Raw genomic sequence first — 72,089 nt, 5'->3', positions numbered from 1 at the left:
TTTGACCTTTAAAATTATTGAACATGCCTAAATTAGGTCCATTAATGTTAATACACCTACTCTAAGTAAAACTTAGTTGAATACCACCCAGTATTGGGAATAACTACAATTGAGTAGAAGTGCATAAGATCCAGCTGCATGTCCTATTTATTTCATGGTACTTGTGTTCTTGCCGCTTTCAATGAGTTTTCAGATTAGTGATGGGCTGTGGCCAAGGTCATATAATTTTAGTCCTTGCCCCAAGCACATTGCAAGTCATCCTCCAGTGAACTCTATATGTATTTTCACTGCTGATTGTAATGCTGTGAGTCCTCCATCATAGGCTCAGGTTGCATATATGTGTAAATAAACCATATATTATAAAGACACCACAGTCTCTGCTGTGTTTCATTTCCAAAGGTAACACAAACCCTCAGTAAGTGCCTGGAACCCCTGGAATCTGACAACCCTTGTGGAGATTTAGGGGGTGTTTGACAGTATGTCTGTTCATTTATAATATATGCAGGAATTCCTGTTTCTGCTGATCTGTAGCTTATGGAATTGCAAATCATTATGGCTTCACATATTAGACTTCATGTCTAAGAAAAATGTTAACCAAGTCTGGTGCTGAGTTCATTCCCCGCTAACCACAGAGATAGCTTAAGGATGGGTGCCATAATGGCACAACGTTCACATTCTCTATTATAAGATGCTGTGTAAATGTTTCAGTTGAATACGTAGGCTGCGTAATTAAGATTTTTGGTCATATTGTTTTCCATGGTTGTCTTAAAACACTAGTGGAACTGAACATTTCATTCACATTTCTGCTGAGCGCAACATTTAACACAATAGTTCTCTTGTTGATAATTGCCGAATCAGCATCATTATAATTTGCTACGCTAGCAAAATCCCTGAAACTAGAGGTGGTGGTTCAAAACAGTTAGCACTAGTTTTATTGTGGCTGATTCCCATGTTCATTCTCATCCATTCTCTTTTATTAAGGGGTGGGGGATAAATGACAAGATGTTCATATATAGTTGCTGTTTAGGTCTTTCCAAATGATAGAATACAAAATTTTATCTTTAGTGGTGTATTTGCATAGGCATAATTCCAGTGCATCTATTTCATATATTGTCCCTGTGTAGTGAGTCACTTAATTTCCAGTAAGTGCCTTGGACAAGCACAGTGGCCTAATATCTTGGCAAATTCCCTTATTCATCTTCTTAAGGTTACCCCACTAAATGAAGTCTGGTGGGTGGTTACTAAAGCAAGGTTACCAATTGGCAGTGATGCCCCAGCTGTGGAATGCTTTCTCCAGAAAGGCTCACCTGGCACCTGTGATATTTTAATATCATTTATTAAATTCTATCCTGCCCTTCCTCTCAAAAGAGCCCAGGGTCGTAAACAGCAAATTAATAAAAGCAGTACAATTAAAATAAAATAAAAAAACATTGAAAACAACTGTGAACATCTAAAGGTATTAAAAACACCCAAAACCCTATAAAATTATTGTTATTGTTATTGTATTACTACAAATTATAACTCACTTTATAACTTTTACATAGAGTGATTAAAATTAATGGCAATGGCTAAATTAGGTCCATTAATTTCATTGAGCCTACTCTGAGTAAATGTTATGCAAATACATCCCTATGTTTGTTTTTATGTTTGCTTTTGTCTTACTAACAATCCAGTGAACATTGTTAAATGTGTGCTATACAAATGCACGTCATCTATATATTGAGAAACCAAGTTATTTTATTCTGTGAAGGTTTCCACTTGTCTGGTGCAAAGCACGGCATCAAGAAAAATATTTTAATTTACATATTAAGGAAGGAATATCCTATATGTACTGTAATCTACCTACTCTTCTGGAAAAGAACATCTATTCATATAATGAATTAATATTTGCAACAGAATCATTTATAAACTTTGCAGCAGTCTATCTCAACACAGAAACTCAACTATATACAGAGAAACAATTACTGGTGCTGTTTGTGAGTCATAATGAAAGCAGGCACAGAGAATAGGCTATGAACAGGAAGCCCTTTATCCCAATTTCTGAACTGATGTATGACCTCGAGCAAGTGAGTCCAACCTTCTGTTTATCTCTACAGCTTTAAAACGAGAACATTGTTCTTCACAGGGGAATTATGAAGAGTGAAGCAGTTGCTATGAATTTTTGAAGTGTGTAAGTGTTTTTAAATTACATATTTAGATCATATTAATTGCCTGAGAAGAAACATAAGAAAGCCGTCAGTGTTAGCTTTCGGTATGTGCTAGCATCTAAATCCAAAGAGACAGGAAATAAATATAATCAAATAATTTATTAGGCACATCTGCTAAAATGCTCACAGCTAGACAACCTGTAGCTTAATTGTTCCTTGTACAGGGCTGGATTTATGGATAGGCTTTCTGGCCCCAGTATCGAAAGTAGGAAGCCCTGCCTCAGGCAATGATAGTGTCGTACAAGGAACATAGGTAGCACTATTCAGCTGTGTCAAATTAATGTTCCTATCATGGGACACGCAAGCATAATGAAGGAAGACTAAGGGCATTAAGGAGAGCTAGTCCTTCACTAGGACATCCCCTTAGATTTCATCTTGAGTGCACAGAGAAATAATTTCATTTCCCCCCAAAGTGAAAACAGTGGGTTATAGATTAGCTTTGGTGAGAAATGTGACCCAAAGGGACTTGGCACTGCATATTGTTTTTGCAGGTGTCATCTAGTTTGTAACTGGGATGATTTAATGAACATAATAATTCTCTGAAACTTAATGGCACACTAGAAATTGTAGACCAAGAATAATTCGCAGTTTGTACCTTGTTTGCTAGGGCTTTCCCTCCTCTGGCCCGTGAAAATTATGTAAAGACAATTTAAAGAAAATACTACCTCCTTTTTTCCTGTCAGTAGATCATAATCAAAAAGATCTCTTTGTGTACTTTATTTATAAGATACAGTGGTACCTCGGGTTAAGTACTTAATTCGTTCCAGAGGTCTGTTCTTAACCTGAAACTGTTCTTAACCTGAAGCACCACTTTAGCTAATGGGGCCTCCTGCTGCCGCTGTGCCTCTGGAGCACGATTTCTGTTCTCATCCTGAAGCAAAGTTCTGAACCCGAGGTGCTATTTCTGGATTAGCGGAGTCTGTAACCTGAAGCGTATGTAACCTGAAGTGTATGTAAACCAAGGTACCACCGTATAGGCATCTGATTATTTTCTTTGATTTTGTTCTTCATAATATGATTTTTCTCTTCTGTTCTACTTACTTACATAATAATGTAATTCTCACACACATCCTGCAAATGGCCGTATTAATGCTGTACACTGGATTATCTTGGATTTGTGTGCAGATTTACCGTACCTTACAAAGCAGTGATAATTACCTAAACCTGTTGTAAGGTTGTGTACATATTACTATTCACTCCAGCTCCAATGTGCTCCCTCCTTTGGTCTTTGAAGCTGGGTACACATGACACTAGCCACCATCCATATGTATCCTGTAGTTTATTGGGAAATACTGCTGTCTGATGCATCTGATTTGAAAACAGTTAAGCTGAGGTGTGTATACTTTAGACATTCTTGATTCCTGACGGCTTGATTGAATAGCTGTTTGAGGGAGTTGCAAGTGCAGCGGAAGCAAATCAGGTAAAGATGCTTAAAAAGGTAAAGGGACCCCTGACCATTAGGTCCAGTCGTGACCAACTCTGGGGTTGCGGCGCTCATCTCGCTTTATTGACTAAGCCGCTTCTGGCGAACCATAGCAGCGCACGGAAACACTGTTTATCTTCCCGCCGGAGCGGTACCTATTTATCTACTTGCACTTCGTGCTTTCGAACTGCTAGGTTGGCAGGAGCAGGAACCGAGCAACAGGTGCTCACCCCATCGCGGGGATTCGAACTGCTGACCTTCTGATCAGCAAGCCCTAGGGTCTGTGGTTTAACCCACAGTGACATTATTGATTCCTAACAGCTTGATTGAATAGCTGTTAGAGGGAGTTGCAAGTGCAGCAGAAGCAAATCAGGTAATGATGCTTACAGCGATGTAAAATGCAACTTGAAGTATGCAGAGGAGCAATGACCTCACTGTGTGTTAAGCTGCTAAAGTGTGCATGCCCCAAGATAGCCACGTAGAACTGCCTGTATCTCCCCAAACAGTACTAAAGTTGCTATCTTAGTACTGGGCTTTGCAGATGGCAGTAGTAATCCAGGCTTGCATGCATCATACACAAAATGGACCTAATTATGACCAAATGCTCAGGCCTGGGTAGCTCAGTTGGTTAGACCATGGTGCTGAGAACACCAAGGTTGCAGGTTCAATCCCTGTATGGACCAGCTGCATATTCCTGCATTGCAGGGGGTTGGACTAGATGATCCCCAGGGTCCCTTCCAACTCTACAGTTCTATGATTCTATGATTCTATGAAATGCAAAACTATATCAGAAATTTCACACATTTGAATTCCATCCATCTATGGCCTTTCCCAGGATACTCCCTTCCTGGTTTTCCTTTCTCCCACAACAGTGAGTTGTTACGGTGTATGCTCAGGTTGCGAACGTGATCTGTGCGGCAGGCACGTTCGCAACCCGCAGCATCCACAACCGTGTCTGCGCATGCACGGTATGAGATTTGGCACTTCTGCGCATGTGCAAAGCGTGATTTAGCACTTCTCTGCATGCACGAGCACCGAAACCTAGATGTAACCCATTCCGGTACTTCCAGGTTTCGGCGCATCCATAACCCAAAAACGTGCAACCTGAAGTGTCTGTAACCCGAGGTACGACTGTATTCCATTGTTCACTAGTAGAGCCGGCCCAATATATTTTTCTGCCTGAGGTAGAGCAGTAAATGGCATCTCACCATCATAAAAAACATACTACCCAAGGCAACCAAGTTAGTGTGACCCCTGAAGTAGAAAAATGTCACAGGCACCTGTCCTCGTTCTTGACAGTAAAAGTACAAACATGATGAATTAAATAACTAACAATTTTCTGCCATTCCATGATACCCAAAATCAGCTGCCTAAAGTGGTCGTCTTCCTCTTTTTAATAGTAGAGGCAGACCTACCACTAAGCACGCTCCGTCTGCGCCCAGTTTCCTCACTCGCCCCACCTCACCTTCCTGTCTCCGGTGCTTCCTTCACTCTGGAGCATGCACAGTGTATCAACAGTGTGATGACAGACTAGTACAAAGAGGAAATTCTGTCAAAATTCAGGTTGAGTTTTATATTGGTACCACTCCATAGACTTTTCCAGAGGTACTCTTGGTGTATCATCATGGCCCAATATGAAAGGACAATTTATGTGGAAGAAATTAAACAAGCAGCTCTCTTCCAAGCAAACCAGAGAAAATTCGGGGGGGGGGGGGAGTAGCTGTAGGGGAAAAACTTGCGCTACAAGGGAGATAGGACTACATGATTTCCTGCTGCTGATGAATGATTACAAAAATAATGCCATTTTCTGAATGTTGTAACATTTGCATCACAAATGCAGGAAATAGACTTAGGGAAGAGCTAACAGATTGTCATTGCCCGAAGCACTGTTGTACCAGTGATTGCTCCAAAATAGCATATTTTAATATATTTTTTCTTAACCCTTCTTATGCCTTCAATACAACTTGGACAAAAACCAGCTTCATGGACTGTGAAGAAGTGTACTTTGGACAGAGACCATCATAATTTGAACCAGTTATAGCACTCAATTTTCTTTCTTTAGTTGGGAGTAGTATATGGAGATACGTGGTATTTTCAGACTCACTCTATGCATTATGAGTTTTATGTGGATCACTTAATTCTCCACACTGTAACAGCATTCAGGTAAACACTTTCACAAGTGTAACTATTTATACCAGCCTTTCTCAACCTGTGGTTCCCCAGATGTTGTTGAACTACAACTCCCATCACCCCTAGCTAGCAAGGCCAGAGCTCAGGAATGATGGGAGTTGTAGTCCAACAACATCTGGGGACCCACAGGTTGAGAACCACTTATTTATACCATAGTTGAGTTAACGACAAATCCAAAGCCCCTTACCTGTGAGGGAAGCTATGGTAAGCATCTGATCCATTTGTATCCATTTTTTATTATTATTTGCACTTGCAACAGTATTTGCGACATATAGTTGGCTGGGGATTTGCTGTGTTATGGACATGGTTGGTGGGAATGACTAAGAGTGAGGTTGTATGTGGGAGAGTGCTATGGATATGTTTGGGAGATGATTTTGTGAGAAGTAAGTAAGTAAGTTACTTTGTCTAACTGCCAATGATGTTGTAATATGTGGATTTTTAAATTGTATTTCTGTATTTTACTTTTACTAGTACTGTTTCTGATGTTCAAGAGAATGTTTTGCTTTTCTGTTCATTATACTACTTTAAATGTGAATATTTATTGCATTTTTGTATTTGATTTTATTTCTAATGTAAATTTCATTTGATAGTTATAATGTACATGTGAAAAGACAATAATTTCTATATATTTTTTTTATAAATTTTCTAATATTTATCCAACATTACCACAGTTTTGCCAATTATACAGATTCCAATTAATATCAAAATAATTCCAGTTATTTCCAAATTTATACAATTTAATCAAAGTGGTTTCCCGCACTCCTTGATCAATGTTTTTTTGTCCAGTTCTTATATTGCTGTGGTTCATATTTTTATATCAGTTGATATATTAATCTTTAAGATAACAGCTGCATTTTTAGCAATTACTATTCATTTTAATACCTTATATAACTTTCCATAGGATTTCAAATTAGGTGCTCTAATTATTTTCCTTTCTCTGCGTGTGTCAGTCTGAATATGTCCAATTATAAAGTCTCTGGCCTTTGTCTGCTGTCCCATTCTTGAAATTCCTCCAATTGCTGTTGTCTCTCAGAGTAGCTGGGGTGGGGCTATAATCCTGGATATAATCCTCATTAGCTCCCTCCCATCGTGCTCTCATCTTGCTTGGTGTTTCTGGACAACAACATACTCCCAACAGTCCACTCTTTTTCACTACTCGGTCAACATCTAAAAATTTCCACAACCCAGGAAAGAGGGATCCAGCTTCCTCCGCAGGGGATCTTGGAGTACTTTCATTTTAATTAATCGCCATCAAAGTTTCCATGCCTCCCTTGTCCACAGCTCCAAATTCCTTTCATCTTTACGACTGCATTTTGACCAAAAGCCCACTTAAGTTGTATCTCTTCTCTGTTGTTTTTAAGGTGGATAGAGATGGTATCCACTCTAATTTCCCCAGATAATTCATTCCACCATTAGAGCTCTCCCCCATCTCTTTAAGCCACACACAGCTAACTGTTCTTTTATCACAAATTTTATTCCATACTGCAGTCCAACTTCATTTTGTATCTTTTAAATGTTGCATCTGGAGAGGGTTGCTGAATCATTAATAAAGAAACTCAAAGTCAACAGGAAAGCGGAGGCTCCCCTTTCTGCTATCCACTACCCACACCAAATAAAATCTTTTTCTGAGTTCCAAACCTCAGATCAATGCAGCTGGGTAATTCTGCAGTTCTGATGACAACATCTCTCAGAGCATGCCTGACTTTAAAGGCAATTAAAAATCCAATTAACAGTAGAACCTCTGCTTCTTAATGGCGGTGTAGGAGGGCTTTCGCGAGGTGAAGTGCTTTTACAATCAGTGCCTCCCTGCCCCCTGCATTCCTTACAGGAGCAAGAGCCAGGTACCGAGACACACTGTGAGTGAAGCCTGTTCCTCCCTTCCCTGGGAGGAATTTCCAATACAGTGGTACCTCGGGTTACAGACGCTTCAGGTTACAGACGCTTCAGGTTACAGACTCCACTAACCCAGAAATAGTACCTCAGGTAAAGAACTTTGCTTCAGGATGAGACTAGAAATCGTGCAGCGGTTTATGTCCATTGATGAATTAGTATTCACATAGCTGAGAAAGCTGTTTGGAGGGTGGTGTCCTTTTTTTCTTCACCAGTTCCACAGAGCCAGCTAACAACAATCCTGTTATCTATGCACATGAATTCACATTTCACAGTTGAAAAGGGGAACAACAATTCTAACTCTTCCCTTCTTTTTACAGATAGGTAGCCGTGTTGGTCTGCCATAGTCAAAATAAAAAAAATTCCTTCCAGTAGCACCTTAAAGACCAACTTAGTTGGTCTTTAAGGTGCTACTGGAAGGAATTTTTTAATCTTCCCTTCTTTGACATACTTATGAAATTTCTGCTGTTATTTTGCTCTGTGTTTCATATTTTAGGGGGATGCCATCCTTCCCACAATCTATTTGTATTGTTCTTCATTTCTACTTGACTCTACAAGGGTGTACCACATCTCATCATATGTATATCAATAAATAATTATTCTGATCAGTAAAAATGGTAGAAATGTCACAATTGCTTTGAGGGTACAGGAACAGGTGTAAAAGTAAAATGGTTTCCTCATTAAATTCAACCTCCACCTTAGACAATTCTAGGCAAAACACAAAGCCATGCCATTGAAATTCCCACAAAAGCGCACAACAAACTTTATACAGCCACAGTGAAGACAAATAACGAATAGCAATCCAACAACCGCAGGGAACTTCAGTCAGAAATTCCTGTCCTTTGGGTTTCCAGTTCCTATCTGCCTTAATGGATGTAGCCCCCATGACATCGCAGGGATTGAAGGTGGAGAAAAATAAGAATGATAGAGGGTAAATTATTACAGTGGTACCTCGGGTTAAGAACTTAATTCGTTCCGGAGGTCCGTTCTTAACCTGAAATTGTTCTTAACCTGAAGCACCACTTTAGCTAATGGGGCCTCCCGCTGCCGCCGTGCTCCCGGAGCACAATTTCTGTTCTCATTCTGAAGCAAAGTTCTTAACCTGAGGTACTATTTCTGGGTTAGCCGAGTCTGTAACCTGAAGTGTATGTAACCTGAAGCGTATGTAACCTGAGGTACCACTGTACCAGTCAGTGTAAAGAATACTGAGCTAGGCTGCCCAATGGTGTGACATAGCATAAAGACAGCTTCCTGTGTTCCTACATTCCTCTACTTCTCACTTACTGTAAATCTTTGGGAACCCAAAACTGATTTAGCTCATATAGTACATAGGAAGAGCCCTGATGGTTCGGTCTGTGGCTCCATCTAACCATCCTGTTTCCATTTCCTGTTTCCAGCCATGGCCAGGCAAGCGTTGAAGCAGAGCATGGAGGTAATAATTCCCTTCTGCACTGACTTGGAAACATATTGAAATCTGTACTCTGTAGCTTAAATAGCAGCACTCTAAAAACAAATTTCCTTGCTAGAATGGACACAATACAAAAAATGTGTGTGGGCATTATTTTCCTCCTTAAATCTCATACTGAGGGTCTCTTTGTATGTTTTGAAATGCTGACATAACAGCCTTTCTGAACTCAGCTTAACTTCTGATTTGTTCACATATTGATGTGGTGAATCAGAATTGGGAGTAAACATCCACCAGGAAGTTCAAGATGTGAGTTTGAAATGGATGGGAGTTTCTTAAAGGTGAAAAATTGAAGCACAAAGGCAGACAATTCCAGTAAGAAAGAAAAGTGGGAGGCACCTAAATAAATCAGTGTGGCTGCATGAGGAACTTACAGATAAAGATATATTTTTGCAGTGGACCTTTAAGTGAGTCACCCCAACACCTGCTGTAAAAACTTTAGGGGGTGGAATGCATAGAGAATAATTACAAAGCAATCTTCAAAAGAACAGCACCTATGATCACAGGACATCAGACTTGAAATAAAAAGTTTTTTCACGGCAGTTAATTTGTAGTTATTCCAGTATCCTTTAGAGCATGAAAACAACCTATTTGGGCTCTGTGGGTTTATTAAGAAACCTCAATCATTAAAAAATCCTTCACTAAGTCCGATTAAACTACTCCAGAATAGTTTGGACAAAACAGGAATTTCAAAACTGGCCATTTTCTTCGGGCTGTTCTATGATTCCAACGGCTCATCGAGAATTGCAATCCAGACCCAGTTCCTTGAATCAGCTGCTGAAAAATTCCCATGTCTCACTCACAGGTAGAAAAATAATTCCCTCTATTTCTGATGTTCTGGTGCTGTCACTTATGTAGCTAAAAGAGGACGGTGGCAGCAGGGTTGGAGGAACCCTGAGGTTTGTCAAAGAGCAGGAAAGAACATTTGGGGGGAAACCAAGATGCTGATCAACAGGGGAATGGCTGTAGCTCAGTGCTAGAGCATCTTCCCTGCATGTAGAAGTTCCCAGGTTCAGTCTCCAGCATCTCCAGGTAGGACTGAGAAAGATTCCCTGCATGAAAGCCTGGAGAGCCACAGCCAATCAGTGTTAAACAGTACTGACCTAGATGGACCAATGGACTGACTCAGTGTAGGGCAACTTCTTATGTTCTGAAACACGGACCAAGGATAGTCAGTGGCCAGAGAATGCTGACTGGGGTGGGTGCAAGAGGGTGGACAAGAGAATGGAATGAGGTCTAGCAGAGAAGGTCTTGGCTGGCTAACAGGAACAGCAAATGGGAGCACAACACACTGCAATGTTTTATTGCCTCTCCTACTTGTATGAAATTCCAAACTCACCAGGAAAGCAAATATCTGTTTGACAGGACACCAGACTAAAATGCTATGAGTGGAAATAAATGAAGCTTTCAATCACCTGCAGCTCCTCCCTACAACCATTAAATTATGGCCATTTTAAATTGACCGATAGATGGCAGTATCATACGCCTTTTTGTCCTACCAGACGCATTCTCCGTTCAACAGTTGCACTAGAACCCTTTGCTATGTATCGTCTTTTTTCATTAATCTTTTGTTACAGAAACTTTCCAATCTTCATTTTTGTCTGGCTTGTGCTTCTGCACTCTCAATTCCTTATATCATGTTTTAAAGGCCTCTGAATTACTGGGAGTTTTAGATAAACATAAGCAACCCTTGTCACATTTTCATAAGGGCATCACATTAAAAAGGTGACTTTATGCTACATTTATCCACATGGGGTATCTTCATGTGTTATCTACATGGGATCCTGCATAGGAGAGAAACCTGGAGAGTGCCAGTTGTTACTCAAAGGAAGGTTTCTGTCCAACATAAGCCCTGCATTCAAATTCAAGATGCTGTAAGTACAAATAATGGTTAAGCCATCACATTTCAAACAGCCTTAAATGTATGTGTGTGCTCACAGCTGGCTGCTTTTACACAGAATAAAGCACATGTGTCTTTGGGTAGCATTATGGAAGGTAGAATACAAACGTGATGAAATCTTTTTGAAAGGTACAAAAGTATTTATATATGTGTGCATGAATTCTCTCCCTGTATAGACTGGCACATCCTTGATTCTTTGTTGCTGCCCTACAACTGCATTCATCAACTACACAGGCCAGTCAGAGGGGAGAATCAGGTCAAGACTGAACCATGCCTTGTATGGATTGGATAAATACACTTAATAAGCCCAAACGGACCTTGAGTGGACATGTCCTAAGAGCTGATTCAAACAGCCACTTCAAAAAAATGATGTTTTTCCTGAAAACATTTTCCTGCATTTTTCTGAGAAAAGAAATTAACAAAAGAGAACAGAAACACAATAGGAAGAATACAAGAATCACTAAAGGGGAATGTGGTTTTGCAATTTAAACATAAACAAATGGCCCTACACAGTTATGTCAGTCTGATCAGAATGAAGTGCTTCTTTATCCACAAATGAGACAAGTGGATATCAATCATCTATGTAAGAGTTCAAGTCTATAGTCTCTACCTACTGATTGTTTTCTTGTGTATTGAATTCATTAAGCCCATTTTGTGACTGACTCAGAATGCATCTGTGCTGGAAAGAGCCTACTCAAAAGGGGTGGTGAATACCAGCTTTTGCCACATGAGGGCTCATTCAGCATATCCACATTACACAGGGCCGGCTCAGCCAATTTTGCAGCCTGAGGAGAAATAAGAAGGTACTGTTCCACCCACTCCTGACCCAAGCCTTGTTTACTGAGGTTACACAGCTGTGACAGTTTACTGCTGTCACACAACCCTGGCATGGGCACGGGCCCTGCCCTGCAGGATTCGGCTGCCCATAATGGCTGCTTCAGTCTGCCTCATGGGTGGTCCTGACTATGCCCAATTAATGTGGGGGGAAGATAGCACCACTGTACCCATCACTAATATGAACAGCCAGTCTCAGTGTAAAGCTGTCCTCCCCAACTTAGAAATGGCACACTGTGCTTAAGTACGTTTTGCATGCAAGCCCCCATGGTGTATGTGCAGAAAATGATTCCACCTGGAGTAATAATAACAGTTTCATTATTTGTACCCCACTCATATGACAGAGTTGCCCCAGCCTGTGAATTCTGTATGGGCTCTTGGAGTGGGTTAGTGTGTGCACCCCTTAAAGTCCTCTTTGAGTCAGCTGTTTGGGAGGATGAGGATGCTGAATTCAGGGCCCTATTTTCCTTCTGCCCTGTCAGGTGATGGGAACCATTAGAGCTTACCTGCAGAGATCTGTGTGCACAGCAGAGTGTGAATAGCTGATGCTGTACACAAGGATATATGGATTGGAGCCCTGAACTACTGAGAATTTGTCTTTTCAGCCAAGATCCGATCAGGTGTTTCTCCTCATGATTTACATACACTTCTTGAAACTCTATAAGTGTCTATATTTGTGAGTGGAGCCTCCTGTAAATTTATTGCTCTAGGTATCCTCCTGCCAGAATTAAATTGTATTTGCTAGTTTTTATTGCCTGTTCTGGTCATAAATCTGTGGCCTAGTCATTCTGGGCATTGTCTATCACTGTTGCTCACAGTTTTATTACAGGTTGGGGATTATTATTATTATTATTTCTTTACAGTAATTCTGACAGAGCCTTAACTTGTGCAGGCTTGCACCTATAAAATTTATATCTTTGATATAAAAACCTGTACTTAATAAGCTTGTTACACGTTGACAGTCTTATTGCAATCTCTCTCTGCCAATATATTCTATTGCAGCCCTTCTTGTTTCTAGAAGTGTATTTTGTAGCTCCAGTAGTATTAATGGGGGTACATGTGTGAATTCTGCGTGGATTTATAACTGGCAGGGCACTGGCCAGCTCCAAGGATATGCAGTGCTGTAAATGGTGCTTCTCTGGCTCAGATGCAGTGGCAAAGCTCAAAGCCCCCTGCATCCTCATTACCAAGTCTATTTGGCGGCCTTCTTGAACGCAGCCATCTAATCACTTGGTAGCACAAACCATTCTTTTTATATGGGTTATAAAGGCAGGAAACATCTGTGAAAAAGCAAGTGATGGATCTGCCGATAAACAGAAGAACAAGCTTCAAGTACTAGAATTAAAATGCACAATTGAGGCATTCCATGGTGTAAAATGTAATTTGTGGGATGTAACAGTTGGGCCACAACACCATTAACTTGAGCAAGCATCAGGTTTTGAAGATTGAAGCGATACCTAATTTTATTATGAGTCTGGGTAGATAAAGCAACTATAGCAGTTGGTACTTGCAAATAGAGGAAACCAGATTGGAATATATTCCTCCTCTTTTTTATTTTTATTTTCATTGTCTCAGTTCTGGATTTGGAAGGGATTTCATTTAGGCAACCCAAGAAACAATGGGTTGTGTTCAACTGAGTGTTACTCGGCATAGACCCATTGCAATTAATGCACCATGACTACTCAGTACCATTAATTTCAATTGGTCCAGTTTGAGTGATACTTAATTGAATACAACCCAGCATTTGGCTTGTTTGCATTCCTGCATCTCTTTAATATAAGAAAGAGTGGAGGGGTCAGTATAGTTAGCACACACGATATCACAATCTGTGCATTAATTTTTGATTTCCTCATACAGAACTGAAATATACTCCGACAGTTCATGTTTGCGGGTTGTGTAGCCAGCGAATTCTGGCCAAGGGCTGCTGCTGGGCCATCCCCTCCACACCCAGTCCAGGACTCGGGAGATGACCCTATCTTTCTTGGAATGGTGTGCAACTTCTTGTGCCTGAATGGGGCAGTCAGGAAGCAGCTCCAGGCTCATAACCTCTTGTGTAGGTGCTGGGTCGGGGCCTGTTTCCGGTAGTGGTAGCCTGCTGAGGGCGTCCGCATGGCCCATCGCCTTCCCTGGGCGGTGAATCAGTGCATACTGGTAGCTGGCAAGGAAAATTGACCACCTGAGGACGCGAGGAGACAGCACTTGGGGGGTCTGCTTTTTTGGGGCAAACAAGCCAAGCAACGGCTTGTGGTCAGTCACCACGGTGAAGGGCCGCCCGTACAAGAAATCATGGATTTTTTTTACTCCCTTCACGATTGCCAGGCCCTCCTTGTCTATTTGCGAGTAGTTCCGCTCAGTTGCGTTGAGTGTCTGGGAAAAGTATGCCACCGGTACCTCTCTTCCATCCGGGAGTTGGTGTCCCAGGACAGCGCCAATGCCATAGGGCGAGGCGTCGCATGCTAGCACCACTGGCAGCCTCTCGTCGAAGTGTGCCAAGACCGAGTTTGAGACAAGCAAGTCCTTGACTGCCTGGAATGCAGCCTCCTAGCGCTGGCCCCACACCCAAGGGGCCCGCTTGTCCAGGAGTCTGTGTAGGGGCTCTGCTACCGCTGCCTTGTGGGGAAGGAAGGAATGGTAAAAGTTCAATAATCCCAAGAAGGCCTGAAGTTCAGTCTTGCTCTTGGGCGCTGGGGCATCACAGATGGCCTGTACCTTGTCCCCAGTCGGGTCGACCCCTTCTGCATCCACCATAAATCCCAGAAAGTCCACCTGAGGCACTCCTAGTAGACATTTTCCCCGCTTCACCTTGAGACCCGCCGTCTGGAAACAGTGCAGAACGGTGCGGAGGCGGTCCTCAAACTCCTCTGGTGTGGGCCCAGCAATCAACACATCATTGAAGAAGGGGGTGATGCCAGGAATCCCTTTAAGGAGCGAGTCCATTAGATTCTGGAATATGCCTGGTGCCACACTGACACCGAATTGCAGCCGCTTTACCGTGAATGCTCCTCTGTGTGTCACAATCATCTGTGCCTCTGCTGTGGCCTCATCTACTGGCAGCTGTTGATATGCTTGGGCCAAGTCCAGCTTGACAAAATATTTCGACCCAGCCAGGGTGGCAAGGACATGGCTGACCACTGGCACTGGGTATGCATGGGCTGTGAGGGCCTTGTTTATGGTACATTTGTAGTCTGCGCAGATGCGGACCAAACCATTAGGCTTGACGGGTGTGACGATTGGGGTTTCCCAGGGGGCATTAGGCACCGGCTCCAGCACTCCTTGCTCCACGAGCCGGTCCAATTCCTCGTCTATACAAGGTTTCAGGGCGAACGGGACCCGGTGGGCCTTGAGCCTGACCGGTCGTACTGCGGGGTCAAGCTGTAGAGCAATGGGGGGGCCCGTATACTGTCCCAATTTCCCATCGAAAACCCCTGGAAATTCCTTACAGATGGCGTCCACGTCCACTTGTAAGGTAGTGTGGTTCACCCCGGTGATGGCTAGCCCCAGTGGTCCAAACCATGCCAATCCCAGTAAGCTAATGTAGGGGCCCTTGACCACGAGCAAGTCCAGTTGCCGCGTCCGCCCTCGGTATTGCACCCTGAAGGTCCCCACCCCCATTGTGGGGACCTTACGTTTCTGGAAGTCCCGGAGGGTAAATGGGGCCGGCCTGAGTTTGGGACCCCCAGTAGGACACAGTTTCCTTAAGGTCCTTGCCGAGATTATGGATAGAGTTGAACCCGTGTCAAGCTCCATGCGGCATGGGGCCCCCTCTATCTGTACCTCTACATAAATTTTCTCTACGTTGGGGTGGGGCAACTAGTATACCTGGAAGCCCGTGAGCTCCGTAGAGTTGCCTTGGTGTGTTGGGCCCCGGGACCTGGGGCTCTTGGATTGGTCATCTGATGCCTGGCATCGGGTGGGCCGAGCTCGACACACCCGGGTGATGTGTCCCAATTTTCTGCACTGCCTGCACTCTGCGTTGTGGAAATGGCAGGTCCTCCTCTCGTGACTTTCTCCGCAGCTTGCGCAGTTCCCTCCTCGTCGAGGCAGCTGTGGTATGTGGGCTGCTTGAGTGCGCTGCTGTACTCGGTGCACCTCCTCCCTGTCAGATCCTGAGTCGTCGGTGAGGTCTTCATGGTGGACCCTCGGTTGGGGTGGCAGGCTCAGCCGTGCCTCTTGCGTTGACCTCTTGGCAGCTTCCGTTGCCAGGGCCTCCTCCAGAGCGACCTGGAACGTTAGGTCCTTCTTGGCGTAGAGGCGTCGTTGCAGCTTCTCATCCTTCAGGCCACCGACGAGGCGGTCACGAAGCATGTTCTCCAGCTCTGAGAAGTTGCAGAACCGGGCAGCTTGGCGGAGAGAGGTCACAAACCCAGTTATGGTTTCCCCAGGGGCTTGCCGCTTTGCGTAGAAGGCATTTCGACGAGCCACCACTGAGGGCTGCGGCGAAAAGTGCCCCTTCAGCTGTTCCATTATTGTTTTGTATGGAACAGTAGCGACATCTTCAGGTGCAAGGAGAGCCCGGGCGATTTCAAATGTCTCCTCTCCACAGATGCTGAAGAATATCGCCCTCTTCTTGGCGTCTTCTTCATCGGTGACCCCTTTGGCTTCTAGGAGGAAGGTGAAACGGGAGGCGTACGCTTCCCAGTCTCCAGATGCTGGGTTGAACGGCGAGAAGCTGCTGTCGGTTGCCATTCTGAGTTCCTTGTGTCCCGGAGATCCCATCCTCGTCGCCAGTGAAATATACTCAGAGTCGCAAAGTGATTTCATGCTCTTTATTCAGCTCATAGTGGTGAGGAGGAATGAATGAATGAATGTCCCCTCAAAGTATCTGCTTTATATACATTATTTACACAATGGGCTGCACATGATTGGTTCATTCTGGAATTCTACTGTAAGCCAATCAGGTTGTGGATTCACTTATCTCTGGAGCATGATTGGGTGGTTCCTGCCAACCAATCATACTGCTGCATTGTTCTTGGACCAATCAGACTGCTGCATTCTGAATCCTATTGTTCTAGGACCAATCAGACTGCTGCAATTTGGATCATATTGTTCTAGGACCAATCAGACTGCTGCAGTTTGGATCCTATTCAACTCAGTACATAACAAGAACCATACATGAAGCCTCATTAGATGGGAACAAGTGTTGTTGTTTTTTGCAGTTACACAGCAATGTTGTTGTGTCTGTTGATAGATACAGGTCACATCCGCTCCATACATTTAAAGCACACAGCTTCCAGCAAAGGATCCTGGGAACTGTAGTTTGTTAAGGGTGCTGGAGTTATAGCTCTGTGAGGGGTATACTACAGCCACATGGGAAACTGCTAGTTATCTGTAGCATATTCCCATATGTCGGAATAATTTTACCAGACTCCATTCCCAATCATAAATCTGGAGAAGCAGAGGAATGATAAACTTCTCACCATATGGGTGGCTACTGCAGGCAACAAACTTCCTGTCCACAGCAGGTAGTCACCTTTTGGCAAACAGCCAAGAGACGGCCACTATCCTTGTGTGGACCTGCCACAGCTCCAGAATAAATGAAAGCTGCATGCCTCCAATCATCGACATTGGATTCATTTGGCTCCACTGGCATCCAGAATCGCCAAATTCCATAGCACAGCACTGCTCTTTGTCCCCACTACTTTCCTGCTACTTCCTTGCATATTGGTCCCATGTACGAAATCATTTAGCACGCAAGCAAAGTGCTGAATATAATTAAGCATGGATTTCTGTGAGTAGTTTTAAACAAGCCTACTTGTGGCTTTATTTGCTCCATTCTTAAGCTCGTCGGCATTAGCATCTGTCATTTTTATACTCATTTATAAGGAATTTCCTTGTTGTACATCTAACTGGCTGCATCCGTACGATTAGAGTAGGAAATGAAGTGAAATTTGCATTTGTTTTTACACAAAAAAAGGCTTCTTCCAAAAAAATTTGATTTTAATAAACTGCAAATGTGCAAATACACGAGCCCTGTTGTTTTCTTTATCCAAACATACATTCTTGGCCCAGAAAAATCAGTGCTGAAAATTATTTTGAGTTCTTCAAATATCCATGTGCTTATTATTAATATATATGCAATGCATATTGTACAGATTAGTAACAGGCTGAGTGCTGAGTGAGTGAACAAGGGTGTTAAGTTAAAACTACACAGCAGAAGATTGGCAAGAACAGGTGCTTCCTTGAATGGATTACAATGAAGTAAGTCTGAAAACAAAATCCCTTTTCTTAAAACCTTGTGTTGATCCTGCAGTGGACCCTTCACAGTTCTCCCAATATCCAAATAGTTTGAAAGGACACTGAGTGCAATGGAGCTTATTTGTGTTTCTGTTATTTTTTAAAACCATTTTTGCTTTGCCTTTCCCATTGTTCAAGGGCAAAGTAAAGGTAAAGGTAAAGGTACCCCTGACTGTTAGGTCCAGTCGCAGACCACTCTGGGGTTGCGGCGCTCATCTCGCTTTACTGGCTGAGGGAGCTGGCCTTTGTCCGCAGACAGCTTCTGAGTCATGTGGCCAGCATGACTAAGCCCCTTCTGGTGAATCAGAACAGTGCATGGAAACGCCATTTACCTTACCACCGGAGCGATACCTATTTATCTACTTGCACTTTGACATGCTTTTGAACTGCTGGGTGGGCAGGAGCTGGGACTGAGCAACAGGAGCTCACCCCATTGTGGGGATTCAAACCGCTGACCTTCTGATCGGCAAGCCCTAGGCTCTGTGGTTTAGACCACAGCGTCACCCGCGTCAAGGGCAAAGGGCAGAGCAAAAAATGGTCCTCTTCTCACCACCCCATTTGCAGGAAACTGGAATGGGAGATTAAACTGAATACAACCATACGCTTCAGGTTACAGATGCTTCAGGTTACAGACTATGTTAACCCAGAAATAGTAAGAATTTAAGAACTTAGCTTCAGGGTGAGAACAGAAATCATGCTCCGGCAGTGCGGCGTGGCGGCAGCAGGAGGCCCCATTTGCTAAAGTGGTGCTTCAGGTTAAAAACAGTTTCAGGTTAAGAATGGACCTCCAGAATGAATTAAGTACGTAACCAGAGGTACCACTGTATTCTCTGGGGGAATTCTCCAGTGGGATTTTTTTTTGGGGGGGGGGTTCTTTGTCACAACCTCAAGTGATAGCAATGACAAAGGTGTTGGTGGACTGGTGCCATTTTGTATCCCATACAATGCTACAGAGGTAGCATTTTCCCAGGGCATCGTGGGAAATAATTGTAATTCTGTGGCGATTGCCAGTTTCCCCCACAATGCTGCTGAATGGCATTAAGAGTTGTATCCAATGAAGTTGTACAATTAACACAAAGACTTTTGCCTACGCAGTGGCATGTATTCTTCCTCTCCTCTCCTGTGTGTCCCCTAAAATCTGTTCTGGATTTCCCTCCAACTATCTGGAGCAGATTTGGGTGGGCAAGGGGGGTGCCCAAGGAGACAGATGAAGTTGCATAGTCTAAGGCATTGTGAGAGGATACAAAATGATGCTGTTCCTCCTGTCAAATGGGGAAGAAAAGCCACATAGTTCCTGCTAGTTGTGAACCCCCAACCCGCCCCCCACTGTATAAGATTGTTTTGTGAAATAACCTTTCATGTGTGTCTGTGTGTGGGGTAGTATTGTTGCCCCCTCACTCATCTGAGAACTTTGAGCTTAGTTCTACTATAATGCTTCTCTGCTTGGTTCTGTAAATCAAAGATGGGCTGGTTCCATACTAACATTTGTCATCTGCAAATTTGCAGGTGAGGGAACATAAGAAGCTTGTTTCGTTTCATTTTTTGCTATGCAGGTTCTCTCTTGTTCAGATTTCTTCAGCAGTTTTGCTGAAGATGTTTTTACTGCTGCTGCAATGTTACTGTATTTCAATCAGAAAATTCAGGGATGTATAACTGATTTTGCAACTTGCCTGTTTAAATTATAAAGGTAAGATCTAAGTGATTTTAATAAAGAAATATATATACATAAACACATCCTCTGGGGATTTGGGCACACCTATGCTCTGAAATGAGATGAAATGGTTAATGATTGGCCTAGGCCTCTCACTTTATTCTGCCAATGCATTGGCCTTTTGACAGGGTTTCTCAAGCTGTCCACCATCTGGGTGCTACTCAGCCATCTTGGCTGTCCAGAATTCCAAATGAATGGAGGCCCACCTACAACCAAATGTCCACACATTTTGCAACTTCAGTATGATTCATTACTGTATAGGAAATTTTTTACAATATCAGTATGATCAGACAATGATTTCTATTTTAATTCCAACTTTCGCTATGGTATCTCAGCTGATCGAATTTGCCATGTGAAAGAGTCTGAAAACTGAGCATGATATATGTATACACACACACACATTTCTATAATCTTTATGATTTCCCAGTTATTGCTGTTGGGTTTTTTTATGATTCTGGGTAATACACAGCCTGGAGTATGACGTTAGTTTGTGACTCATGCCTTTGCTTGTTTTCTTCTGCTCTCCGGGGGTTGTATTGGTGATGCACAGTTAAGGTAGGAGGTTGAGCTTTTCATCATTAGCACACCCAACCTGTTTATTTTATTTTATTTTATTTTTTAAAGATGAATAAACTTGCCAGCATCAATATTCAGCAACATTTCAGATCTGCCAAACTGGAGGTAGAGAATCCAAAACAGCAGATGCAGGTAGTGTTGGTCACTGTGACAACTGGACCATCCTGGTACGGAGGTGAACCAAGAATAGTCCATATTTTGCTGTGAGTAGGAATGATGACTCCTGAATTCCTGTCACAGTTCTGGTGAGCTGATTTTGGCAAGTCTCCATCTTCATCCTGAAGGCAGAGTGGGGACTTGGGTGGTGTCTTGCCAAATGCAAGGTGGTTCTTTTAAAATGAGATTCAGAAGTAATACAAAACACAAGTGAGTGAGAAGATTAAAGGTTTTGTTCTAAACAGCAAGCAATATATATACCAAGCAAGCACTTCAATCTGCCACTTAGAAGCCCTCAGTTTGCATGGCCCCACGGCCGTCAGTCCATGCATGAGCTTCTCAAAAACTCTGCCCACAACCATCTGATTTATAGTTAGCTATCCTGTGTGGCTTGCCCGACTGGCTACATGCAGATCATTCATTGGCCACACCTTCCCAATGCCTCACATTCTCAAAATAATGTCCAACATCAAAGAAGGTGTTCCTCCCAATTGATTAGGACATTAAAGGTGTTCTCAAGCCATCAAAGAACTTAAATGTGCTCAGGGAGGGGGAAGGAACAGAGGCAGGAAGAGTACTCATGTCAGATCACTAATTCCTCGAAATACAATTTATCTTCCAGGTAGATTGCCCATACTGGTGGTAGTATTGGATGGTCAGCAGCAGCAGCATGATGGAAGGAAGGAAACTACAGTAGCCCTGAAACTGAAGAACCCTTTTTAAATTCATTGCAGCCTCTAGGAGCTTGTGACCAGGATTTGTAATCAGAGGCGTTCACGAGGGCGTTTTGAGGAAGAGGCCAGGAGTGCTGTCTCACAGTGTATGTTGGACCAAGATACATGGACAGTGAGGGAGCTGCTGCAGTGACCTCTAAAACCGATGCCATGTTTGTCTTCCTGACATAGCGCAAAACTAGACCTACAGCAATTGCAAGCCGACTGCCTTGCTGCAAGAGACGGTGCAGCAACTTGAGGCCAGACTATCCACGCTTTAGAGGGATGTAGGTGGCGCTGTGGGTTAAACCACAGAGCCTACAGCTTGCTGATCAGAAGGTCAGCAGTTCGAATCCCCGCAACGGGGTGAGCTCCCGTTGCTCGGTCCCAGCTCCTGCCAACCTAGCAGTTCAAAAGCACATCAAAGTGCAAGTAGATAAATAGGTACCGCTCCGGCGGGAAGGTAAACGGCGTTTCCGTGCGCTGCTCTGGTTCTCCAGAAGCGGCTTAGTCATGCTGGCCACATGACCTGGAAGCTGTACGCCGGCTCCCTCGGCCAATAAAGCGAGATGAGCGCCGCAACCCCAGAGTCAGTCATGACTGGGCCTAATGGTCAGGGGTCCCTTTACCCTTTCCACGCTTTATGCTACTGGGAAAGATGAAGAATTTCTTGATAAAGCCTAGTGGACTGTCCTGGAACAGCCACACAGGTAGGGTGCCCCTAGGGAGGAGGAAGATCTCCCATTACTGGAGATGAACCCCTGGAGGAACCTGACACACAGAGGCAGGACATTCAGGAGCCCTGCTGTGTCACTGGAGTTGAAGAATCGATCCCCTTCCTTCACCTTGGGCACTGATTCTGGACCAGAGGAGCAAGGACAGCAGTTGCAGACCTCAAATACACCAAGGTGATTATAGAAGGTATGGTGTACAAAACTATTCCTGCCACTCCCCAGATGAGGAAGAGCTATCTAGTGGTGGTAGGTGACTCTTTACTGAGGGGGACAGAAGCAGCAGTGTGTGTTAGTATTCTCTAACACTGTGACATTCCATATGAGTAATAATAATAATAATAATATTTATTACTTTTACCCCACCTATCTGGCTGGGCCTCCCCAGCCAATCTGGGCTGCCTACAACAGGATATTAAAAACACAATAATAGATCAGACATTAAAAACTTCCCTAAACAGGGGTGCCTTCAGATGTCTTCTAAAAGTCAGATACAGTGGACACTCAGGTTGCGGATGTGATCCGTGCAGGAGGCACGTTCGCAACCCGCAGCGTCTGCATCTGCACATGCGCAAAACGCGATTTAGTGCTTTTGCGCATGCATGAGCACCGAAACCCGGAAGTAACCCGTTCCTGTACTTCCGGGTATTGGCGCGTCCTTATCCCGAAAACATGCAACCTGAAGCATCTGTAACCTGAGGTATGACTGTAGTTGTTTATTTCCCTGACATCTGAAGGGAGGGCGTTCCACAGGGTGGGCACCACAACAGAGAAGGCCTTCTGCCTGGTTCCCTGTAACCTTGCTTTTCACAGTGAGGGAACCGCCAGAAGGCCCTCGGTGCTGGACCTCAGTGTCTGGGCAGAACGATGGGAGTAGAGACGCTCCTTCAGGTATACAGGACCGAGGCAGTTTAGGGCTTTAAAGGTCAGCACCAACACTTTGAATTGTGCTTAGAAATGTACTGGGAGTAGCCAGATCCGAATGAACCCATTTGTGTTCACCTTTCACAAAGTGGGCAACATGTGAGAAAAAGAGCTGGTATAAATAAATGCAGTTTAGTATGCATCTGAACAGAACAATTAGGTCAGTGATTCAGAATACAGGAACTGTAAAGTTCAGGCAATAAATAAATAAATGACATTAGTTTACATGACGGTAGCCACACCATTTTATCAGCAATGAATCACATATTCTATGATAAAGAAAATGTCATCCAGTCAACTGTTGTGCACTATCTTTTGCTGACGTTTGGACCCACCACATTCAAGGTTGTGCTGACAATGTCCAGCAAAATCAGTAGCCCTAGAAACAGTGAGCCTGTCTGAAAAGTGTGTGTCATCGCCCTGGCCCCGAGTCCCTCATGCTTCTCATACATCTTCATCTCTCTCTCTGTGAGAACAAAGGTGACCAGATGGATTGAAGGACGAATCTTTTCTATCTTTAACAGCAGAGCTATGTGTAGATGTGACTTTTGCCAAGAGAAAAGCTTATAAGGAAAGCTGCTTTTCATAATTCAAAACTGGCTTGTTTGTATGTGCATGCTTTCCCTCCTATATGCATATAACTTTATAGACTTAGATCATTTGTCTCTAAATGTCATATATAATCATTTGCTACAGTTTCGAGTTAGAAATCCGGTCCAGAAAGATAACCGACTCAAAAGCAATCTCTCTATTTCTCTCTCACACTCTAGCTTGGAGTTAAAATATGCTTGTACCACAATGGCACCCTTGACGTTTTAGTAGCTTTATTCTGCCATATGGTAACATCTAGCTCAGTGATGTCATCCATATATTTGTTGTACTACAACTCCCACCACCCCTGACCACTGGCTATGCTGGCTAGGGCTTATGGGAGCTGGTGTCCAAAACACCTAGCCGACAGCACATTGGCTACCCCAGGTCTACCCCAGTTCCATTAAGCTGGCAAATTTGTTGCCTACTGGAACGTTAGATCCAGAACCTCGTTGTAATTATTCAGCCTCAGTCAACACAAGCATCATATTCATTTGTCTTCCTCTATAGCTTTGGAATTATCTCCATAAATTCTGAGGTTATCAAATGGGAATTTGAAGCTTTCAAACATATGCTCAGAGATCAGCTCTTTAAGCTATGCAATAACTCAAGGATGTCATCATCATATCCAAGCACCCTGAGCATAATTTCTGATAGAAACATCATCAAGGTGCCAGAAAGCCTTTGGCAACTGAATACAATTAAAGTATTTTAAGCAGTCAATCCAATTAGCAACAAACAACTTGCTAGATCCAGTGATCTCGGAGGACTAGGAGATGTGTTGTATGCTTGAGAGTAGAAAAGGAACACTCACTTTGAATGAAATATGCTCTGGGGATAAAACCAGATGTGATGTTGGAAGGTGGCGTATGAGCAGATCTCCCTGAAGATTTTGAAAAGGTAAAAAACCCCAGTGCCCCCTGAATTAAATCAGGGCTGCAATATTTGTAAGGAGGGTTATGCATATTCACCAACACCATTTCCTCAGTTCAAATTGTCCAACCCTCCCCAAAGTTGCTATCACATCTGCAGAGGAAAACATACAGGTTCTATATATTGATAACAGTATGTTTTCTCCAACGAGACAAATAAAAACTTCGCAGAGAATGTAACCTGGGGGAAAGGGTGTGATTCAGATTCCTTATCAGGATCTAGTCTCACAGGCCAAATTTGACAGGGGGATGAGACTGCTCATCTGTAGTCACCTGATGTCACAATGATGTACAGGTAATTCAGATCTTACACAGGCGTTGCATTCCTGGTCATCATGTGTATATGCAAAATCTCGTAAAAGCCAGAACACCCCCTATTATGGTTTTATATGTGTTGGAAGCTCCCCACAGTGGCTGGGGCAACCCAGCCAGATGGGAGTGGTATAAATAATAAATTATTATTATTATTATTATTATTATTATTATTATTATTATTATACCATAAAAATCCTAGAAAACCTTAACAAACCATTTTAAAAAATTGTGCACTTACCAGTGAAGGAGGAATGGGACTTTCAGCCTTCATCTTCATCTTCCTCCCCCTTCTCCTTGCTGGATGCTACTGCAGTGGTACCTCGGGTTACACACACTTGAGGTTACATACACTTCAGGTTACAGACTCCGCTAACCCAGAAATAGTACCTCAGGTTAAGAACTTTACTTCAGGATGAGAACAGAAATCGCATGGCAGCGGCACAGCAGCAGCAGCAGTAGGAAGCTCCATTAGCTAAAATGGTGCTTCAGGTTAAGAACAGTTTCAGGTTAAGAACGGACCTCCGGAAGGAATTAAGTACTTAACCTGAGGTACCACTGTACAGATTATATGAGGCCCAGGGGTTTTGACCTGTAGCCAGAAGAAATGTTTGGATGTGGTTCAGATCCAGAGATAGGTTGCCTGGGCACATCTGCTGCTGGTGGTGGTATCTTTGTGAGGAATATGATGATTGCCAGCTGCTGCTATTGTCTCTTGAGCTCATCAAATATTTCCTTGTATGGTCTCAGAATGTCTGCAGTCCCATAGATGATCTCGAGGCTGCATTTCATGTGTTGGTATTAAGTTTTGGTTTAAACTAAAATAGTAGGTATTTTAAAAAAGAGAGTTCTCCTGATGACAAGATCCAGGTTTGGGGCAAGTACTCTTGGTAAGAGAACCCCAGCAGAGATTTAAAATCACAAAATATACAGTAAAGTAAAGCCTTGAAATATAGGCTATTGAACCTTTAAAATATCCCCTTCTAAGTTGCTTCCAAAGTTCCCCTCTTCCTTTAGCATGGAAAGAGACCACACATTTGGTAAGTTAAAAATGGTTTGCTTACAAACTCTTCAAAGGCCAGATTCATTTGCTTTTCCACACAGCTTTCAGAAAACACAGGCAGTAAAGCTTAGGTTGCAAAGTGATTAATGTTTCTAAATTATTTGTATAGAAACACAAAGCTGGCTTTGTAGAAAAGCTATGTGGTCTGAGTTTGGAGTAACCAGCCCAGACCACTTTACATGTTGGAGTTCACATGGTAAACTGGGGAAACAATAGATTCCCTCCCAAGGTGAGGGGGAGTGACCTAGCTAAGCCTGGCAGAACAGTTTACTCTATGGCATTAACCCCTTCATGCATTAATTAGACTTAAGCATGCTAGTTATATAAGGCTGTTTATTCCACACCATGGAGGGGGGCAGTTCATTTGTGCACTTTATGACTTGGAAGAGTTGAGAATATTTGTGTAGCTTCCTTACCATTAATTTACCACCTCCCAAAATAATCATCATCATCATCATCATCAGGATTGTTTTTCTTCCTATACAAATAAGTATTCTTACGTCTTGTCTCTTGTCTCCTCTCGACTTGGAATCAGTAGAAGTTGTGAAACGAATCAATAGCCCTGAATGCAGATTTACCTGCTGCTGAACACCATAAAATGTTCACTATATGCTCCAGAAATACGTACTGGCGGTACTCCACATTAATTTCATTCTTTCTCCTTTCTCCTCTCCTCATACTAGTAAGAATGGAAACTTCAGCATCTTTCAGGCTTTTAGTATAAGGACCCCTAGAATAGAATATCATTATACTTAATAACATCCTGCAAACCACTTTGGAAGCTGGTCTTGTTTCATAACATGATGCGTCAGTGCCCAGGCACCATGGTGATGGTAAGTGCCTAGGTCTGACCTTTATGGTATTATTTGTGGGTAAAAATGCATTTATGTCAGTGGAACTGGTTTTGAGTCGCAGTGGTTGTCAACATAAAAAAGCATTTCAACCAGTGCTTCTAATTTCTAAACTAAGAGCCCATTGCAGAAGACCTTGGATATTTTGTTGAATAGTCACACACACAAATATGTACACATCTGCTGGAGGATTCTAGGTATATTAATAACTTTGGGGAGCACATGGGAAGGTTTGGTGTTTTTTTTACTGTGGTGACTCACTAACCTTTTCATGGTGCTGTGCCTTGGCACTGAAAAATATGAATTCTCCACAGCTCAGAGGGACATCTGAACCCCCTGGGGTGTCTCTATTGCCTCAGAAAGAGCTGGCGTAGCTGGCAGATTAACAGCATTTGAGTCCCACATGAGAATGGGTGGATAAGCTGTTGTCCATCGACACAAGATGGTTCTCCTCACTGCCAGATTTAGGGAGGTGTGGGCAGTTCCCCCGCACAGGGTGCTGAGCTGACATGGTGCAATTTATTATTGTTGTTGTTGTTGTTACAGTCAAACCTCAGTTGTCGAACATAATTCATTCCGGAAGCCCATTTGGCTTCCAAAATGTTTGATACAGCTTCTGATTGGTTGCAGGAGCTTCCTGCACTCAAGCAGACGCCACGTCAAACGCTCGGCTTCCAAAAAACGTTTGAAAACTGGAACGATTACTTCTGGTTTTTGGTGTTCGGGAACTGAAACGTTCCAAAATGGAGGCGTTCAGGAGCCGAGGTTTGACTGTACAGTGGTACCTCTGGTTGCGAACGGGATCCATTCCAGAGGCCAGTTCGCAACATGAGCAGAACGCAACCCGCGTCTGCGGATCGCGATTCGCCGCTTCTGCACATGATGTCATTTTGTGCGTCTGCACGTGCGCGAGCGGTGTTACCCGGAAGTAACCCTTTCCAGCACTTCCGGGTCGCCATGGGATGCAACCTGAAAACGCTCAACCTGAAGTAAACGTAACATGAGGTATGACTGTACCTATATTTATATGGGCACGTACTCAAAGTTAGGCCCTGGTAGGATAGGCAATTGAGTTGCAGCAAGGATGATGTAGTGCACTTGAGAGCATGCACAGAACAGAAGGTGTGTGTGGGGGGGGGGGAGAGAGATTTAGGAATGAGCACCAAATTTTGCCTTTGCTCAAGGCACCATATTACTAAAGTCTGCCACTGGTTTTCCTGCACCTGCTTCCATTTGTCCTCCTGTTTTTAGGCATGTATGTTTCACTCAGCTGAAACATCCTATGAGTGCACAGAGCAGTTCCACTTAGACAGAGCCCTCTTCTGCAGCCTTCCGCTGCTTAGCTTGGCTTGTTTTACTTTCTCCTTTTTTGCTATGTAAGAAAGAAGATCCAGTAAAAGCCTGAAATGCCCACTTGTGCCATAAAGTGCCATCTTCTCTTAAGAGTGCTCACCCACTATATGCTCTTAACTGGAGAGCTGGATCTAATAGTTCTCCATATTCCTAATGCATCTTCTTGTGTTAACTTTGTATGTAGGTCATTGTGTGGCAGACTAATGCATGCATACATAAACTTCTGTTTGTTCATTTTCCAACCAGGATCTGGGAACTTTTGTTCTGGTTGTGTTCGTCTTTGTTTCTGGAAGTGATGGGACAGTTGAAGCCCAGTGGCACATGCCGTTTTAGATGCTATAGGGACAGAAGGGGAAGTAGTAGTAGTCTGTGGTGACAGTGGTTTGCTAATTGAGGCAATGCCTGCATAAGAAACAAAAGAGTTCCCTGATTTTACAGCACCCAACAGGGCCAGTCCTACCATTGGGCAGAGTAAGGCAGCAGTCTCAAATGGCAATGATGCAGGGTGGAATGGGCAGCAGCAGCACGGTGCTGGGGGGCACAGTGGTGTTCATGTAGGCTGCTCTGTGCCCCTAAAGCTAGTCTGCTGCACTAAGATGGGTTGTCCTATCATCACTGTGTAAGATTCAACTGCAAGCGTGGTTGGCTTTTGCACATGGAATAGGGAAATGGACACCATCTTGTTTGCCTCCAGCAGCAAAATCTCTTGAGCTGCCCCAGCAGTCAAAGCCAAGCTGAGAGATTTGTACATTTTTTCTCCCATTAATGCACCAATTTATTGCACCTTTCCCACTGGCTGAAGGACCATGCCATATTTTTATGTGGGTCATGTTAAGGGGTGTGGGGTGGAACACTTCGATTTATTCATCCAACCACTACTTGCAGGAGCAAATGGATCAGCATGAGGTACGACCTCTCGTTCTTGGATCACCAAGTTGTCCTTTTGATTTTCATGTATGTGTGTTAGATCACACCTTCAATTAAAAGTACCTGCTTTCCCTTAAAAAAAAAATCTCTCACTGCCACCATTTAGTTTCATATAAATAATAGTTTAGCTCACCAGTTATCACATTAGTCAAGACCGGCCATTAACATCTCTGTACCAGCTTTATATTATGCAGGCACATTAAGCAAACTGAGCTGCCCCCACCCAAGTGGAAGATGCTTGTGGGTGAGAAGGATTGAAGCAATCAGCCTTCCATACCTTTTAAGCTCACCTCTGTTCATCCCTCCTGAACTACACACACACACACACACACACACACACACACACACACACACACACACTGCTGCTCTTCCTGAGCCTATCCCAACCCAGGCTGCACAAGTAATTCCTCATGGAGAGGTTGGCAAAGGACACACAGATCTTCCAGGGTTCTAAATCACAGCAGGCCTCTCATGACAAGAAAGGGCTTCCCGTTTCAGAACTTATATGTCAGCATGTATAGGACTAGGAGTGTTCACAAAAACTTCAGGGGGTGACAGAAGTATTCAGAGCAAATGCTGAATGGGCGAGAAATGCCCGAAGGGTGGGGGGGGGAATACAAATATTTTATTAAACTTTGTTCACAGCTAGGCTCTTAATAGAAAGTAAAGGTCAGATTTCCACACTTTCTGGGAGTGAAGTACACCTCACAGACATAGCGTGGTAGGTGCCATGAACACCACATTTCTTAGAAGATGCTAGTGAAAAAAGGCTTTTTCAAGTGAGAGAGGACTTTGGGCCCAGAACACATAGCTTCATATACGGAGCTCTAGTTTGACCTGGGCTTTACATCAGGTTTTGCCTTCTCCCCCATTCTCATGACCATAATTACGGTAAACACTCATCTTAAGTCAGATCGGGGCCATTTCAGATTGGACCCCAAATTGAATTGGGGAACATGCACAGCCCTAATAAGTACAATAAGTACAAATAACCTGCTGAATGTTTGGAGACCAAACTATCTGAGCTTGCTTTTAAAATCACCCTCATTTGCCCTGCTCTCTGGATCATCATTAGTTTGTTAGCTTTGTGGAGACTAGACACAGGTCCTTTTTGGTGTTGGTCCCACAGCTTTGGAATTCCTTTCCCAGGAAACTATGCATGCTCCCACCAGTATTTGCTTTTTAGAAGATCCCAAGGACTCCCCGCCACCCCCACCCCCACTTTTCACTCTGTATTTGGTGGGTGTGTTGCTTCCTGAGTGTACTGTTGTGGCCCATTAATTCATGAGACAGTTTTAGTAAATGGCAAGGCTGATTTTGTATATAATAATAATAATAATAATAATTTATTATTTGTACCCCGCCCATCTGGCTGGGTTTCCCCAGCCACTCTGGGCGGCTTCCATAGAAACCAAAAATACAGTAAAATATCACAGATTAAAAACTTCCCTGAACAGGGCTGCCTTAAGATGTCTTCTAAATGTCAGGTAGTTATTTATCGCTTTGACATCTGATGGGAGGGCGTTCCACAGGGCGGGTGCCACTACCGAGAAGGCCCTCTGCCTGGTTCCCTGTAGCTTTGCTTCTCGCAATGAGGGAACCGCCAGAAGGCCCTCGGCGCTGGACCTCAGCGTCCGGGCAGAACGATGGGGGTGGAGACGCTCCTTCAGGTATACTGGACCGAGGCCGTTTAGGGCTTTAAAGGTCAACACCAGCACTTTGAATTGTGCTCGGAAACGTACTGGGAGCCAATGTAGGTCTTTCAAGACCGGTGTTATGTGGTCTCGGTGGCCGCCCCAAGTCACCAGTCTAGCTGCCGCATTCTGGATTAGTTGTAGTTTCCGAGTCACCTTCAAAGGTAGCTCCACGTAGAGCGCATTGCAGTAGTCCAAGCGGGAGATAACTAGAGCATGCACCACTCTGGTGAGACAGTCCACGGGCAGGTAGGGTCTCAGCCTGCGTACCAGGTGGAGTTGGTAGACAGCTGCCCTGGATACAGAATTGACCTGCGCCTCCATGGACAGCTGTGAGTCCAAAATGACTCCCAGGCTGCACACCTGGTCCTTCAGGGGCACAGTTACCCTATTCAGGACCAGGGAGTCCTCCACACCAGCCCGCCCCCTGTCCCCCAAAAACAGTACTTCTGTCTTGTCAGGATTCAACTTCAATCCATTAGCCACCATCCATCCTCCAACCGCCTCCAGGCACTCACACAGGACCTTCACCGCCTTCACTGGTTCTGATTTGAAAGAGAGGTAGAGCTGGGTGTCATCTGCATATTGATGGACACCCAGTCCAAACCCCCTGATGATCTCTCCCAGCGGCTTCATATAGATGTTAAATAGCATGGGGGAGAGGACGGAACCCTGAGGCACCCCACAAGTGAGGGCCCAGGGGTCTGAACACTCATCCCCCCCACCACTTTCTTTCTATACAATGCCTTGGAAGTGCTATGCCCTGGAAGGTGGGTTAAAGGTTAAGGTACCCCTGACCATTAGGTCCAGTTGTGGACGAATCTGGGGTTGCGGCGCTCATCTCGCTCTATAGGCCAAGGGAGCTGGTGTTTGTCCGCAGACAGCTTCTGGGTCATGTGGCCAGCATGACTAAGCCACTTCTGGCGAACCAGAACAGCGCACGGAAATGCTGTTTACCTTCCCGCCGGAGTGGTACCTATTTATCTACTTGCACTTGGCATGCATTTTAACTGCTAGGTGGGCAGGAGCTGGGACCGAACGGGAGCTCACCCTGTCGCAGGGATTCGAACCGCTGACCTTCTGAGCGGCAAGCCCTAGGCTCTGTGGTTTAGACCACAGCGCCACCTGCGCCCCGGGAAGGTGGGTTAATAAATCTTAATAAGCAAACAAAGGAAATATCAAGAAACCACACCATCGGTCTCCTGGATCTCATCTAGTTCGACCCCTTAAATAGGACCACTGGAGTGAAGAAGTCCCTGGATGCTTTGCAGTGAGAAAAAAGTACATGAAAAACTTCAAAAGCACTTTCTGTTGGGCAGCCCAGTCATTTCTGCTCAGAATCAAGACCTGCTGCACCCAATGGGGCTTATTCCCTAGTAAGTGTGTTTAGAATGTTGGCCTTTATTCTTCTATTAAAAAGCAGGTTCAAGTCCTCACATGTCAGGCTTCAAATAAACTCTAGATGTTTGATAAAAAGCTAGTGCTTAGTGACAGGGGATAGAACCAGTCCGAATGCTAAATCCCCCCCTTTTAGCAGCCAGAACTAGACTCTTAATACTGTAGTAGATACAGAGATATATGAAAGCTCTTTTGCTGCTGTTTCCCTGCATCAATTCCATTTACAAATAACTCAAGGGCTTCTCTCATCTCTCCATTAATGGACTCCCTATCTATGCTGCAGCCTAATGGAAATAAGAAAATAAAGATAAGCAGTGCATGCGCAGAAAGAGCACCCAGTCCCAGACATTTTCTCACCTTACTCAAACATGCTCTGATGGGCATTGTTGTAAAATTGATATAAAATACAATATAAAAGTCTATATTATCTTTCATTCTGAAAGCAACAGCAAGCATCTTTCTATTGGGTTGTAGCTAATGTTAGACATTCTCAAGAGCAGGACCATTGAAATTAACGAGTATGACTAACTTGGGCTTCTTTATTTCTGTGGGTCTACTTTGAAAATTACTAACTCTATTAAGACTAGTAACTTTAATACTCTGCTCTTTTAACAGCACATTCCTTTAAAAAAAAAGACATAAAAATCAATTATATTAAAGTAGAGCAGAACAGCTGCCTTGGAAAATGATTTGAAAACTGCATTTGGTCTAGAATAGGGTCACAAGATTATTAACTGGAGCTGCATGGCTGGACCATATTACACCAGTGCTACTGCTTTGTCAGCTACAGTGGCTCCCAGGCAATTTTGAGTCTCAATTTGAAGCCCTGAACTGCTTGGAACCAACTTATCTGAAAGATCATCTTCTTTCAACCTGAACATCAAGACCCTCTTGAGAGGACCCTTCTCCAGGTGCTTCTGTCTAATAAATAAGACCGATAAGCAGCAGCATGAGACCTTCTTGGCAGAGGCACCCCAGTTTTGAAGAGCCTTCTTTTTGGCACCAGGTGAAAACTTTTCTGTTCACCCACCTCTTTAAAACAGCAAATATTTCACAGTCTGAATCTCGGTTTAGTGTTCTGTTTTCTAAAAACAATTTTTTTTGCTACAGTTTTGTGCTATGTTGTAATATTATATTGTTTTTTATTTCCTATTTTGCATTGTGATCCACCCCAAGAATTTCTGTTATGCAGCAGCTATATAAATACTGTGACATAAATAAATCATTTATGGGGAAATGAAAAGGGGTTTACCTGGTGCCCAAAGACAACATGCAGCGCCAGCAAAATGTCTGGGCATAGAGTCCCAAAGCCAGGCCCCAGAGAAGGAAAATGAAATCAGTGGGCATAAGTTACACACTCTGGGAGTTTGGGGGAAAAGGATCAAAGACAGATTGGTCCATTGATAGAGGAGGGTGGTCGTGTGAGAAGGACCTTTTTCATTTTAAGAAGGTTGGGTGGGCAGAAACCTTTCTTTCTCCCATTTTCCTTATCTAACTTTTCTGTCCTTTCCTTCTTTAACGCTGCAGTGCACCAGATATTATCCCTAGCACTGCATTATGCAGGGTGTGTGTTAGAAGCAGAAGGAATTGATATTCTTTTTTAAATAAATATTTATTGGATTTTCACAAATTATAAAGACACACAAAATACACAGTACAAACATACACATACAAAAACAAACAAACATGCATAATTTCGAATCCTTTTTTTTCTTAAACCTTACTTCACCGACTTCCCCATACCTCCCCTTTCTGCATCCCAATTCTCAAATTATTTCAGCAAATCCTCCCCCTTAATTTTATCTAATTTTTCCTTATTCTTTTCTTTTACTTAATCTTTTGCATCTGTAATCCCCTATTTTCTATAACCGCAACATTTTAACACTCATTAATTTTACAATATTTCTTAAGATAAATTTTAAATTTCCTCCAATCTTCTTCCGCCGTCTCTCTCCCCTGGTCTCGGATTCTGCCAGTCATCTCAGCCAGTCCCATATAGTCTATCACTTTCATCTGCCATTCTTCCAGAGTGGGTGGAATTGATATTCTTCTATATTTATCAGTAATTTGTATGACTGCAGCATTTTCACAGGAACTGACTGTATTTTTGTAACATTTGTTATTAAGTTATCTGTAGCTGTTTTTGTTTTCAGTACATTGCATATGTTTGTTTGTTTGTTTGTGTGTGTAGTCTAAATAAGTAATAAAGTAAGCCTCTTTGCAATTGGGGACCCCAATAAAGCAGGGTCCCCAGCCATGTGGAGATTTCTCCTGATGTTCAAGAGTCCTCAAAGGACTTTCCCCCATACAGTGCAGGAAGATCGGGGACTTTTAAATACGAAACTTTCATGTGAGTAAAGGCCACCCTATCCTATTCATGCTTCATAGTTGAACAGGGCAAAAATGTCAGTAATAAAACTGCATAAAAGTGAGAGAAGCAGCAAATGAGGCAAACAACAATTTTGTGAGAAAACTGATTTTATTTCTGACGTTCTAGAATGAAAAATATTAGCTTATATGCTTTTTTATTTTTTAAAAAATGCTTTATTTCTAACCCTATAATTATAATAAATAAAAGGACCAACATAAAAAGACCTGTAAGATTGCAGCTGCCCTGCACAGAGTAGAACATCACCTGACAGAAATGTTCAGTTAAGTCTTACTGAACTCCCATTTGCTTTCAGTTTTGAGGAATGTTACATAACTTTAGCAAAAATGCTCAGATGGCCATACAAGGGACATATCTGGAAAAGAGGAAGCATACATTATCTTAATTTTGTCTGGAAAGGTTTTGTTTAAATTATTCATGGTATGTCCTTATAGATCAGCATAATCTTCAGTCTGAAGTTCTGACAAGTGTGCAGCAGTGAAAAAGCTTGAATTTGGAAGCTACAAGATTGGTTCATCGCACTGCACAGATGATGCAGAATTTCAGTTTTTTATACTGAGGACAATGCTACTGTCTCAGTGAGACCCAGTTTGCACGTGATCATGCCTTAGCGTGAACATGTAAACATGATGGCTCCCAGAGTGAAGATGGTGGCTCCAACATCCCTCTCCCAGTCATTACACTTGGCTAAGTATTACATCTGAACCTGGGCTCACAGAGGAACGATTAGTGTAAACCAGTAACCAACCTTAGCTACAGTCTGTGTTTGGACATAATGCTAAGGCAAACTGTTGCTTAGCCCTTGGTAGTGCAATCACAACAAGACTGGCAGGGAGGGAGAAAGCCGCTTCCCCTACTTTTGATTGTTCACGCTAAACGCTGCTTTGGGTTCGCATGTGCAAACTTGTTCTTGCATTTGGATACAAAATAAGGCTCCTTCTGAGTGCTGCTTCCGAGTTTATATTCTGCTTGCATTCAGTGAAGAACAATGTTGCTTTTTGAAATTACTGTGAAACATTTAAGGGAAGATACTGTATCATCTCTTACCTCTTTTAATGGCAAGTTTGCAAGCTGAGGAACAGGAATCCTGGACAGGAAAGAAAGATGTTCTTTGGGTAAATGAATATTAAAAATGCCATGCAAAATATCTCATTATGCAGAAATGAGGAAGAAGAAGAGCTTTTCTGGAATTCTTTATGACAGGGCCAGCACACCCATGAGGCAATCCCCTCAGGTGGCAAGATCCACTGTGGCAACAGATCTGTGCTCCAAGGAATGCATCACCTGTTGCTGCTGCTGCCCTGCTGGCCAATAGGAGGCGCTTAGCCAATAGGAGGTGCTGCTGGTCTCTTTCCACCCTTGTTCCTCAGGTGCCAAAATGTCTTCAGCCCATAGGCGCCGACTCCATGGGGCTTGAGGGGGCCCGAGCCCCCTCAAAAATTCGTTTGGGGGGGCTCAGCCCCCCCAATAATCTCGGGCGGCGGTGGGCGCGTCCGCGGCTTTTATAGGGCGCCCGGCGCGCACCAGCTCGATAACGGGCACCGGCGCGGCAGGGGGCGCCGGGCCGGGGGAGGGGGGCGGCCGGCCTGTCTCCTTGGCAACCCCATTGAGCAGCGCCGGCTCCCCCGGGAGGGCCATTCCCCCGCGCCGCCGATCGCCAACACCGCCGACGCTGTGGCTGCCCGAGCCGGAGCCTGAGCCTGAGCCCGACCCGGAGCCTGAGCCTGAGCCCGACCCGGAGCCCGAGCCCGACCCGGAGCCCGAGCCCGACCCGGAGCCCGAGCCCAAGCCCGTCAGTCAGTCAGTCAGGAAGGAAGGAGAAATGGGGAGGGAGACGAGGGAGGAAAATTGCGCGCAGGGTGAAGAAAGGAGAAGGGCGAACGAGACGAGCTTCCAACCCAAAAAAGGGCTGGAAGACTGGGAGGATGCAGGATCGGGAAAGAAAGCGACGCCTTCCCCGCCCGCGACGTCGCCCGCTTGTCATTGGCACGCTGTCCGCGGAGGACAGCTGCGCGGCAAGCAAGGCGCGCTGCGTAGAGCGCGGCCCTTGTGTGGCCCGGTGGCCAGGCAAGCTCGGGCGGGGACCCCCATGCGAATCTAAGACGGGAGAAGAGGGCAGAGCAAAGGGGGTCCCTTCCCCAACCTCCGGCTCTGAGACTTCCCTGAGCCCCAGAAAAGCGAAAGGATTTTCTCTTTTTTTTAATAAATATTTTATTAAAAATACAAAGTTAGAAACATACACTGAAGAAAAAAGTAAAAGAACAAGAAAAAGAAAAAAAGAAAAAGAAGAAAAGAAAACCAACCATTCAACACATTTTTTATATAACTAACTGGACTTCCTCGCATCTCCCTTACCCTGCATTCTTTATAATAAAGATATCAGCAAATTATTACCTTGTTTCGTACCTTATTTTGTACTTTTCAAATACTATACCTCTAAATTTAACATACTTTTCATCAGTTACTTATATCTTAAATTAAACATAGTATTACCTTAGATTTTGACCTTTTCTTACTTAAAATATAATTTCCTGTTTCCCAAATCTAATTGCTGAAGCTATAGTTTCCGAATCGTGTAAATTTTTAACATTCATACAACTTATATTGTTTTTGTAAATAGTCCTTAATTTTTTTCCAGTCCTCTTCCGTTGTTTCTTCTCCCAAATCTCGGATTCTGCCAGTCATTTCAGCCAGTTCCATGTAGTCCATCAATTGCGTCTGCCACTCTTCCAGTGTGGGCAAATCTTGTGTCTTCCAATATTTTGCGATAAGTATTCTTGCTGCTGTAGTTGCATACATAAAGAAAGTTCTATCCTTCTTTAACACTTTCTGGCCAACAATGCCCAAGAGGAAGGCCTCTGGTTTCTTGGGAAAGGTATACTTAAATACCTTTTTTAACTCATTATAGACCATTTCCCAGAAGGCCTTCACTTTTGGACAAGTCCACCAGAGGTGAAAGAATGTCCCTTCAGCCTCCTTACATTTCCAACATTTATTATCAGACAGGTGATATATTTTTGCAAGCTTGACTGGGGTCATGTACCACCTATAAATCATTTTCATAATATTTTCCTTCAAGGCATTACATGCCGTGAATTTCATTCCGGTGGTCCATAACCTTTCCCAGTCCTCAAACATGATGTTATACCCAATATCCTGAGCCCATTTTATCATGGCTGATTTGACTGTCTCATCCTGAGTGATTTTCTCTTCAACCTGCCCTCCATCCTCTTGCAGAAAACTCTTTGCCTGCCCTGCCCGTATCTCGTTTTTGCTTTTTAATTCCACACACGCACCCTTCGGACTTCGTGGCAATCGGGCGCGCGGGTGCGTTTCCTAAGAGAGTGAGGACCCCCGCCTCCTCCCCACCTGCTCCCTCGCCAGCCAGCCAGCCGCGCGCCCTAGCCGGAGAGCCCCGGCCGTCCCCGTCGCGCAATCGGCTGGATCTCCCTTCAGCAGGCCGTGCTCACAACTCGGCCCAGGGACCCCCAGCAGCGGATCTCCGGCTCAGCTGAAGAATCCGGCAACAAGCCCCCTCCTCCCCAATCGCTCTGCCGAAATACGCTCCAAAACCCCCCAGATAGGCCGCCGGCCGCCAAGTCTAGTGGCGCCCTGAGCGAGGGTCTCTCCCCAACACCGCCACCTCGAACTGCGTTCTCCCGGCTACCCGAGCGAACCAGCGGCAGGACCCCGGTATGGGCCCCCCCAATATTTTTTATAAGTCGGCGCCCCTGCTTCAGCCTGCCCTGCTTCATGAGATACCAGGACACAGTGGTTTTTTTCCTTGGGTGGACACAGAGGTATGCATACCCCTAAACATTTTGTGAATCTTTGTACTTTTGTCCATTTACTGTATTTATTTTCCCCGATTTGAACTAAAAAATGGTGATTTTCTTGAGTCAAAATGAAACTACCCCTAAATATATTTTAAGAAAAAGAGCATTGGCAGGGCTCATATTGTCTAATTAAAACCCTTAATTACAGGGACTCAGGTGAAGGGTCTTTGGCGACCTGCCTACCCATTTTCTCCAACACTTTCTTTCACCTCACCTGCAGTTGCACCCTTACCGACCAGGTCCCTGACCAAGCCGCTCTGTCAGCACGATCCCAGTTGCCAAGCTCGCCTCCCCTTCTCCTCCCGCGCATCGGTTGCCTCGCTTTCCCAAACGCCTCCCTCGTTCTCTCCAGGCGCCGCTGTCTTCGCGGGCGACGTGGGAAACTCACGCGGCAAAAGGGGCGGAGTCGGCGCCTTCTTTTTTCTCTCCGCGCCTTCTTTCTCGGCCAATCCCCTTCCCAGCCCGCTCTGTCCGGACACTAACTTTGAGCCAATCCGAAGGCGGCGGGGCGGAGTTTGCCAAGTTGGGCCGCGGCTCCCCCGCGCCCGGGCAGCTATTGGCAGAGCGCGACAGCCCCTCATTGTGTCTATGATAATCAGGGCGGCGGAGGCGTGCTGCCCCTGCTCTGCCTCCCCGGGCTGCGCTGCCTCCTCCGCCCAAGGCAACCCGGCTTCTATTTAAGCGCCGCGGAGGCTCCCCGAGACTCCCGAAGATGACGGCGCCTCCGCCACTGGCCTCCGCAGCCCGAGGCTCCGCGCCCGAGCCCGGATGGGAGAAGGCAGCGCGGCGACCGGCACCGGCGGCTGGAAGGCTCGGCTCCCGCTTCTCCGGACGCTGGCATTAGCCGGTCCCGCGGCGGCTGCCATGAGCTGCTCCGACGTGGTGAGGCACCAGCCGCAGGCGACGTGCTGCCCGCCCCAGCTCAAGCTGCCCGGCGCCGTAGCTGCGGGTCCCGCCGCCCCCGGCGCCTTTCCTGCGCCGCCCTTCGCGCACAGCCAGCAGGTGAGACCCTCGCCGGGCGCGCAGGAGGCGGGACAGGCTCCATTCTAGGAGCGGGGTGGGAGAAGACCAGACGGGGCGGCTCAGCTGGGATGAAGCGAGCCGCTTCTCCGAGCGACTCTCCCGCTGGTTTTCACGTGTCTGTGATGAACCTGAGCCAGGTCGCCAGCTCATGGCCCTGAACAGAGTTTCCTAACTCCGGTATGTGCGAGTGACGGATGCAGCGGTCAGGGGGTGATGCACGTGTGAACGAGGCTCCAGCGTGCGCGATGTCCTAAGCGCGTGCGACGACCTGTGCCTTGAGTATTTGTGGCTCTAAGCGAGTGTTGACATAAACGTCGATGTGCGTCACTCCTCCTATCTTAGGAATGTTTATGTTCTTCTTCACGGTCACCCGCTCTTTCTCGCACAGACGCCCGCTTTGTCTCTCCCACGTCGCAGGCACATACATTCCCTTGGGTGCGGCACACACTGCCTGTCACTACTTGTGACAGACAAGGCATCGGGGCTGTTTGCCACCACGTGTGTGTGTGTACCTGGGCGGGGTGGCGGAGAGGGGGACCGAGCCCCAGCCGAGGGGGGAATGTCAGGCGCGCCGGCCTGTGAACAGAGAGCACACCTGGAGGTCAGGGGTGTGGGGCGTGAGAGTGTCAAGCTGCGGCTGGGACCTAGACGGAGCGGGTTTTCACGACCTCCAGCTCCCTGAAAGCAGCAGCAGAGGCGCTCCAAGTCACCTTAGGCTCTGATGCGGAAGTTTCTTGGCGCTTTCTAGAAGCTCAAATAGCAGAAACAGACTTCTTCGACGGGACGGTGTCCTTTAGTGGTGCCTGCAGGATTGCCCCCTCTGGCGAGTTACCTCACTTGCTCGTGACTGTGCGGAAGTGGGTCTGGAAGGGGAAAGGCGGCAATGAGAGAGGTGAACGTCTGGACCTCGACGACGCGTGTCTGTGCGTCTTAAAAGGGCGCGCGAGAGCGGGGAAAGTTGGGCGTGCGTGTGAATATACTTGAGACGGCTTTGGACCCCAGGGTCTGGAGTGTATGTACTTTTCTAGATCCAGCCGAGTGACTCGGGTTGCCCCGACTCTGTGGCCGGACCCTTGCGGGACTCGCTTTCTCGACAGCCACTCGGGTTGCGAGAGCCTCGCGAGGTAAGCAGGAAGCGCTTCTCCTCGGCCGCCTGCGCCCATCCTCCGGCACCTGAGGGCCAGGGCAGCCCCGGCGCTCGGCCCCGCTCCTAGAAAAGATCGCGCAGGGCTGAGTCCTGGCCAAAGTTGCCCACGGGAAAGCGGAGGAGAGCTCGTCCGCGTTACTTAGGCATGGCGCCTGACGAGATCGCTGGGCGCAGACACGTTTGGGGCGCTCGATCATCGCACCTTGGTTTTGCTCATCTGGTTCCCGCCCCCCGAATTCTGAATTAATGCTGGGATGGTGCCCTTAAGGAAGATTGCATTTGTGCTCTGACTTCTGAAGGTATGCTTTCGAAAGCAAGCTCCATTGCTTTCAGTGGAACTTATTTCTAAGTACAATGGGATGGATTGCGAGATCTGTTTGTTTGCGAGTTAGTTTCGTTGATTCTAACAGACATACTCGGAACACAGTTGCTTTGGAGGGAGATCTTTCTGTCCATACCATGTAATTTGGGATTGTGGTATGTAAGGGTTTACTTCCAAGTAAATGTGCGCTCCTTAAACTTGCTATCCTGGTCAGTTGTAGGTGTTGCCCCGTTCAAGAGCATAGCCAGAAAGTCATTTTCGTAATTGCAGTGAGTTAAATGGGTCTGTATGTTGGAGCAAAAGGTACAACAGAAGAGTTTTGTGGTACTTTACGACTACCAGATTAATTTGGGTTTACACTTTTGTGAACTGAAGAAAGTCCTCTTCATCAGATGTATCTGATAAAGTGGGCTCTACTACACAAAAACTTATGCTGCAACAAATCTGTTACATTGAGGTGCCACAAGCCTTTCAATAATCCTACACAGGTCAACTCAAAAGTAAGCCCTATTAACTTCAATAGGAATTAAGTCTGTATAGGACTGCAACCTTTACTGCCTTTACTGTTTTAATTGCTTCATTTGGGTTTTTAATAGAGAGCATTGCTTTGTGGGTGTAAACAGTATTACTTCTATACCAAGCATAATTCATTGTAATTAACTACAACAATGGCCTAGTTGTACGTTCTGCATATTATTACTATGGCTGCAATCCTGAACACATGTACCATGTCCTACTGAACACAGTATAACTTGCTTCTGAGTAAACATTCACAAAGTTGCACAGGATGTCTAATTGGTGTGCAGGACACCTCACTTGATAAAACAAGCCCCAATACTGTGTTTTTTTGTTACAGTGCTGTTTTAAAGTACTAAGTTCTTTTGCAGAAATAAAGGAGAAGAGGGTTGTTGTTGTTTAAAGACAGTCAAACATCTTGTTCTTCTAGTAAAGCGGCAAGGGCTGTTTTTACCCTTTAACTTAAGAATCTGATGTAACAAAGTAAATCAGGAAATTCTTATCAGGCTGACAGCATTTTTAGACTATGCTTGTGCGTGGGTGAAGTGGGACTAATATTGACTTGGCCCCAATGCAGTCATCTGAGAATACATTTTTTGGTTGTTGCTGCATTCCATAAGGTTTTATCATTATTATCCACAAAAATTGTTTTCTCCGTACATGGGAAGTGACCCTTAATACCAGCTTGCCTGGGAGACACAAATATGGGCTAAAATACAAAATCCCTTTTTCAAGTTTATTATTTCCTCTTTATTCATTGCCAAGGCAGTTTGAGCAATGCTTGGCTAACCTTTTCAGGTCCATTATACATGGACAGTAAGAGCATGTAGAATTTGGGATGTCTTCCCATCACCATCATCACTGAAGTATACTGAAGTTTATTTTGCAATCTGGGTTATTACAGTTGCAACTGAAACCATTTTACTGATTTGTAGTTTTACTGTTTAAGCATTCCACAATTTCAAGTATTATTTGCTAAGAGATCAAATACGAACAGATGTTCCAGTTTGCTATCATATTTGGAAATACAGTGTAGCAGTGGAAAATTTAGGCTTTATATACCTTAAATTTCTTCATCTCTACTTTTTCTTTTTACAGTTCCAGGTTTTGAGCATCTTTTTTCATCTATGTATTTTTAAAATTAAGAAGTCGCTTTCTTTTTAGGAGACTACTGAGTCCATAGAGCGTAGCATTTATTTAAGCAAGTAAATTTCTTTGTTGGCAAATTGCTAGATCTAGCTTCTTCTATATGCCACTGTCCCTATGTTTTCCTGCCTTGATCTTTTCTCCTTGGGTTTTTGTTTCATTTTTTTCTATATGAATCTTAACAGCGATAAGAAATCGGTGATTAACTTTAATTGTTGACAACCTGAACACAGGTATGCTTCATTGCCTGAACACAGTTTAGTTTAGGAAACACTTTACTTCTGTTTGGCATGTTCTCCCCCCACTTTTTTATATTTCCAAGCTGGCAAGTTTGTAAAGAGGGGATGACTCTGCTCTTTTCACGTATTTATGGATTTCTGATTTAATAAAACCTGAGGGTAATAACTATGATATTGCGTAACATTGATAAGAACCCCGACTCTCACTGCTGTCTAGCAGAGGTAATGTGCCTGCAGCAGCTTCCACATACTGTTTTCTTTGCTGGGTCACATTCCTTGCAGCTTTTGCTATACACCGCAAAAATCTTCTGTGTATGGCACCTATGGCTGTATGCTGGTATGTTCTGACTCAGTCCAATATACCGTACATCCCTGATGGCATCAGCATGGCGAGGTTGAAAGCACTGGTTCCGTCTAGGGAGAAGAGGATCAAATCTAGCCTTTCCCTCAAACAGGTGACGGGCACTCTCAGAGCTTCACCAACTGTGCTGGTCATCTGTTTCACAGGTGCATGTGGATAGATTTTAATGGAAGTGGACATGCAGGGAAATGTGTCTGGGGAATCTTTGGTCTAAGACTAAAAATTGTAAAAACAATCACACTTCCTTTACCTTTGCACACTTGATGGCAACATTTAAAGTCAATAAAATTCAGAAGACGCTGCCAGTGATATTTTAGGGGATTTGGAATATTTGTTTGCCTATGTAATACTTTATAAGCCCGTAGCAGGCAAAAAACAAACAAACCCTAAAACAATAACAACCCCAGATTTAGAAGGTCACGATAATATTTTTGGTTGGCACGCTTATTTGTGGTATGAAAAGGTGAAAGTACATAAAGGTTTTACAAACAATATAATTAGGAAAAAAATGTATAGAATATGGGACAAATACAATTTTTTTATTGGAAACTGAAACACCACTTTGGCTTTCACCTTTTGAAGCCATAGCAGTGAAAAAGAAAAATATGCCGGAAAGTTGGACGACTTATAGAAATTTGCTAAGAGAGGAGGGTGGATAATTTAAATTAAAAGAGTTTAAGGATTTACTAGGAATGGTAACAAAATAGTAACAATATCATTTGAATGAAATATTTAGAAAGGATATGAAGCGGGGGTTTGGGGAACAACTATGACAATTAGAGAGAGACATGTTAAATTGTAATGTTAAAGTGATGTCTAAAATGTACAAGATGCTCTTGGGCTGGGAGACAAAGGATGAACAAGTGAAATCTTCAGTGATAGACTGGGCAATAGAAATTAGGCATAATATAGAAATGGAAGCATGGGAACGATTATAGAATACAGATATAAAATTTACAGCATGTTATGGTTTAAGTCAAAATCATATGAAAATGCTATATAAATGGTACCTAAAACCTAGTAGATTGGCAAAAATGTATAAATCAAAGTCAAATAAGTGTTGGAAATATAAATAGAAAGAAGGCACCTTTTTCACATGTGGTGGTCTTGTTAAAGCTTACTGGGAAATGATGATATATAATGAATTGAAAAAGATGTTTAAGATAACATTAGTAAAAAAAGCCAGAAGCTTTTCTCTTGGGAATTATAGGATTAGAACTATCCAAACAATATAGAAATTTATTTATGTATGCGACTATAGCGGCAAAAATGTTATTTGCCCCAAAGTGGAAGGATATAGAAGTCCCAACAAAAGAAGATTGGATACAGAAACTAGCAGAGTATGCAGAAATAGCAAAACATACTGGAAGAATGAGAAATCAAGACAACAAACGTTTTAGAAAGGAATGGAAGTGGTTTATTGAGTATTTACAAACAAGCTGTAAACAGGTCAAGACATTGGCAGGATTATTGTGAAAACCTGCAGTTTTAAACATATATATGAGATATATATGGGATGCAGGTGGCGCTGTGGGTTAAACCACAGAGCCTAGGACTTGCCAATCAAAAGGTCGGCAGTTTGAATCCCCACAATGGGGTGAGCTACCGTTGCTAAGTCCCAGCTCCTGCCAAACTAGCAGTTCAAAAGCATGTCAAAGTGCAAGTAGATAAATAGGTACCGCTCTGGCGGGAAGGTAAATGGCATTTCCATGCACTGCTCTGGTTTGCCAGAAGCAGCTTAGTCATGCTGGCCACATGACCCGGAAGCTGTACACCGCCTCCCTCGGCCAATAAAGCAAGATGAGTGCCACAACCCCAGAGTCAGCCACGACTGGACCTAATGGTCAGGGGTCCCTTTACCTTCACCTATTATATATATATAACAAGAAGCCGAAAGCACCAGCCTGAAGATGACGAGTGAGACCTCGTCGAAACGTCGCCTAGACACCCCAACTTTTACACGGGAAGACACCCGAGGACACCAAAACCTGCATTCCTGTACCCGTGAAAATCTACGAAAACATATATATATATATATATATATGAGAACAGATAATTAAAAGCAATTTGAAGTATGCAGGAAAGGATGAAAATAAATGTAAGGAACCGCAGAAAGAGGGGAAAGGGAGTCGAAACTTGAAAATATTAAAACTATGGTTTAATAATTGTTATAATGTATATAAATGAAAATTATAAATAAAAAATAAAATATTAATAACCCCAACCATGGCTTACATAAATCCTAACATAAACAACAGATTTAGACAGTTTCATTTTTTCCCTTTTCCCTTGGCTCTGTCTAGCCTGTTCTGCTTTTGGTGTTGACAAAATACAATGGGAAAAGAATTCCAAATTCATTTTCTGTTAATTATAATTTAATCATGAATATTGCAACAAGCTGATGTTTTCTGAACTAAAATTGTACAATAGATTACTCACTACTTAGCCTTGATCATGCCAAAGTGAACTTTCAGATCCCACTGATTTCAATTACGATGCGTCAGCACATGTTTAGATATTTTTCCACAGAACCACTAGTATGGTGAAGTGTACACCTTTAGACTGCAGCATGCCCTAGATGGACAATCTGTGGACCTCCTAATGTTGTTTGACTATAACACCCATCACCCCTGACTATTAGCCATACTGGGTGGGGTTGATGGTAATTCCTTTTGCATGCTTATTAGGATGGTTCTTATGATAGGTAGGAAAGAAACTGGCATTTGTTTTCCATAGGCAGCAATGGCCAACCCTGGTAAGCAGCAGGTAAGCAGTAGGGTTTTGGAAAATAGGCAGTGACTAAACTGCACTAGATTATTTCATATGCTGTACTTAGAATCTCTTGTTCACTATCCCCGTATTTACTTACCTGTCATGCCTGCTAGCCAGGTGATATTTTAAATGCACAGGCTGCATTTAATTGGTGGGAAGGGGATCGGGGTGTGTGGGGGAATCAGTCATGCTGCTGTAGGTGGAGAAAGGAAGGAGAAAATACGGTAGAGGAGAGCCAAACATTTGCAATTGCCAGCAGATGGACATCAGCACTAACCAGACACATTTGGCCTGTGGCCTGACCATCCTTTTCATACCAATGCGAATTTATTCATATCAACACTCACAGGAAGTGTGCTTTAAACTTTGCTGCCGATATCCAGTTATGCCTTCAACAATTTCTGACACTTCACCTCATCACTAAGAAGTTTTATAAGCATTGATCCAAGAGACTAATCTGAAACTGTAAACAAAAACATCAGTTGGTTATATCCAGTTATGTATGTCTGCTCTTGGAAGGCTCTTTCCTTTAGTGGAGGCTTCCGAAAATGAGAGGTGGGAGGAAGAGAGTTTTTGCAAATCACACCTTTCTTTTATAAGTGCCCCGCCCCCCAGTCACCTCCTGAAGTGCTCAAGAGGGCCTTCCAACATTATGGAGCAGATTTCTGGTGGGCACAGTGGGCTGCAAAAGGGAAGGCAAATCATCAAATACTGCTCCCCCCTCAGTTCATGGAAACTTCTGCTAGGTTTAAGAGCCTTCCAAGAGCTGAGACCCACAATAGGCTAAAACCTGTATTTTTTTGTTTCCAAATACGACGGCATTAAAAATAATGGGGGAAAGCACTGAAATATGTCACACAGTTTGAAAAAAGGTTGTAGTTTAAAATTCTCAGTAGTGTAAGTTATGTGAATGCATTGACTTAGGAATTTTCAGGGTGATTGCATTCGACATGCAATTTGTGCATCACTATTTGTAAACGTGTCTCTCTCTCTACACACACACACACACACACACACACACACACACACACACTTGTTCTTGTCCTTTTATTATTCATTTCATTTTATTGGGGCTGCAAATTGAGCTTGTCCTATTTTTCATTGCTGGAAAGGCCTTAAAGATTATGGGGATCTGTTTTCAAAAGCTCCAGGATATCTTTATAATATGGGGATGGACTGTATCTCCGTGCAAGAGGGCATGTTTTGCATGTAGAAGGTGCCAGTTTCAGTCTCCAGTTTAAAAGAATAATGTAGCAGGTGCCAGGAAATAGCTGCACTGAAGGGGTTTGGACTAGATGACCCCGGGATCCTTTCCAACTGTGCAATTCTATGAGCTACTCTTCTGCAAGAGGAAATAACATAGCTTGGTCCTTTATAGTTTAGAAAAAAGCTGAGTAATAAAGACCATGTTAAGAGGTATATATGGTGTAGAGAAAATGGGCCCACAGTTAAATTATGGAATTTGTTACCACAAGCATTGTGATGGTCACCAACTTTGATGGTTTTGAAAGGGAATTAGACAAATTCACGGAGAATTGGGCTGTCACGTGCTACCAGTCATGATGCTTATATACCTCGAGGTTCGGAGTCAGTGAGGAACCAGAACAGGAGATGACTATTGCCTGGCAGGCTAGATAGATCTTTGGTCTGTTTTTGTAAAGGCGTTGTACCAGTGAGGGTGTGTTTAGTGATGGCAGAGAGACCTATGGGGGAATAATTCCTAGTTTTGCATCTTTGCAAGATTGCTTTGCTTATTTCTGCTATGCAACATGGTGTGTCCTGCTGCTATTATGGTTCGTGCCACAGATGATGCATGGTTATGCTTACAGCAATGTTGACTCCGCAGTATTGTTGCCACTTTGCTGACAAAGGGTCATCTGTTAGTACTGGTCAAATGGCATGGGTTGCAATAGCAGCCATCCTCTGAAATGCACTCTCAGAACTCTCACGTGTGCAAAGGCTTCTCCATTCATTTTAGTTGATTTATTCATTGAAATGAATGGAGAAGCCTTAGTATGTACTCACATCAAGGTGCTTTGGAAGAGGACCATAAGGAATAATTTGCTTTAAAAGTGTTAGTAATGTTTAATTTTATGGCTAGGATTCCCCCATCTCTTGAAGACTGCCAATGAAAATCTAACTTCATAACATGAACAATGTTGAGGCTCAAAGAGATGTCTTAGGAATTGTCCTACTGTGAAAACTTTAAGGGGGGGAATTCATTTGGTTTCTGTTGCTTGAAAATGTATATCAAGTATTACCCTGTTGTTGAAACAAACATTCTAGGTATGTAGAGAAAGTTTGCCACTAGACTGGTAAAGTGTTAGCATCTCAGGATAAAATAGGAATATCAAAGATTCAGCTTCATTTTCTAAAATTAACCAAAATAACTTTCAGCAATAACTCTTGGGATGAGAAACAGGAAAGATTGAAATGCAAATGCTGTGACAGAGCCTTGACCATGAAACGAAGAGCATTCCTGCACAGAGCAGCAGCTCTGGATATGAGTTTTAATTTCCTGAATTCCACCTACTATATACAAACGCTAGCAGACTTCCAGCAGTAGCATCTGGATCCCAGGAACAAGTTTCCACATTGCCCCCTTGGCCTACCCTTCACATGTAAATTTTCCTGGTTTGCCATTTGAAAATGATCTCAATAAGCCGAAAACTCAAACGGAATACAATAACAATAAAATGAAATCTGCAAAGGGCAGAGTCAACTGCTACATTTGCAGGGAGTGTGACGACGCCTAAACTGGCCCATGATGAAAAATAGAGATGAAAATGCATGACAGTGAACACGGCAATGCAATTTTCTTCCCGTTATTTTTTTTAAGCTACTGATTATTGCTAATATATGACACAGTTTGCCATGTAAGAGGGTGTGTAAACTGGGGTGGGGGGGTGGGGGAGTGAGTACCAAGGGACCTGGAGGAAGAGTTACATTTTGCCCCCAGGGCTGTGGTTGCTCACCCTGTTCTATTGTGATGTGAGTAACAATGTGGTATTTCTAAGAAAGTGAAAATACTAACTTTTGAATATGGGTCATTGTGATGCTGCTGAGCTGAAGGAAATGAAACAAGTGAAAGTTATAAAACGCTGGACTCTTCCTATGGCAGTTTGCAGCCCAAAACATCTGGGCAGCGCTAGGTTGGAAAAGCCTGGGTCAGGCTAAAATGCTATTTAACAGACTACTTCTTTGAGAGCCTAAGAATGGTGGCAAACATTGTGCTGCACAGAGGGTGAAGGGGAAGAATGGGAAACACTAAGGGCTTATCCATGCATACCTTTTGCCCCACTCTTTCCAGGCACAGGTCGGCACCTTAAAGCTCTGTGTCCCACTGCCCACCCCCCTATTTTGCTCCAGAGCTTTCCCTGTGAAAACCTGCTCAATCGGAGCGAATGTCAGTTTGGTATTTCCACAGACTAACATTTGCACCGATTGAGCATTAAAGAGTAGATTTTCAAGGGGGAAGCTTCAGAGGGGAAAAGAGTGTTCGGACCCCGAGCTTTAAAGCACAGGCTGTACTGTACCAGTGGATGAAAGGTAAGTGTGGATAATAAGCTCACAGAGAGCCGAGTTAAAAACCTGCAACCTTTTTGATTGCAGCGTGCTTGAGGATGGTGTAACACAAGCAGGGACAATCTGATGCTAATAACAACTCCTTCTGCAAATAACGTGGAAATTACTGGGGCAGGGGGGGATGGAGTGACTTAGAACAAACATACCATGTGAGCTGCCTGCCACCACCAAGGTGGTTCATCTGTCTGCCAGTTCCTGGAAGCCCCTTACTTCCCAAACTATGGTCTGTGTCTAATGCTTAAGTGCCAGTTGTAGCAGTTAAGAAACGAAAGCACAGACTGCCATGAACCAAAATATATGCACAACAAGTTCATATGAGAAAGGGGAACTAATAGCCCTGGATAACTGACATATGATAGCAGAGTGGGAGAGGAGGTAAGACAAGAATCCTCAAGTTTATTCCTCAGGTGGAGACCAAAGCAAAGGAGCTTCCACTTTGGTGTATGTATCCTGGTCCCCCAGCCAACTAGCTCTGCATGAGCAAGTCAGCCAAATGCTGAGGCCTCCATAGCAGGTGGCATGGCTGGCAATTGTACCCTAAGATGAACAGCCCTGGCCATGCAGCCAACAATCACACCCGTTCCCTTCTCTCCCCCATGCTGGGCACAAAGGGATGCTCACTGCCAGAGGGGTGTGGATCTGGGCTTCTTGGAAAACATTCGTAACATGGAACATCTGAAAAATATGTTCCATGTAAAATTGATCTTCACACTTAATTTATTTTGACATTTTCGTTTGATTTGACAGAAAAATTGTGGAGAGATACGCAGAGGCTTTCATCATCCAACATTGGTTTTAATTATGTTCCCCCCCCCTTATGAACTTTAAAAGGGTTTGTTTATCTCACAGCAATCTCATCACATTTAATCATCTTTTATATGCAATGTTTTTATAAGTTGGTGTTATGTAAAAAAATGCAGCATTTGCTTGAATGAGGGAAGAGCACAGATTTGTTTTGTATCTTTGGCAATGCTTAGACTCCCCCTCTCCCCGCTCACAAATGGCTCGATTCTGCTACCCACATCTATGTGTAGCATCCTCCTCCTCCACAAATGATAACTAAGCCCAGGAAAGCTATGACAAGTGGAGGATAGTGAAGAATGCCTAAAACTGAATTATGAAGCTGGAATATTTTACGAATAAAACTGAATTATGAAGCTGGAAAATTGTGGAGAGATACGCAGAGGCTTTCCGCTCATACGTTAGGGTTGGGAAAATCCATCACTTGAACAAGAGTAATAATTCATCAGATGGCTGATTGAGGATCAGTGCAATACCATTAAAAGCATGGTTATCACGAGGAATTCCTGCTGAGTTCAATGCAAAGCTGCCAGATAGGTGTGCATAGGACTGCACCATAACAGCATGAACTTGAGCCACTTGAGTCATTTAAAACAAGAACCAGCACGACTGTTTGTAAAATCCACCATCGTCAATGTTGAACCATCAAGTTTTAGTTAGACTACAACTCCCATTAGTTTGGCCAGAACAGCCAATGCAGAGGCATTATGGGAGTTGTGCTCAAAAACATATTGAGATTCCTGCATTGCAGGGGTTTGGACTAGATGACCCCAAGGATGCCTTCTAGCCTGACAGTTTATGATTCTATGGATATCTGTAGGACGCCTCACCGGCCACTGAATAATGGAAGGGGTTATGTTTTGATTTGTGCATTAATCTTGGTGGTGTTTGTTAAGTCAGTTAATTTCATTTGGTCTGCATTTCTACTTATCTTCATCCCTATATGACACAATATGAATGGCTATTCTCTGTGGCAGGCACTTACAGAATAGATAGGGCTGGCTACAAGTAAATGTATAATAATATAAAATGTATCTCCATTGCCATACGTTAAATGCATGTTTGTTTCTGTGGTCTGTACTTGAAGTTATCTTACTCTCTTTCTTTCTGTTTTTCCTCCCTTATACCAGAGTAAGCTAGCTGTATACAGCAAGATGCAGGAATCTCTGGAAGCGACCCTTCCTAATAAACAAGAGGAAGATGAGAAAGACCAGCCTACTGATATGGAGTACCTTAACTCTCGCTGCGTCCTTTTCACTTACTTTCAGGGTGATATTGGGTCAGTAGTGGATGAACACTTCTCAAGAGCTTTAAACCAAGCTAGTCGCTTCAGTCCAGAGACTGCCATTTCAAAAAGCAAGACAGGGCTATGGAGAGGTAAGGTTACATCTTGGTTAAAACTTGGTTACATCTCATTTACTTTATTCCTTTGGTTTTGTGAGCACGTAAGTTGGGTTTTATATACACCTTCAGGTCTACATTCTTTTTAAAGATTAGGTTGCCATACAACACCTGGACTGCAGGACACAGATACACAAAAATCTGACCTGCAAACCAGTGTTACCCATGCTGTCTGATTAGCCACATGCAAAATTTGGAAATTCCTGGGGAAAATTAGGAGAGGAATTCAACATCACACTATTATGATTGTTCCACTAGTGTAAGCGTTTTCCTTTACACTAGTGGAACAATCTCCCCTCTCCTCCTGCATGCTGTTATAGCGATTCTCCTAACCCAGGGGTCCCCAAACTTTTTTCAAAGAGGGCCAGATTTGATGAAGTGAACATGCGTGAGGGCCGACCAAAGTTATTGAGCTTTTTAAAGAATTGAAGTTGTTGAGCTTTTTTTAGGATTTGACCCCAATAAATGAACTGCCACAGGGGCCAAATTAACAGAGTTTGGACACGCCTGTCCTAACCCTTCTAGAGCCAATGGGGGGGAGGGGAGACACCCTTTGCACTCTCCTCCTGAATGCTATTCTGATGTCTTGCATTGGCTCCCACTAGTGGAACTGTCTGGTTGAAACCAGCTCCTACCTTTTACCACGAAAAGAGATATGATGCAGGAAATCTGTAACTAGAATTTTCTTCTGTTCTTTTTCTTAACTAGCAGCCTCGTGCAGTGGCTTTGATAACTAGAGAAATAGTACTTGGAGAGAGTGCAAAACCTGCTTCTCCGATGCTATTTTACCTTTCTGAATTGCCCCTCCCAACTGTAACTAGAGCAATGGGGAAACCATGCAGGTACGAGACATGTTAACTGCCCCCCTTTGTCCAGCTCCACTTTTTAAATCTTCAGAGCAGAAATATGGGGCTCCCAATTGGTAATAATAAAACCTACAGGGAGATCCTATGCGTGTGGATTTTATGTGTTGCGTTGAGTGTGACTCTCACGTTACAGAATTAGTCTCAGAGAATGGGAGGTTGCCATGTGGAAAATTCTTTAATATTCACACCTTTAAAATGTCACTTTCCTGCAAGATATTATAGTGTGACAATGCAGGAATTGCTATCTTATCATCATGCTATATAGTTTGGTGGGTGGATAAGCATCAGGACTTCGGAAAGAGCTGGCCGTTCCAGACAGATGGGATTGCTTAGTTTTACAAAATTAATGAAAACTGGAAAATGAAATGGGAGTGATAGTTGGGATGTATTTGGTTTTCTCCAAGCAACTGAATACTACCAAAATGGGTATAAACAGTATCAATATTATCAAGTCACTTAAGTACTTTATTGAAATCTCAAAACCTAAATCAAAGAACATATGAACACTTAATGCCTGAAATGATTGTGTCCCGCATTTACAGCTGAACTATTACATTGCCGAATAGCTTTGAGAAGGAATTGCACTCCTTTGGCTATCTTTAGCGCAAGTGTGGGCAGATTGCAGGCATATTGAATCCATTTAGGGGTTTGTTTGTTTTTTGTTTACTAAAACCCCATGATCCACCCTTAAGTTCTTTATGCTTAGAATGGAAGAATTCTGACCTTGGTGACAGATAATATGAGGATGGGCAACAGCGGATGGCATGATGGGGCTACACTGCATACCTGACCTCGCCCCACCCAGCCAAGACACTGCTGCATCCTGGGCTGGAGAGCAGGAGTGAGATTGGCAGGGTGCAAATGTGCCAGAGGAGCTAATCTGCTGTTCCTGCTGGTGTGTTTGCACTGTGCCAGTCTCTCTGCTGCCTCACCCCTTCTCATCTCAGTACACAGCACAGAATTGTTGAGCTGAAAGGGGACGCCAAGGGTCATCTAGTCCAACCCCATGCAATAAAGAATTCCTGACAGATGGTCATCCAGCCTCTGTGTAAAAACCCTCAGTTTTTCCGCCATCTTCCGCAGCCGCTGTCCAGAAGGGACGTCAGATAAGCCATGCACCCTGGCCATGTTGTCTGCTACTGAGTAAAGGAACTGAACAGAACTCACCATCCTTCCATACAAAACTCTGCTCCTAGCTATCCCATATTTTTCATATTGGCAGTACAATGAGTGTGCCATTTTGTTGCTGCTACTGCTTAACAATTAGGAGTGATAAATCCTTTCCGATTTACTGCAGTTACATAGAGATCTACTGGTAGATGCAGATTTACCTACTGCCACCTCTGCTTTAGCATAACTAGCCATCCTAATGCAATTCTCAGGTGACTCTCACCAGAGAGGAGATGATTTCTGAGAAATTAAAAATATATATATGTAAAAATGCCAAGAGATCACCTCACCAGATAGGAAGCGTCAAAATTGTTTTTTCTGAGGTTTTTTGTTTAAAAACAACAACCAAAAGAGATTAAGAAGTTGTCTCCAAGAATTTGGTTGTGCAAGAGGTGAAATGTTTATGAATTGGGTGTGGAAGCATGATGACATTTCACAAATATTCAAGAATGTTATTTTAAAGCTCTACAGACCTAACATTCCCCATGCACATTTAGCACAGAACAGAGGAGTGCACTTTTATCTCTTGGACACTGAACACCATTTCCCATCAGTTGTATGCGAAGGCAAACTTAAGGTCTCCAGAGATCCCGAAGGATGGGAGAAATGGATTTGACTGTGTTGCTTCCCTTTCTGTGGTTCTCCTTCCAAAGCCTTCATCTTCTGCTGAGCCATCCTCATCAGAAAGTACACTGGGCTAGATAAGGTTTTTTTCCAGGGCATCTTGAAGTTCTATTGAACTCAGGTGTAATAGGTTCTGAGTAGAATGCTTAAGTTGGTCACTGCACAGCTCTCTACTGGGATACATACAGTAAGGGCTTCAGTGGGACACATGTATATTTTTTGATGTACAGTTGATTAACTTTTGTTAAAATTGAAGTCTTATTTTTAAAAAAATAAAAATAAAAGGTTAATGAGGAAATTCATTGAAAATTGTGATTTATTAGATATGAAAGCTCTTTAGCTTAATAAAACAAATAAACCTTTGCAATTGCCAGATAGATACATAGACAGACAGATAGATATGGGTGGGTCTGATAGACACCCCGCTGAAATGTTCTTATTTTTGTGATATTTCTGTGACTTTATTTCCTCACCATCACCTATAGGCATATTCTTCCATGGCAACATCTCTAGCTTCCCTTATTCCCCCCAAAGCATCTTCCTTTCTACTTTACTTCAAATCAAGCTTTGGGCAAGAATACTAGTAGTATCTCTGCCAGCACTATCGTTACATAGTAGAATCATTTACCACTCCTTAGAAAGATGGGATTTAAAGTATGTGATTTCATAATATAATGGCTTTGGACTTGAGCTGCGCTAGAATTGCAATCTGCTTAGTTCTAAAATCAGCTGTTTTGTTATATTTCCAAACACATTTAAAAATTTGCTGATTAGACACTAAAGTGGCCAATTACTTACGCCCTTTTTGGTGAGCCCTGGGGTCTAAAAAGAATTTTAATAAAATAGAAAAAAAAACATACACAATAAATCTACAATAAACTTAAGAGACGAACAACACAGAAACCCAAATACAAAAGCAGCGCAATGAAACCAAAACAACAAACTGCTGTATAGCAAAGAACTTAAATAGCCCTTAAATGCATATGTTAAGACTGCCACTGTGAATTAAACATATATCTTAAAAAGGCCTGGAAGAACATAAAAGTTTTAACCATGTGAACTTCCCTAGGGAGAGCATTGCATAGTCAGAGGGCCACCACCAAAAAGGCTTTCTTTCTCATAGTTGTCCTCCAGGCTTTAGTTTGAGGAGGCACATGAAAAAGGGTTTCTGGCAAGGTCCAGTTACTTGTGCTTTCATCAACATTTTTAAATAGTTGTCCATGGAACTTACATTCATTTCTTTATTCATGTTAGCAAAACTGTTTATTATTCAAGATCCATGGAAGAATTTATCATCATTTTGATGTTTCTTTTAAAAGAGAATGCAACAATCGCAAGCCAGAGGAGTGGTTTCCCAGCTTCGTTTTGGACCAGTTCTTATCAAACTCCACCTCCACCATGCTTAAGTGGAGTTCATCATGACTTTCCTGTTACTGCACCAGGCACCTTCTCAGCAGCAGATCCCAGCAGCTGGCCAGGACATACTCTGCATCAGACTGCTCCACCTCCTCCGCCGAGTATGCCAGAATCTTGGCACTATCCATTAGCATCTCAGGTGAGCCCTTCATATGGACACATGCATGATGTATACATGCACCGCCACCATCCTCATGCACACATGCATCATCATCACCACCCGACTTCGCACCTTGACCCACGGTACAGATCTTTGCTGATGCCTTCAGTTTGCGCAGGCAAGATTCCTCCGCCACAGTGTGATGCAACAAAGACAGATCCTACTGCTGTCACCAGTGCTACCTCAGCATGGGCAGGAGCCTTTCATGGAACAGTTGACATTGTGCCAACTTTTGGGTTTGACACAGGTAAGCTGCAGCTTTCTCTTTTACGTGGTTCGTATTTCAGGAAACATAGGTCGTAACCAAGCAAATCCTCAAGACCTCCACTAATTTGGGGGGGGGACTATGGCACTGCAGATGTTGCTGGGCCCCCATCTCCCATCAGCCACCATGGTGAGTTATAGTCCAAGACCAACTGAGAGGGTCACAAGCCCCCCACCCTGATTCTTTCACCTGATCTGTTAGATATGAATCCCTGATGTAGTTAGAAAGGGTTGAAGTTGCAAGAATGCTAAGATTTGCAATGATGATCTTGAAGAATTAGTTCTTTACTCCCACTGAAATCATAAAGCAGACAAAACATATAACACACTTAATACAGGCAAACAATCCCAAAGTTCAGAGCTCTATTGTGTGTAGCAAAAATTTAACCACAAACATCCTGTTATTATAGAAAGTCAGTAGAAAACAGATACTGGCTTTCTTGTTTTGCAGTTCTACATACCCTTCCTTGTTCCTTTTTTCAACTTAGACAAACTTAGGATTCTTCTATCTGTAAGCCTGCAATGAATCTGGTTTCTTACTCAATCCTGTTCGAGAATGAGATGTTCTGAATTCACTCAATGTGGATCCAAGAGATCATAAAGTGTTTTCCAACCCAAATGTTATGTATAAAACTTCCCCAAAACAACCCAGCATAAAAGAAAGCTGTCATTCTACAGGGCAGTCTTCCAAATAAATTTATTCCAAGCACAAAACACTTTTTCTCAAATTACTTTTATAGATGTGGCTCTCATTTCAGCACTTTGAGATGCTCTCTGAATTGGAAGACAAAAGTTTTTCCCTGTGAGCTCCATACTTTGTACCATTGGAATGACATCTGGTCTCATCCATTAACCTGCTGCAGACATCCCAACAGGTCTAGCTAGCATTTGAACCACAAAGAATTGCATATTAAGTATACATATCACGTTACCTTGTGGTAATTCAATATTGATTCTGTCTCTCATGCATTATGTTTCATGGTCCCTTGAAAATAGATTAAAGTGGCCACTTGTGTATTGCTAAAAAAATAAGCTACGCATCACCAAAAAAGAGGACACAGATTTGCATTTACTGGATTTGGGTAAAAGAGGTAAAGGATCCCTGGACAGTTAAGTCCAGTCAAAGGTGACAATGGGGCTCATCTTGCTACAGGCCAAGGGAGCTGGCATTTGTTCACAGAGAGCTTTCTGGGTCATGTGGCCAGCATGACTAAACCACTTCTGACACAGTGGAACACCATGTCAGAAACCAGAGCGCATGGAAATGCTGTTTACCTTCCCACTATAAAGGTAAAGGTAAAGGTACCCCTGCCCGTATGGGCCAGTCGTGTCCGGCTCTAGGGTTGCGTGCTCATCTCACTCTAGAGGCCGTGAGCCGGCGCCATCCGAAGACATTTCCGGGTCACGTGGCCAGCGTGATGAAGCTGCAGCTGGCGAGCCAGCACCAGCGCAGCACACAGAAACGCCATTTACCTTCCCACTATAAAGTGGTCCCTATTTATCTACTTGCACCCGGAGGTGCTTTTGAACTGCTAGGTGGGCAGGAGCTGGGACCGAACGACGGGAGCTCACCCCGCTGCGGGGATTCGAACCGCCAACCATACGATCGGCAAGTCCTAGGCACTCAGGTTTTACCCACAGCGCCACCCACATCCCGGCGGTGTTCTGGCACAGTGGAACACCATGATGGAAACCAGAGCGCATGGAAATGTTGTTTACCTTCCCACTATAGCAGTACCTATTTATCTACATGCACTGGTATGCTTTTGAACTGCTAGGTTCGCAGAAGTTGGAACAGAGCAATCCGTTGTGTGGATTTGAACTGCTGACCTTCTGATCAGCAAGCCCAAGAGGCTCAGTGGTTTAGACCACAGCGCCACCACATTTACCTTTACCTATACTGGTTTTATGTATAAATACAAATAATAGAAATATAATACATCTGGGAAAGACTGTGGCCAGGTGATCATTTTGCCTGCTCAGTCTCCTGTCTGGATGCTAACTGTTGATGAGAAATAAGTTACCAATCTATTGGTTCTTTACCTTTAAACCTGACATGAGTAGACAGACAGCCCTTCAAATAGAGCAGGAATGGGGAACCTTTGGTCCTCCTGGTGTTGCTGAACTACAACTCCCATCAGCCCCAGTTGTAATTCAGCAACCTCTGGAGGGCCAGAGGTTCCTCACACATTAAATAGAGGACTTCTTCATGAGGACTGTCCTCTGACAGCCTTTCAAACAGAGCCATCCTCTATAAAGTATGATACACAGCCATCCTAAAATCGATTTAGAGTCAAGCTGGAGCTGTTTCTTGAATGTGTACCAACTTTCATTCAGATATCTTTGTCTTCAAGGCAGATGTCATTACCACAAAAAAACCCTGAAGATCCCAAGCAGTCAGGTTAAATCAAAGGCCTTACTTGGCGTAGGCAGTAATCTGTAAATCACTCCTAACTGATAGAAGGCATAAAAGCCCGCCCTGCTGTTTGTCTCCCAGCAGCTGGTATTCAGCATCATACTGCCTTTGAGTTGAGATATTTCATTTACTTAGTTATCACTAAGTTATGATATGTGACAGGTGAGTTTGCAGCTGGTTTTGACTTGCAAAGCTTTATGCATCTCAGGAGCCCAATATGCTCAAGGATCACCTCTCCTCACACAAAACACCTCAGATCCTGTGATCATCATCTCCATGGGAGGTCCAGAGGGTGGCATCCAAAGAACCTTGTACATCTCCCAGAGTGTTTGAGGACTTGTGCCTGTCTTTTTACACATCTAGTGGAGAACACTAGTAAAACTCAACTGTATCAAAGGGCGACCTGAAAAGTGAATTGGAAAAAAGGGGCACATGTCCCGTGAAATAACTATAGAACTGGCCCATACAACTGCATAGCTCATTCAACTACAGTGAGCCCTGCCAGCCATGGATCTGAAAAAAGTTGCTTATTCTACTTCTCCCAGATCTGGTGTGGAGAAGTGGCAGAACCTCAGGCTAAACTTACTGGTTTAGGACCTAGTTCAAGTGATGCTCAAGCCAAGGGCAGATTGGGCAAAAGATCGAGGCTCACATATAATGTGTAATTCTTGTTTGCCTTTGCCTGTTAATATAGCGTAGCAGACTACAGACTTTAGCAAGCAATGCGACATCTTAAATTGATTTTCCTGTACTTAAAAATAAAACTGTTGTTCCAATTTTCAGACTGCAGTTTTTGCCATCAAGGATAGGAAACCCACCCAGTTTTTTCCATACAATTCTGACATTACTGTTTGCAAATTTAATATAAGAGTTTATATGGGAAATAGTACAGTAGATGGCTCTCACAAGTATACATCCTATATATATATATAAGTTGTACCATTCACATAGTATTAGATGATAGTCCGTTTCTTTTAGAAGGTTCTTTGGATTTGGGTTTCAGAGAACAGAGCAGTGCAAATGCCCTGTCTCACATTCTTGTACTAACTGCTACAACCTAGCAAGCTTCATTCTCACATTCTCCTTTATCGGGGAGAGAGTAAAACAGCGCTGCTTTTGCTGCCTCGGGACATTAAGAAAAAACAGCACAACCGAATCCTTAAAAGATCTGGGCAATTTTATGGCCATTAATTATGTTTGCAGCTGTACAGATGACACAAGAGTAATTAAATTTCATGCTCCAGGTTGTAAAGTGATCGTCTGCTATGACTAGGAGCAATTGTTAGCCCCTTCATGGGGTCTGCCTTTTGGCAAGGTGTATTTATGAGCAAATTTCAGCTGTCTATGACTCTTGTCATAGAAGGCAACATAAAGGTGCATCTGATAGCAATTCCAGTAGTCCTTGCTGTCTAGACAATTGGATTGTCTGTCCAAGGCTGAATAAGGAATCTTGTTTTAAGATTTTTTTTTTTAAAGGAAAGGCTCAAAAACCCTGAAAGGGGCTGCAATTTGTTCATGGGTAAGTGAACGTAGGAAGGAAATGAATTAATATTTTGGGATGGGGGATGAGTGAGGGATGGCTCCTATTTTAACTGTTGTTATAAGAATAGAATGCTAATGGCCCGGTCCAGCTTTTCCATTTCAGAGCTTGGGTACAGGGGTCAAAACTGAGGATGCATCGTCAATGATGGATCCAGTCCATAAATGCATGCATAACATTTAATTATGCATGCAGTGCTGACTTCAGGTTTATCTGAACACAAACATAAATGATAATGACCATATTATAGCATGCCATATATTAATCAATTAGCTTGCATTTATTTGAACTCAGGGTAGGCTTTTTCCACATATGTAAAACAGTGACAAGTTCCTGTGGGTTTACTTTTTATTAATCCTTTAGGGATGGAAAGATGGTGGAAGAAGAGGAACTTGTGGCTCTTTAGACGTTGAACTAAAAGTTCTACGACCCCTGCCCATTGGACTGGGGCTGGTGGTAGCTATACAATGTTTAAATGCTCCTTATGGTGTTCATTGCCCTAATCCCAACAGAGCTTGCATGTAGATGTTATATGCAATTGTGATGACTCATAGAGAGCTTTGAAATGTTATGTCCACTCATGGAACACTGCCTGGGGGGAAGGGATTTCCACAGTCTACACAAAAGATCTGTAACCATTGAATAAACACTGGGGCTCAGGGAGAATTCACACACACATTTCTGACTGAAGCAGCTGCTCCAGACTCATCTCCCCACACCCAACATTCACAAGTGGCAAAGTTTTCTTTTGAGTCTGCATCAATACAGCAAAATCTCTATTTACCTACATCCTTAATGATTGAAAATGAAAACTAACATTATCAGGGACAAGATTCCGTGCATATATCTCTATCTATCATCTCTCTCTCTCTCTCTCTCTCTCTCTCTCTATCTATCTATCTATCTCACTGAGCATTAATGAGGGGGAAAAGTAAATTGTGTCTTTTAAGACTACGAATTTGCTCTCAAGAATCACTGGCTAGATTACTCCTAGCTCCTGAGAAGGACACATTCATTAACTGAGGATGCAGCAGACCAGATATGAATACCCTTACATAGCCTTGTTGATGTTAAAAGATTACAAAACTACACATAAATTAATCTGGGCCAGTTCCACAAAAGCATAAGGAAATGATTCAACAGTAAGTAATTTCAAGAGTGTTCCCATCCCACCCCCTTTAGTGCAGGAACTTTAGCATAATCTTTAATTTCACGTAAATGTTTTTAATAACTTATTTTATTAAAAGGCAAAATAGACCAAAGATAAAGGTCATAAAGAAACATTGTTACAGCAGGTTGAGATCAGTATAAGGTTGGACATTATCAAGGAACTTGTATGTTCCAAAACATTACAAAAAAGGTACCCATTTTTTCATAATAATATCACAGAAATATTTATGTTTAATTTATTAAGATGGAACAGATAATTGTATTGGCTATTTCAGTTGTCTCTTTGCTTAAAAATTTCAATGATTGTTAGTGGATTCATCTTTTTGGTAGAGTTTTTGGGGAAGCTATTTTTATTTTTTAAATGCATTTAGGAAGTTGCTTGTTTTTCATTGGCTCTTTCAATGTTTTATTGCATTGGGCAGCCTTTTATATTACATTTTGTATTCATTTACTGTTTTAGTCTTCTATATGTTTTTATGTTTGCAACAACTAAAAATAATGGGAGGCGGGGAGGCAAAAGTGGTTTGAAAGGCACATTTCTGATGGGGGTTCTTCTCTTATTAGGGCTGTCCAAATACATTTTGCTCCTTGAGGTGAAAGACATGTTGAAGCCTCTCTTCATTCCATGTAGAAAAGCAGGTCCTTTGGAGGATGTGTGGCCAGTGCATCTCTATTCAGTCCTTGTCTCTCAGGATCTGAGGTGGCTTCACTTAGCCTAATGGTCAGTCGGTTGGCCAGATTTTATCCTACTCTCACCTCTGGTCAAGCAGGCAGTGCAGGTTTCAGAAATAATGCAAAAAATCTGCCAAATGTGTGTACCAGGAGTAAAAGTGGGATGAATGTACATGCAGTTCTTCTTTCAGACTACTTTAAACTGAAAATTATGATGCATCTCAGGCACATAAATGTCATTTCTTAATGAAACCAACTGAATGTTTATGTCAGATGATTTAAATCAATATGTTTTGAGTCTAGTACTACTTATTGGAATTGGACGGGGGGTGGGGAGTCAACTACAGTACAGTCTATCACAGGTGTAATTAACTTTTGTCCCAGAGTATGATCTGATGGTACCTGAGGCCACCACCCAACTGAAGCTAAGGAGGTATGGGCAATGCCTGGATGGGTGACCACCTGGGAACCACGTGTATGTTGCCTTAGGTTCCATGGTGAGAGAAAGGTGGGATGTAAGATGATGGCTGATTGATCAAATTAAGCCACTCAAACAATGCAAGTTTAAACTTATTTCCTCTTCCCCTTCAAAATAGGCATCCAACATCAGGACAAAAGTAAGGAGACATCATGGTTCTGAAGTACCAAAAAATGGATTTTACCAGTAACCAGTGTTAAAAGAGTTCCCATCTTGTGAAGGAGATACTACAGTATTATTATTTTTTACTGTTTCTTCACAGTGGCAATAAACATTATACTAAGCAGATGATGAGCAAACCAGCCATATGTTTTTTGGATGGAGCCTTTACCTCCAGAAGGTCATTTTAAAGTCCCAGGACATGAAGAAAAAAATCGAAAACCTTTCTTTGTATATCATTTGTCATCTGAGCCTGCTGAAGCATTTCTCCAATCTAACTTCTCTATGCTCCTTTTAACAGTGTTTTGCTTAGATGTGTGCCATGGTCTATATACTAACGCATACCCTTGACTGTCAGGAGAGACCTAGCTTTGACCTAGAGTCCTCCTTCAGGAATGCAGTTTTTGTAGTTCTTTATGCATCTATTTTTGTAGAAATACAGAAAGTTTGCATCAGCACTGGTGGGCTATTTTAGAACAATGTATTTTTTAAAATTTAAAGTTTTGAAAATTTTAAGTTCTGTTTTAAAGAACTTGCTCTCAGAGACGCACTGGCAAATCTTTTGAAATGCATAGGTTTTTAAATGTCTGATGTGGTTGTATGAGATTTTGTTGTTGTGACCTGAAGTATCTTGTCATGATCAAACGGTTCAGTCCCCCATATAACAACCCCACAAGATCTTGAATGTACTTTGCCTTTCGCTTAAGCAATTGTTCAAATGTAAAATAGTGTCTACGGCAGTGCTCTTTTGTTGAAAAATGACTATTTGCTTTGCTGCTTCTGATGACAACTTTGAACTGGGTACCTGATAAGAATATGTTGCTGAAACAATGAAGTACAGACGCTTTTAACTGAAATCCTAAACAGATGGGTAGCCTTGAGCCTTTAAATTAATCTCAGCTGCAGTGTTAACATGACAGTAGCTGAAGAGAGATGCAGCACCTTGTTGCTTGAGGTACATACCCTACTTTCCTGCCAACCTCCACCTATAGCCTGCTAGAACATAGAGCGGGATTCCAAGAGCAAGTTTAGGTGTGTTCAAGGGACTGTGTGCACCGTTTAATTTTTCACTGTTTTCCTCTTGAAGGGTAGACTGATTTAGAAGATCTTTCCCTAGCCATACCATTCTTTGGATCCAGACCAGAGCTAGCCAATAATTGCACTGGTCTATGGAGCATGTTAAATGCCTTGCACAAAGACACTAGTACGGTTGTCTAAGTACAAGCATGAACACAGCACAGTAAGCTTTCGATGGTGCCACAGTTCTGGGGATAGCACCTTGTAGCACAGCTAGGGCCATTTTTTTGGCCTGTTAGCTGCTCTGCTGTTCATAGAAACAGGATCTTCACTGAAAAATTCATTGAATATCAGTGGGGCACACAAATAGGTATCAAGACTATTAATTACCTAGCTTATAACCAAACATACTATTATTGGGCTGGGGTTTTTTTTGGGAGGGTGGGGTGATATTTCCAATGAACCATTCTTGTGATGAGGAAAAAAATCTAACAGGAATTATAGAGTCTGAAGCATATTTTGCAAGTATTGATAGGTCATGGGGGGACCTTTCCACCAATGGCTTTTGCATTCTGAATCAGCCCCTTTTCGGTGCAAAAACTTTGTATATTCCAAAAAGCTCAGTATTTTCAAATCCTGGAATAAAGCTACTCATTTTCCACAATCTGGTGTCAGCTGGCAGTCCATTGAGTGCTGCCTTCACTACTCTTCAATACAATTAAATTAGGAAGTCATTGGCTAAACCGAATTTGCCCACAGATCCATAATCAGCAAGACATTTCTAGAATATGTGCTAAAGTTAAACCTGTGGTGAGATTCTTCAGTAGTCTGAGGTCTAAAGCAGGTACATGAAGCAGCATGCATGCAAACAGGACTTATTAGGGCTCATCTAGACTTCTGCTTGTGCCACATTTCTAGGCCCAGCTCTAGCCTTTAAATTTCTGTGTCTGAACATTGGTTTTGCTTGTTTGTTTTTTGACCTGGTGCTTTCCCCGTGAAAACCCACATTATACCGCTGAATCAGAGCCAACAGCAATTGGGTTTTCCACAGATTACCATTTGCTCCAATTCGGCGGTAAAATGTGGGTTTTCCCAGAGAAAGTGCCAGGGGAAAACAAAAAACACCCACTGGACACAGAGCTTTAAAGCACATAACTGTATCTGGAAAGCACAGCACAAAAGGAATTCTGGAGGAGCCCTAAGTGTTACAAACTGCTGCTTCAACTTGAAGGAAATTCCAATGCAGGGAATGTTCCTCCTGATTGGAAAAAAATAAAACATAAGCTCCTTGTTGTGTGCAGTCTTTTTCTTCAATTTCCTTGGGATGATGGTTATTACAAAAAATAAAATAAATTACATTCTGCTCATTTCAAATATGTGTAATGCAGGAGTTGCCAGCCTTTTTTCTTTTGTTACAGGAGTTGTGCCTATGGGTGCATTAGGATTTCTGAGTAAGTGTTATGGGGTGTGCACCTCCTGACCACTTCTTCTCCTTTTCCAGATCAGTGTCTCCCCACACCACAGGGACAGTGTAGGCACACACAATTTGCTTTTCCAAGAAGCTGATAAAAGTTTGGTCCAACCTGAACCTTGAAAAACACACAGGGCTGAAAGGAAATCCAACAGATCATTGTACTTCCAACTTCCTCCTTCATCTTTTAAAGGGATAAAAGGTTAACAGCCATTGCCATTTCTTACAGTGAGCTTAAAGGCTTCATTAGCACCAGGAAAATATTTCAAAGGCACTACAGTACTGTGCCCAAAGGCACCATGTTGGCAACTCCTAGTTAGTACATCTTAAATGTGAATCTCCACTACTTACCAACTGCTGCTTCTTTGCAATTTTCTGCCAGGTAATTCAGACATATCACACCATTGAACTGGGATATCATTAACAAAAGTTTATACCATAACTTATGAAGCAGTACTCTATTTTGTCCAGGCACAGTGGAGTTATACAATCTATCCCACTTGCTTCTGCAAACACCTGGAAACCTCTCTACTTGCATCACACAGTTGTGCCTATACCAAGAAAGAAGGTCAGGTCTGTTTCAGTGAACCTCTAAAGGCATTGATAAAAATCCCTGTCAAGATTAAACTTGCTGTTATCATAATGGTGGTTTGCAGCTCAGACACATGATAGGTGGTGTCCCTTTGTGCCTACGCTAGCAGTATAAATCTCTGCTGCCCCAGTGCTGATACTCAAAATTGCAAAATTGATGCTGCCGACTTGCTGAAGTTAGTGCAAAACTAGGCACTACTTTGGTTGGTTTTCCCTTTCTTTGATTACAGGTTCAGGGGCCCCTAGAAAGAGAGGTTTAATCCTTTCCACCCCAGCACTGTGCCCAGCAAATATTTCTCCATGCAGCAATTAGTCTCAAGGAAAAAGCTGACATTGGTGCCAACTGCAGCATGGGTGTGTATGGGATTGTGGCTGGGACAGGCAGGGGTTCATTTTTTGATAGAAGCCTCTGAGCAGTGTTCAAGAAACATTGCAGACTGTCAAGAGAACACATGAAGTTTCTGGTTTTGATTTTCTGCAAATGTCAAACATATAGAATCTGACTGGGCCTAGGAAGAGAATCGCTGAAATATCACGAGGAAAATGACTACCAGAGTACTAATCTATTGTTATTATTTGAGAAAAGTTTATTTTAGAGCTTTGTTCACTTCAGCTTTTATCGCTATGCATCTGGAAATATCTGCCAAGTCACTGTTTTTCCAGTGGTACATAAAGGTCACAAAGGAGCCTGCGTCAGATCTCTGAGGAGATTGGAGCTCTGAATCACCAGCGAGTAGGATCACCTCCAAAGCCTATCTGGATTGCATCAATCTCAATGCACTGGAATCCCTTGCAGTACAGTACTGAAGTACTTTCTCAAGCAGGCTGTTTTGCATTAAGGGAACAATTCATTTGTAGCATTGTGGTGAAAGCAAACCAAATACCCATTCCAAAAATTCTACTGATATACCCTGACAAAGAGGTTTGGAATGATTAATATTAGACAATACATTTTTCAACAGCCTAAAAAGCATCTCCTCCCTTACAGAAACCAGCACACTTTAACTGTCTTACATCTGGCTTTCAAAATACTAAAATGTTTTGCATTGGCGGGGGGGGGGGGGAGGAAATAGTTGTCCCAATGGAGGACATGTAATAGGTGATATAGGTGGCTTGTAAACTTCAGTATGAGACATCAGCAATTTAAGGCATTGCTAGACATCATACATAATATACAGAGTCATGGGGGTTGCACATGCTTTGATGGAGGTACAAACCTCATTCTGGAGCCAAGTATGGATGACTACTTGCAGTCAGTCGACAGTGGAATGGCAGACAGTGATTCAGTACATGATAAGTACTGCTTCTGCTTTTGTCATGATTCCTCACAGGAGTAGTGAGTTTTGTGTGCGTATAGGAACTTACGCATTTTTACTTCAGCTCCATACATGCATCAGTGCATGTCTGTGGGGCTGTCTGTGCAAGTGGGACCCCTGCTTCAGGGTTGTGAAAATGAATAAACACAAGCATAAATAAGTACCCTGCCATTTCCCAAAGTGTGAAGAAAAGGTTGCAGGATTAGTCAAGCGATGAAGGGAAGGCACCCTGTGCATGCAGAGTCACAGAACTCCATTTCTGGATTGTTAGTAAACAGACACAGCCAGAGGATATATAATCATCTCCTCCTCTGCCTTTATCAGGGGTTCACCAAATCATAGCTACAGGGGGTGCAGGCCATAGTTCTGATGGATGCAGGAAGCAGGAACTTCAAATCCAAAGCATCCCAGTGAGAGAACCATCCTTCTAGGCAACTGAACTGCTCTTAGTGTTAATAAGTAATGTTCAACACAAATCTACACTTTTTCAACTTCAAATCATATCTAGCCCTGCTCTCTGGGACAGCAAAGAACAAATCCTTGTCTTCATCTGTGTGACGGTCCTTCAAGTATTTGATGTGCAATCATGTCCCCAACTCAGGTTCTCCAAGATAAGCATACCTGTCCCTTCAACCTTTTCTCATAAACCTCACACTTCAGACCATTTCCTTTGCCATCCTTTGAACTGATTCCAATTACTCTATGTCCCACTTAAAGTGTGGCACACTTGACATGTTTTTCTGCTAGGTAAACAGCAGATTCTACTATGTCAGTATGACACACTCCCAATGTAAACTTATTGCTGACTATAAACATTAAAGGGCCTACAAAATGAAAGTGAAATGGAGATATCTTCCTGTTAAATGCGATTTAGGCGACAACACTATGAACACTTACCAAGGCATAAGACCTTTAGGGCTCAGTGGATCATAAGTCTTGAGTAAAGATACATAGGATCAGATTCTTAAACAGCACTTGCACTGATCCTTTTCCTAATAATGGAGCTGGAAAAATAAATCAAAGCTGCACTAATAGCTTCCTCCTGTTTTTAAAATCAAGGATGGAGAACCTGTGAGCCTCCAGATGTTCAAATCTAACTCTCATCTGCTCCAGAGATCATGGGCAGTGATGATAGGAGTTGTAGTCCAATAGCATGTTGAAGACCACAGGTTCCTCAACATCCCTGATTTAAATCATGAAAACTCAAAAGGGCAATAATTAGTTGTGTGCTTATACTTCTGTTAGTATCTCAAAATGAATGGTGCAAAAGTACTAATTAAACACAGATGTGGGATTGGTATTCATTATTTAGAGAGCAGAATGTTCTCTTGAAACATTTCAGGCACCAGCATAAAAAGATGACTAGAGCTGATACAAATATTAATCCAGAGTTCACATTAACAATGCAGGCTTGCATTTGTGATCATCCGTATCATCACTGTAGTGGACACAATGCCATTAATTGTGAATACATTCATTCCAAATACATTAATTTGTGAAATAAGGATATTTGCAAATAAATTCACTAACAAATGCTCTTCTGTTGGCCTTGTGAAGTTTTTGATACATGTAAACTTCAAAATATTGCAAAAGGAAACACTGAGTGGTTAGAGGAAACAGTAAGCCTGCAAATTTATTATTGACAAATGTTCATGGTTTTGACATGTCATATTCAGATCAGCCCTAGAAATCAAGATGCAAAGAGCCAGTAATCCATTTTGACTGTTGTTCTAACCTCTTGGTATATAAAAGTTGTGTTAAACACTACACACATTAATGATCCATGTTGTTCCATGACTCACAAGTGGAGGGAGAAAAAGAACTGATTTTATTTCCGCATAAAAATTAGGTCTCTAATTTAGCATAGCTTGATATGCCATTGACAGCATTGGTAGATCTGTTTCAAAGCCCACTTGACATTTCTATTAATAGAAATAGGGCTGTCTGAAAACTACAACCGCAACAATCAAATGCCATAGAATCTCATGCACATATCATGCTGGAGATCTTTGCCACAGTTCCCACTGCCAACGACACAAATATCTGTTGTTTTCAAAGCCACTTGTCTCTTTAGCAGAGAATACCGCTACAGTGACACCAGGTGTTTTAACACATAACTGGCCAAAGTGTGGATAGCAGTTTGCCCCCAATGTCCTCACAAGTAACATGCCTCCCTGCTTGGATAAAGGGGAAAGCAGAAGTCCTTATGTGGGCTTCTGATAGTGGAACTAATTACAGTGGTACCTCAGGTTACATACGCTTCAGGTTACATATGCTTCAGGTTACAGACTCCGCTAACCCAGAAATAGTGCTTCAGGTTAAGAACTTTGCTTCAGGATGAGAACAGAAATTGTGCTCCGGTGGCGCTGTGGCAGCAGGAGGCCCCATTAGCTAAAGTGGTGCTTCAGGTTAAGAACAGTTTCAGGTTAAGTACGGACCTTCGGAACGAATTAAGTACTTAACCTGAGGTACCACTGTATCTGAATTCCACCTTATGTTGTTGTTGTTGCTGTTGCTGCTGCTGCTGTTTGTATGTGTGATATGTTCTGCACCATGTACATGAAGGTGTCTCCTTAATGCACATCATTTATTTCTAGGAACAGACTAAAACACAATTACTACCCAGAGATGCCATTGTGGAATTAACTGAATTTCAACTCATTCATGTCCTATCACCATCTCATACATAAAGAGATGCATAATATGAGTGGATGAGATTGCAGGGAATTCCAGTGGCACAGGCCTTCTTGGGATGTGCCAATGCAGACCAGAAAAGGCTTAGATCCAAAAGATCTACTCCCAAACTGGGGACTGGGCTATGCCATCTCGGAAACTATGTTTTCCAAAAAAAGGGTTAAATTTCACAATTACGCAGTTTTATCTTGAAGCTTCAGAAGCTGCTAGGCTCTCAGAGACATCAGAGACATCTCTTCTCCCTGTGATCCCAATGGCCTTTTGTTTTTGTTGTTGTTTAGTCGTGTCCGACTCTTCGTGACCCCGTGGACCAGAGCACGCCAGGCACTCCTGTCTTCCACTGCCTCCCGCAGTTTGGTCAAACTCATGCTGATAGCTTCGATAACACTGTCCAACCATCTCGTCCTCTGTCATCCCCTTCTCCTTGTGCCCTCCATCTTTCCCAACATCAGGGTCTTTTCTAGGGAGTCTTTTCTTCTCATGAGGTGGCCAAAGTATTGGAGCCTCAGCTTCAGGATCTGTCCTTCCAGTGAGCACTCAGGGCTGATTTCCTTCAGAACGGATAGGTTTGATCTTCTTGCAGTCCATGGGACTCTCAAGAGTCTCCTCCAGCACCATAATTCAAAAGCATCAATTCTTCGGCGATCAGCCTTCTTTATGGTCCAGCTCTCACTTCCATACATCACTACTGGGAAAACTATAGCTTTAACTATATGGACCTTTGTTTGCAAGGTGATGTCTCTGCTTTTTAAGATGCTGTGTAGGTTTGTCATTGCTTTCCTCCCAAGAAGCAGGCGTCTTTTAATTTCATGGCTGCTGTCACCATCTGCAGTCATCATGGAGCCCAAGCAAGTAAAATCTCTCACTGCCTCAATTTCTTCCCCTTCTATTTGCCAGGAGGTGATGGGACCAGTGGCCATGATCTTTGTTTTTTTGATGTTGAGCTTCAGACCATATTTTGTGCTCTCCTCTTTCACCCTCATTAAAAGGTTCTTTAATGGCCTAAGATATGAATTATTCTTTTTAGGGTTATAGTCCATAATTTAAACACCATTTTGCCTTTAACTTGCTAAAACAGTATGCCAAATGGAGGCCAAGACATCTGGTAAGAATTCGTCCCAGTCCAATTGTGTTTTCTTTGGGGAATATTTTGATTTGTTGCTTTGGAATATATAGCCATCCTGTATGTTCTGAATTTTCAAGGACGGCATGAGATTCAAATAATCAGTTGTTTACATACTCTAAGGATCTGTGATAGAAAGCTTCTGCCCTTGATAGTGGGTGTGCACTTTGAATCCATGGATTTTAACAGGACCTGCATATGCTCAAATGTATGCTGGATTGTACCCAATATCTGTACATCTGAAACTGGTTTTGTTATTTTGTGCTAGCAGGGAAAAACTGAGTCAAGCAAAACAAAATGGAGAACAGGCTCTGTTGCTCACTGATGCAACTGTAGTACAGTGGCACCTCGAGTTACAAACGCCTCAGGTTACAAATGCTTCAGGTTACAAATTCTGCTAACCTGGAAGAGTTACCTCGATAACTTTGCCCCAGGATGAGAATGGAAATTGTGTGCCGGCGGTGCAGCGGCAGCAAAAGGCCCCATTAGCGAAAGCACGCCTCTAGTTAAGAACAGTTTCAGGTTAAGAACAGACCTCCAGAATGAATTAAGTTCGTAACTAGAGGTACCACTGTATTTTGCATCACTGAGTCATGGAGTCTGTCCCTCTTTTCATTTTGTTCATTTGAAGTGCTTCTCTCTTCTTTTCTTTTCTTTTCTTGTGCTCTATTTCTCAAATATGTTTATTTTTGAGATGCTCTCCTTCACATCTTACCAACATCTGAACTGTGTTTGGGATTCTTCTCTGTGGTTAAACTCAGGCATTCCCTGAAAGAACATTGTCAACTTTGTACTTCTTGCTACGTAGGTGCAGATTGACCAGAAAATAAAATAATTACTTTTAAAAAGCTAATGTACTTAACAAAATATTTACAGCTCCTTGACCCCTGAGCCTATTCTTCTGAAATTGATCTAGGAGCACATCTATGCTATACATCATATTTATGCAAATGTCTCATAAAACCACAAGGATTTGCATCAAACATAGATATAAAGTCTTAAACTTTAAAGGCATATAGTATAAGAACTTCTTCATTTATGTGTTTGAAAACTGTAATGGGCAATTTCAGACCCTCCAAGTGTCCCTATTTTCCAGGGACATCCCTGATTAAGAGAAGCTATCCTGGTTTCTGATTTGATCCCAGAATGTCCCACTTTTCCTTAGGATGTCCCTATTTTCATTGGAGAAATGTTGAAGGGTATGAAGTCATCCTACCCCCGAACCATCTGAAGGCATTCCTGTATAGGAAAGGTTTTTTTAAAAAAAGTTTAATGTTTTGTTATGTTTTTATATATGTTGTAGCTGGGGCAGAGTAGCTGGGGCAACCC

The 72,089-nt window shown here is 43.1% G+C and overlaps 1 protein-coding gene and 1 long non-coding RNA gene across 3 annotated transcripts; one reads left to right on the top strand and one right to left on the bottom strand.

Annotated features, from left to right (window-relative positions):
- Window positions 1-34,654: 34,654 nt before the first annotated feature.
- On the bottom strand, window positions 34,655-38,641 carry LOC310704820. The gene is made up of 3 exons (XR_014525045.1): window positions 38,515-38,641; window positions 35,512-35,551; window positions 34,655-34,819 (listed from the first exon to the last, which is right to left on the bottom strand). It is a non-coding gene; the product is annotated as an uncharacterized lncRNA (long non-coding RNA).
- Window positions 38,642-38,811: 170 nt separating this feature from the next.
- On the top strand, window positions 38,812-64,689 carry VGLL3 (vestigial like family member 3). 2 transcript variants are annotated; one of them, XM_083498717.1, is made up of 4 exons: window positions 38,812-39,302; window positions 51,343-51,589; window positions 55,593-56,096; window positions 62,508-64,689. In XM_083498717.1, the coding sequence occupies exons 1-4, from the start codon at window positions 39,069-39,071 to the stop codon at window positions 62,549-62,551; spliced, it is 1,029 nt and encodes a 342-aa protein (XP_083354843.1). In that variant the 5' UTR covers window positions 38,812-39,068; the 3' UTR covers window positions 62,552-64,689. The 2 variants fall into 2 exon arrangements, with proteins under 2 accessions (XP_083354843.1, XP_083354844.1); XM_083498718.1 differs by having other exon boundaries at window positions 38,924-39,302; window positions 51,481-51,589.
- Window positions 64,690-72,089: the final 7,400 nt, after the last annotated feature.

This window comes from Podarcis liolepis (genome assembly GCF_965112155.1).
Source record: "Podarcis liolepis genome assembly, chromosome: 4".
Taxonomy (NCBI): domain Eukaryota; kingdom Metazoa; phylum Chordata; class Lepidosauria; order Squamata; family Lacertidae; genus Podarcis; species Podarcis liolepis.
Note: the sequence above shows the minus strand (reverse complement) of the source record. Positions and strands in the feature narration are given on the sequence as shown.

Coding starts and splice junctions, on each gene's coding strand:
- VGLL3 (XM_083498717.1), top strand. CDS start 39,069: ATGGGAGAAGGCAGCGCGGCGACCGGCACCGGCGGCTGGAAGGCTCGG. Junction 39,303..51,342: donor CCTTCGCGCACAGCCAGCAG/GTGAGACCCTCG, acceptor CCCTTATACCAG/AGTAAGCTAGCTGTATACAG. Junction 56,097..62,507: donor AACTTTTGGGTTTGACACAG/GTAAGCTGCAGC, acceptor CCTTCAAAATAG/GCATCCAACATCAGGACAAA.